Source organism: Amblyomma maculatum, chromosome 4, assembly GCF_055883805.1.
Source record: "Amblyomma maculatum isolate TAMU_Amacu chromosome 4, ASM5588380v1, whole genome shotgun sequence".
Lineage (NCBI taxonomy): Eukaryota > Metazoa > Arthropoda > Arachnida > Ixodida > Ixodidae > Amblyomma > Amblyomma maculatum.
Window position 1 is genome coordinate 192,867,430 of NC_139347.1, and position 70,752 is coordinate 192,938,181.

The 70,752-nt window shown below is 45.5% G+C and overlaps 4 protein-coding genes across 10 annotated transcripts in view; 1 reads left to right on the forward strand and 3 right to left on the reverse strand.

The window, feature by feature from the left end:
- Positions 1-2,093: 2,093 nt before the first annotated feature.
- LOC146193917 (glutamine amidotransferase-like class 1 domain-containing protein 1) lies at positions 2,094-26,344 on the reverse strand. Its single transcript, XM_084602865.1, has 7 exons — positions 26,171-26,344; positions 25,510-25,586; positions 23,909-24,014; positions 19,365-19,472; positions 17,056-17,150; positions 14,195-14,288; positions 2,094-3,350 (listed from the first exon to the last, which is right to left on the reverse strand). The coding sequence occupies exons 1-7, from the start codon at positions 26,223-26,225 to the stop codon at positions 3,205-3,207; spliced, it is 681 nt and encodes a 226-aa protein (XP_084458991.1). The 5' UTR covers positions 26,226-26,344; the 3' UTR covers positions 2,094-3,204.
- Positions 26,345-27,740: 1,396 nt separating this feature from the next.
- Positions 27,741-32,465, forward strand: LOC146193918 (uncharacterized). The gene is made up of 4 exons (XM_084602866.1): positions 27,741-27,899; positions 29,188-29,272; positions 29,435-29,534; positions 31,743-32,465. Exons 1-4 carry the CDS (start codon positions 27,874-27,876, stop codon positions 31,907-31,909), a joined length of 378 nt encoding a protein of 125 aa, XP_084458992.1. The 5' UTR covers positions 27,741-27,873; the 3' UTR covers positions 31,910-32,465.
- A 5,094-nt stretch (positions 32,466-37,559) lies between these two features.
- On the reverse strand, positions 37,560-53,865 carry LOC146193919 (glycerol-3-phosphate phosphatase-like). 3 transcript variants are annotated; one of them, XM_084602868.1, is made up of 9 exons: positions 53,714-53,865; positions 53,485-53,552; positions 53,313-53,405; positions 53,085-53,222; positions 52,585-52,647; positions 51,273-51,423; positions 48,583-48,727; positions 43,672-43,857; positions 37,560-37,746 (listed from the first exon to the last, which is right to left on the reverse strand). In XM_084602868.1, the coding sequence occupies exons 1-8, from the start codon at positions 53,862-53,864 to the stop codon at positions 43,686-43,688; spliced, it is 981 nt and encodes a 326-aa protein (XP_084458994.1). In that variant the 5' UTR covers position 53,865; the 3' UTR covers positions 37,560-37,746; positions 43,672-43,685. The 3 variants fall into 3 exon arrangements, with proteins under 3 accessions (XP_084458994.1, XP_084458995.1, XP_084458993.1); XM_084602869.1 differs by lacking the exon at positions 37,560-37,746 and having other exon boundaries at positions 42,327-43,857; positions 53,313-53,433; positions 53,714-53,765; XM_084602867.1 differs by lacking the exon at positions 37,560-37,746 and having other exon boundaries at positions 42,344-43,857.
- A 13,336-nt stretch (positions 53,866-67,201) lies between these two features.
- Positions 67,202-70,752, reverse strand: part of LOC146193920 (nucleosome assembly protein 1-like 1) — a 40,344-nt gene continuing 36,793 nt past the window's right edge. For 2 of the 5 annotated variants that reach the window (XR_014706877.1, XM_084602872.1), the window contains exons 12-13: positions 68,893-68,988; positions 67,202-67,450 (exon numbers count right to left, since the gene is read on the reverse strand). Coding sequence is in view for 3 of the 5 variants with exons in the window: in XM_084602872.1 (XP_084458998.1) it covers positions 67,445-67,450; positions 68,893-68,988 (102 nt within the window). In the remaining 2 variants the exon portion in view is untranslated. The remainder of the gene's footprint in view (positions 67,451-68,892; positions 68,989-70,752) is intronic. The other 3 variants (XM_084602870.1, XM_084602871.1, XR_014706878.1) reach the window with 2 other exon arrangements.

Consider the following 70,752-nt stretch of genomic DNA (forward strand, 5'->3'; position numbering starts at 1 on the left):
TGACTACACCCCTGCAGATCGTGCACTTTTCCAAATAGCAAGTTTCTTCCTGTATGTTTTTTTAAACATACATTCCTATTCCCATTTTTTTTAATGCATCGAGGTTTTACTGTATTCGTTCCTGAAATGATGCTGTTGCTGCAGTCATCATAAAAAGGGATGTGGTACTTTTCGTCAGCATTTGTGCTGGCTTTTTCATCACTCTAAACATCATCTAAGCAGTGCAGAATGACTGAATTTGAATATGTTCCCCTCAATTTGCTGGTCATTAGTAGCAAATTTCACAGCAGTTTGATGTTTTGTTGTCGTGCAAAAGAATTTTAAGGCAATCCATTTCATAGCCTCAGTCGGAGGGATTTCTGTAGGCAGCCATGGATGCTCGACGTCAATGGATGAACGGTCGCCTATAATCGCTTTGCATTTGGTGCCGGTGAAAAGCTTGAGCTTGCCTTTGGCAATTCCTTGCAAACAGCTACTCCACCTGTAACAGTAGTCAGTTTAACTAATCTACACACACGTCTGGTTTTGTAACCGCATTCGGGATGTCGTAGGTTGGTCTGTCGCGACATCTCAGGCTGGTCGAAACCTACTTTCGGTCTGTTTTCCAGTTTTTGCTCTTTTAAAATACTTTTTGATATATTGAGTGTTTTTGTACCTGGAAAGAAAGAACTACAAGGATTGTGGTGCAGCTATGAATTCAAAACTCTGAAAAAAATATACCTGGAGTTGCCCTTCTGCACCTCAACACATCACGTGACCTGCGCAGCAGGCACAGTCAGAGGATGACGAGCAGAGAGGGTGCCGTGAGAGAAGTAAAAAATTAGTTGTGGTTTAACTCTGGTTAACCCTAGCTGAATTGTGATAGCAATGACGGAAGCTTCTTTCGTCTGCTACATTATTCCCCTATCATGCCCTATCAGTGTAAGGTGCTACATTATTGGGGACACTTAAGCTCATCCTTTAAGAGTATGACGCGAGAGCGTCCAGCCCACATATAAATGAGAAGGGTCTTCTTCAGCTTCATTTCTCTTCGCCTTTGTCTTTTTGTCTTCATTCTTTTCGGCTTCTCCTCTGTCTTCTTTCTCTTCAGCTTCTCCTTTGTCTTCTTCTCCTTCTTCGTCTACTTCGCGGCTGTTCAAGGTCAAACATGGCCTTTCCCGGGGCTACGCGACGGGCCGAAACCTGGCGTAGTATTACTATCGCAATAAAAAAGTACAAAATTGCATCACAACATGAAACACCGGTCATGTGGTAGCCCAAGCTACAGGAGGAAGCTAAAGCCCCTTAGAGGGATGTCATTATTCTTAATACCTGGGTTGTGTTTTACAATACTCCGTTCTTCCAACCCCTTGATGTCTCTCTCATCAGCACAACCATCATGTGTCGTAGTAAGGTAACAACTGGAAAAACTTTGCTGGAGCACACTAACATTTCGCCAGGACGAACATCATTTCTGTAGGCCATTTTTTTTTGTATACATTGAAAACAAGAAGCACATGGGCATGTATAGCACACTCCAAATCAATGCACTCCAACAAGTGTGTGCCATCTCTTGCATGCTTACATATGCTAACAGTGCAATGAATCTATACAATAAATGAAGTAACTCCAATGATGCACTTTCCTTTGTTTGCTGCTTGCACAGGGTGCAGTTCACTGCTGTTTGCATACCATGCATGTTTCTTTTGTTTCCAATCACTTAGTGCATTACTGTTTAATCTTTCTTGCAATACCTGATGAAGCAGTGCCTTCTGAAATGCATATCCTTTGCCACACCACTCGTCACACATTTTTAAAACCGACAAGCAATACAAACTATGTACCTATTTCATACTTACCAGTGTCTTATTTACAGCCTGCCTTTTCAACAGGACAATACTAGAGGAACCAAATGAATAATAGTTCCTGAATGTGGAAGGCTCAAAAAAGCCTTGCAGTATAATAGGTAAAAAAGGCAGAAAGAGTATTCTACCACTGTTACCAGTATCACTAGATCTGTGCTGTGGCTGGCTAGCCTTCACTACAGATGCACAGAGTAATAGCAGATATTAGAATACACAGGATTCTCGAAGAAGAAACCAGGTCACTCCCACCACAGTTTATAAACATTTAATACATTCATGTTATTTATGCAAGAGATGCAGTAAAACAGCATTTCACTTTCAATAGCCAAAGCCATCTTTCAGAGTGGCTGGGCTTACTTAATATGAGCTCATCAATTCATAGTCTCCAAGACCAAAACCATTTCTGCAGGTTTGCAGACCGTCTACCTTCACAAAAATCATTGAAAACCCGGCTGACTCCGCTGGCATATATAAATACTTGATTTGTCGCACCACTTAAAAACTGTCGGTTTTTCTCACAAGACGGTCAGCACAAGTAAGGCATGTGGTGCCCTTCTCTTTAATTCTCTCCTTTGATTTGCTCCAGGGCTAGAGAGGATGGGAGGGTGGGGGCAAGAAAGTTGCAGCAACTAAGTGTTATGCCTGTCAAAAAAGAAGTCAACACACACGTGGAAGGGATGGAGTGGTAAAAAAATATATTAGTGCACTTTGCATGTACAAATAGAGGGCAGCATGAGACTATGGGGGGGGCGTAATTCTACGAGATGCAGAGAATGACAGGAGGACATAAGTAGAAAGGAAGCACTTACTTCAGCCACAGAAAGAAGGAGGAGGAGACTGGAGGCCCATGAAGCTTTCCTGCAACTACCGTGGAAGAAGTGCGGTTGAATGGTTTTGCCCACCCTTGCTCAACACAAGCATCAATGATGCCTGAAATTATTAAACCTCTCTCAAAGTTGCATTAAATGCACCTCTCTGCTTACTCTGTACTTGTAATGTCCACTCATAGTATTCAGGAAACAAGAGATAAAATACCCTATAATGTTGCTTATTAACGGTGCGAGCGCACTGGGGAGCTCACAAATAAGCCTTCCCTTTCATCAATATTCCACCTGTAGCCTTTGTACAGGCAACACAAGCATACATGTGTGCCTTTCAGTAGACAACTTCTCTCACCTTAAACTTCGCAATCAGGCCAAAGATAAAGCCATGGCCCACGGAGAGAGGCAGCCCGATCATCCTTACAACCCAACTAGCCCTAGTGGGCCAACCCACACTTCCTTCCAGGCAACTGTACAGGGCTCACAGGAAGAAGCACAAGAGAGAGAGAGAAAGAGAGGGGCTGTTAACAAAGAGGCCCTCATTGATGGCGCTCCTTGCGTGTGGCCCCCTGCTTCTGGTTGCAGAGCAGCACCAAGTTCTGCACAGCCGTCAGGGTGGACTGCTCGTTCTGGCCAGTCACCAGGTGCCGGTCCACGACTACATGCACTTCGTCCGGGTCACTCGCTGCATAATGCCATAGCACGGTCAGGACAAACTCCCCAGCCTCAGAACAAGCAAAACTGGAATGAACTGAGGTCTCCGAAGCACTCGAGTCCAGTAGGCAACCAGCTTTGTTCTGTAACATGGGATTCTTAAAGCACGCACAAAATTTTAGTTATCTAACACAAGCTCGGCTCTTCGTTAGCCGAACACACAGCAACAGCTCACTTTGTTGCAAAATTACTCCCAATGCTAGAAGTGCTGTGTTTACCAGCCATTGCACTGTTGTAGGCAAACATGCTGGCTCAAAGGAGGTGGGCCGAAATGGCCTGCAGTATTTGTAAATAAATAAATAAAAAAACACATTTGCATCCCACTTCATACTCACAAATCAACAGGGTTAAGCTGGCAACAGCAACCATGAAAATGCGACACAGACACATGGTTGCACAGAAAGCATACAGTTCCAAACTTTGCCACAAGACTTAAGTCAGAAGAATGCATGTATACAGTCACCAAGGCTGCTTCTGAATATGTATAGTTTAAGAGCATATGTACGGCCTTAGCTGGTCATGTGATCACTCTGTCACAGCCAGCCTTCTGGTTTCAATGGCTGCCGGCACACGGCACCCAGCTGCAAGGAGCATTTGTGCTCTCAGTGTAAGCAATCAGCTGGCAGATGGGGCAAAAACTTGGTGCACAGTAGGTGCTGGTGCAGCAACGTGTTTCATTTACCCACTTAACCGTTCCGAGTGGCCGCATAGACTCAAACGCACCGACAAAGCCATCTCTGACCCTCATTTTTCTTAGAAATGAATTTCCTATCCAATGCTCTTTGTAGACCACAATCTGCTGTCAAACTGCATCAACTTTAAGGACAGTACTTCCTGAAAGCTTGGTTTTAAGTACTCAATCTTCTTCCCGAAAGGGTGAGTGTGAGCACAGATTAAAAATGTTTATCACTAAGCACTGTTGTGCACAATATTTAAAACAAAACATAAAAGCACATGTGATCTCCCAGCCATTGGCCAGACATTACTTCATCATCCATTCCATCAAAGGAAGAACTTATACACACTGCTCAAGGGCCGCATTGTGGGCTCAGCGGCGTTCGGCTGTGCTCTGATGAAAGTAAGAAAGAAGTTCGGCGCCTGCAGATGCAGCCAGCCAGAATAAACACAAAATGCTATAAAAATCCCAATACTCTAAACCCCCCCCCCCCCCCCTGCCTTTACGGATTAGTTGTGTAAAAGTGCATCAATAATTCGGTATATTTGACCAGTGTTTGCCCATGCCCAAAGAAAGCACGGTAACAGGCATGAGCCCATGACCTTCCCTCTCGTGACAATAAATTTAGCACGAATGCATAGACATTAATAATTAGCCACACCAAAATACTTTTCAATACCCTACAAAAATGAAATTTATGCAATATAATGGTACAATGCACAACCGCTGCGCAAACTTCCAAGGCCACCCTACACCACGCAACCCCACGGCTACTGCTGGCAGTGTAGGGTTTACAACACTTTTATTTTTATTACAACATGCCAAATATCTTTCCTCTCAGAAAGGAGAATGAGCTCGCAATGCACTTCGGGAAAAAATGGTGACCTGGGTCCGAACTTAAGCCTCATCAATGTTTCTGTGAGCAGACCAGAAGACACCCGTACAAAAACAGTGGCGCTCAGAGGTGATCTGACATTCGCACACAAGCTGCACAGCAGAGGTTTGCAATACGCACCTCTTCCAGCCAAGTCATGGCGTGTCCAACTCCTTTGCCTCCCCCACTCTCCCCACCAGGTAGTAGTGGCTACTGCCCCTGTCGCACTGTCAGCGTGATCACATCAAACGCTTTTTCTCATATTCTACTTCAGGTAACAGGGGTTAGAGTTAAGTTATTCAATTGATTTCTATAACATCTACTTCATATTTTGGTTTTCGTTCTGTACTGTCCTGTCGAGTCTTCACTAGGAAGCTGCAGTGAAAACTAACATTAAACAAAATCTGACTTTTTACGATTTCATTACAGTACCTGGATTTGACTGCATTTTTTCAGCAATAGACAATTGTGGCAAAAATACATTTTCTGATCAAGTGTGAAGAATGTTGCCCCTCCGCATTACCCAGATTTCATGTGACAGCTTATGGTACAGCTTATGGTACAGCTTATGGTACAGCTCATTCGGTCGAAAGGCTGCCACCAAGAGGAATATGCCAAGGGAAACTTTACCGAGACCTAATAGGCCATTGCCTAGACAGATGGTACCACTGCGCTCAGAGTCTGAAGGGGGTGCATGCTCTGCTGTTTTCACCAACAATGACTAGGGATAAATTAAAATACAAACAGAATTTTCTTTTTTTTTTTGCAAATTTGTCAAACTTGGCCTTAAAGGAGTATGCCACACTTCCCACAAATCAAAATTGGCTTTGCTTGCCAGAACCACTCGCATAGAAGTAAAATTTATTAGGTTTAACATCCCAACGTGACTCGGGCTGTGAGAAATGGTGTAGTGGAGGCTTCCCGGTAATTTTGACTACTACTTGGTGTTCTGTAACATGCACTGCCGTTGCACAGTACACAGGTGCCTTGCTTTTCGCCCCTATGGAAAAGTGGCCATTCGGCCCCGCGTTGTTGGGTTAAGCAGTCGAGCGCCCTGACCATTAAGCCACCATAGCACGGCTAAACCTGGGTGGTCATGTTAAGGTGACAACTCTCTGCAACAACAGTTTTTTTTTTTTTTTTGCAGTTCCATCAAATGCGTTAAACTGTGCAAACTACGGGAAGCGTTTGAAGCAGCACTGCTTAGTACATTCGAAACTGGTAAATTGTGGTCGTATAATATGTTCTGAAATGAGCCAAACATATGCGACATGAAAAACTGATAAGTGGCACTCATCAATTGCAGCTGCTTTCCTGCAAAGCCTAAATGCAAAGCGGCGAAGCATCAAAGAAAGCCAACGAGCCACATACCAGCCGCCCGTTCGCACGAAAACTACTTCATGAGGAGAAGTGCAGCGGCCTCTGCGGCCTCTTTGCCGTGCCTTAGGGATATAGGGGTTAATAACATTTGATAACTATTTGCGTGAATATGAAGCGGTTGGGCCTCGGCCACGCACACATGAAAAAAGCGCCGACTATAAGCCATCGTGACTGCTTCTCTACATAGCATTGATGAAAGGGGGCGAAGCATCCGAAAATGGCCGAGGAAGCGATTTCGGATTGTCATTGACTCCTACGAACGAACCGGATTTGTTAAATTTCTTCCCTGCTGAGGACAGTCGATGCAAATATAGACTAAATTCTGCGAGAGCAAAAAAAAAAAGAACTATGTGCACTGAATGTCTATAAATGCTAACCTACACTTTTATGCAGTGAAAGTCTCAATTTTAAATGCCTTTGTACCTCGTTCAGCAGTTAATTTTCAAAATTAGGCAGTTGGGATCATAAGTTTTCCCAGATAATACGCTTTTTCCCGCATTCTTTAAAAGACTATCAATGAGGTTTTACTGTGTATGTCAAGCTACCCACATAAAAAAAGCCAGTGACGAAAAAGTGCGAACTCTTCTCAATTTTTGTTTTATACATGTTATGTCGCATCAATACCGCTCTGCATGCAAACATGGACTGAACACTGAACACAAACTGCAAAACAAGAAGCTGATGCGCACAGTGACTTTATAGGTACTCACGCTCTGTCAGGAGCGAGTAAAGTGAAATCAATTGATACAATGCGTGTTTGTGTGTTGTGTGTTGTGTTGGGTTTTATGGCGCATAAGCAACTAAGGCTATCATGCGCCAAGAGCAAGGTTAATGTTAAATCTATAGTTTATTTAAAAAGTTTCCTTCTTCTAGGAAACTGAGAACAGATGCTAGGTTTACAAGTGCTCTTTCTCCTAAAAGCAAGGTGGGATGAAATGGGATGGTATGATTGTAAAATATAGTAAAATGTTTTCTCCGTAGTGCCTCAAGTTTTGAGCATGTAATTAGAATGTGGTTTACAGTGAGTATCTCGTCGCATTCTTCACAGGTCGGTTTGTTATGTTTCGTTAGCAGAAAGTTATGTGTAAGATGAGTATGTCCAATACGAAGACGGCATACTATCACTTCCATAAAACGTTGTTGATGTGTGCTCGATTTCCATTCTCCTAGTACAGGCTTTATGAGACGCAACTTATTATTTTCTTGGTTGTGCCATCTGGACTGCCATTTATTCATCTGTTTATGTTTTATTAATTTCAAGCAATCACTATGTGGTATGTTTGCTTTCTGAATCAATTTGTTGTGGGCAAATGCAGCACATTTGTCTGCTCTTTCATTGCCGTCAATGCCTACGTGACTAGGGACCCAACAGAACACTATGTTATGTCCTTGTGTTGTGATCATTTTTACATTATGTATTATGTCACCGATTAGAGGCATGGCAGCATTTCTGTGATTTAAAGCCATCAGTACACTCAACGAATCGGTGTAGATGACACTGTTACAAATGCCTTCATTCACTATTTTTTCTACAGCTGTCAGGATAGCACAGGATTCAGCTGTAAAGATTGATGCGCACTGAGGAAGCCTAATTATTTGTTCCCAGTTCTCTTCAACTACGGCACAGCCAACATAAGTAGAAGTTTTTGATCCATCTGTATAAAACTCTGTATAATTACTGTACTTTTCTTTTATTGTGCGAAATTCTTGTATTATATGCTCTTTAGGAGTTTGGCTTTTGTTGAAGCGTGTTAGAGTGAGATCACAGACATTTGGAAGTTTGTACCATGGGGGTAGGGGCCTGTTTTTTGGTGCAGTGTCGGGCAAGGTGTCCAGAATTTCTAGCTCACTGCAAATGTCTTCGAAACGCATTATCAGTGGCCTCGTTGCTTGTGGTTTATTTGTGAAAATTACTCGTGAGCGGCATGTTGAGACTATTGGATAGCAGAGGTGTTTTTTCTGTGATCTTATTCTAAGGACATAAGCACATGTGAGTGAAGCCCTTCTATCTTTCAGCGGAGGCTCGTTCGTCTCTGCATACAGACTATCAACAGGGGATGTTCTGTAAGCGCCACAAGAAAGGCGTAAACCTAGGTTATGTACCGGGTCCAATTTCCTTAAATATGATGGTCTAGCTGACCCGTAGACTATGGACCCGTAGTCCAAGCTAGACCGCACAACAGATCGATATATATGTAGAAGACACGCCCTATCAGACCCCCAACGTTTCCGAGAGAGAACCTTCAGTATGTTTAGAGATTTTATGGCTTTCCTCTTTAGGATGTTTATGTGAGGCAGGAATGTTAGTTTTCTGTCGAACGTTACACCCAAAAATTTATGTTCGCTCTTTACTGGCAACTCAATCCCATTTAGGTGTAGCTTGGGATTGATCTGTATACCTCGTTTCAGCAAGAACATTACTGCCACTGTTTTCTGTGGGGAAAATTTGAACCCATTTTTAAAAGCCCATGAGTCTAGTTTATTTAGTGTTAATTGTACTTGTCTTTCACAAATTGATATGTTTGAGGATGTGCAGGCTATTTGAAGGTCGTCGACATACAGCGAGAACATAATGGATTTTGGGATTACCTTGCTAATCGAATTCATTTTTACAATAAACAAAGTTGTACTTAAAATGCACCCCTGAGGTACCCCATTCTCTTGAATAAAGTTCCTCGAGAAGGTGGTACCGAGACGTACTTGAAATGAACGACCTGATAGAAAGTCCTTCAGAACATTTAGCATCCGGCCTCGGATGCCCAATTCTGCTATATCGCGTAGGATCCCGAACCTCCAAGTCGTGTCGTATGCCTTTTCCATGTCAAAGAAAACGGCCAGGCAATTTTGTTTATGTATGAACGCTTCCCTGACAGTATTTTCAAGACGCACTAAGTGGTCGGTCGTTGCGCACCCTTTTTTAAAACCACACTGATGAACATTAAGAAGTTTGTGAGATTCTAGGATGAAAGTTAGTCTGATGTTTAAAACACTTTCAAAACATTTTGCTAAACAGCTGGTCAGAGCTATGGATCTGTAACTGCCCGCTGAGGTCGGCGGCTTTCCTGGTTTCAGAAACGGAACAATAACAGCTTGTTTCCAAGCCTCTGGGAGTTTACCCAGAGTCCAAATTCTGTTAAAGAATTTCACAAGTGCCTCTACAGAGGATTCAGATAAATGAGCCAGCATTTCGTAATGAATTTCGTCAGGGCCAGGCGCAGTCTGTTTTCCAGCAGCAAGGACGTTCTTTACTTCTTGGAGTGTAATAAAACTATTATATGATTCATTTCTGCCACCACTTGTTGTGAGTTTTTGTTTCTCAGCTATGTTTTTGTATTTTAAGAATGTTTCTGTGTAGTGTGACGAACTTGAAACGTGTGTGAAATGTTCGCCTAGTATATTGGCCTGTTCTTCTATGCTAGTCTGAATACCAGGGGCTGTGAGGATGGGAATTGTAAACGGGGAAAAGTTTCCACTGAGTTTACGAACTTGTTCCCACATTTTCTTAGACGTCATTGAGCTATTTATTGACGTGACATACTTCTGCCAGGATTCTTTTTCAGAGTTGCGACGGACGTATCGAGCTTTAGCTTTGGCCTTTTTAAAAGCTGTAAGATTTTCGTGTGTAGGGTACCTTCGGAAAAACCCCATGCTTTATTTTGTCGCTTTTTGGCCTCCTTACATTCCCGAGACCACCACGTCTTGTGTTTTTGTCGCACCACACCTAAGGACTGTGGAATGGTGAGATGAGCGGCAGTGATAATGCAAGTCGTGAACAACTCATTTAGTCTGTCGACACTAAGGGCATCTGAGAAAACTGCTCCTAGATTCGCCTCTACTTTAAAAAGCTCCCAATCTGCTAAGTGAAGTTTCCACCGTTTCGGTTTGGTCGGCATGACTGATGGTGAGGATGATAAGCTGATTATTGCTGGCAGGTGGTCGCTACTATACGGGTTGTTCAGAACATCCCATTTAAAATCATTAAAAAGGGAAGGTGAACTAAAAGCCAAATCTAAAAAACTCATTTTTCCTGACCTTGGTGAACAGTACGTGGGCTTACAGGAGTTCAATAAGCAAATGTCTGAACTAAGAATAAAATCCTCGATAAGCTGTCCACGTGTATCACTTTTTTCACTTCCCCACAAAGGAGAGTGTGCATTAAAATCTCCTACTACTAGGTAGGGCTCTGGTAGTTGGCAAAAAAGGTTTTCTAGATCATGGAGTGTTATTTTAAGATTTGGTTCAAGATAGACAGAACACACAGTAAGAGTTTTAAAGGCAATTATTGTGGCTGCTACAGCTTCTAAGGGAGTGTTTAATTTCAGTTCTTGAGCTGGAACTCCACCTTGCAATATGATGGCCGCACCACCCGAAAGCCTGCTTGCTTGCTCTCGATCTCGGCGGAAGACTTGATATTTTTTCAGTATATTCGAGTGCATGCAACCTAAATTTGTTTCCTGTACGCACAGTGCAACTGGCGAGACTGTATCTAGAATGTCTTTTATGTCATTAATATTCTTTAGAAGTCCTCTACAGTTCCACTGTACCAGGAATGCCATCTTATTTTGTTGAAAGCTTAGAAATTAAGTTAGGTTTTTTCCAGGGCCCGTGATTCGGGCCTTGTCTGTTTTGGTTCTTTCCAAGGAGCTCTGCCGTCTCTGTGACGAAGACGGCAAAGAGCTGTCCTGGCCTATGTCCATTACCTCGTCTGAGGTGCTGGACGAACGTGCCAGAGGCACGTGTTCTTTCTTTTTAGACCTTGCCTCGTGGGCGGAGGTCTTGTGGCCCGCCGACCCTGAGGGACGCGTAGCCTGTTTTGGGGGTGGTGGAGGAGCGGGAGCCGCTTCAACCGGGGCAGGGGATGGCACTACCTCAGCCTCGTTTGAGGTCTGGGTAGGTGCCGAAGGCCGTTGTGGTGCCCCGCCCTGTCGCACCACATCGGCGAGATTTGGTTTCGCTGTGAACTGAAATGCGTTCTTGGTTTTGTTGTACTGAGTACGTGCCTCTTTGTATGTGATGTTCTTTGTTGTTTTTAGTGTTATGATCTGCTTTTCTTCTTTCCATTTTTGGCAGGATCGAGAGTATGCGGGGTGATCCCCCTCACAGTTTGCACAGCGTGGGTTTGCGGTGCAGTTATCAGAGTTGTGGTCGTTCGCAGCACATTTCGCACAAGTTCTGCGGCCACGGCAACTTTGCGAACCATGGCCGTATTTCTGGCAGTTGAAGCATCTCCTCGGATTTGGGATGTACGGTCGGACGTTTATTTTGATGTATCCGACTTCAATTGACTCTGGGAGGGTGCAGCTATTGAAAGTCAGAACCAGATGTTTTGTAGGGATCTCCTTGTTATCCTTTCGGATTTTTATTCTGTGAACTGCTATGACGTTTTGGTCTGCTAGTCCTTCTGCCATTTCATCTTCAGTGAGAGCAATGAAGTCTATCTCAGATATTACTCCTTTTACAATGTTCAAGGATCGGTGGGGAGTGATGACGACAGGGATGTCCCCAAGCGACACAATGTTTTTCAGGTTGGAGGACTGGCACTTGGTTTGTACTTCTAGCAAGAGGTCACCATTTGCAAGTTTTGATACTTTATATCCAGGGCCCAGGTCTTTAGTGAGACACTTTGACACTATGAAAGGGGAGATTTTTCGAGCGGGTTTTTCAAGCTCCTCGCTATGTATGACATGGAACTTTGGGAAAGTCTCTTTTGTTTTCACAAAGAAATGGCTTGTAGCATCGGTCCGCCCTCGCTTGTTTGGAGGGCGATCATTTGTTTGGGAGAAAGAATCCATGAAAGGGTTTGTGTTTTCGGTAGTTGTGCCTGCCACCCACCATGGAGCCCAACGAGGGGACGGGACAGGAACTTGCAAGAAGTCCTGCCCACGCCAGCAGTACACCGCTACTATAACCAAATATGGGCAACTCAGGGTAGCTACTCCACACAAGGTTAACCCTCGCCGCCAAGAAAAAAGGAAAAACAAGAAGTGAGGAGGAGACAGGACAGTGCTGAGAAAAGAGATAGGAAAGTGAAAGATGAAGTGGAGGACAGGAAAAGGCGACTGCCGATTTCCCCCGGGTGGGTCAGCCCGAAGGTGCCGTCTATGGGAAGCGTGGGCCAAAGTGGTGTGTTGCCTCCACCGAGGGGCCTTAAGGGTCCAAACACTCGGCATCGGCTCAACCACCAGGATCCCCTTTTCCCCAGACACGACGATGCCACGCACGGCTAAGCGTGGGTGCTCGGGGTCCGTGGTGTCGCACAAAACACACAAACACCTGCTTTAACAGGTGCCCCCTGCGGGGATTGATACAATGCCGATTAATACATTTTTTCCTCATAATATATATATATATATATATATATATATATATATATATATATATATATATATATATATATATATATATATATATATATATATATATGTATATATATATATATATATATATATATTTTTTTTTTTTTTTTTTCGTTCCGGGGTGACGCCTTGCAGAATTAATGCATTAACAATTTTTTATACATCTAATAATATAGTATTCTCACATGGGGTTGGACAGTACGAAGGAGGGGAGGAGCGAAGGGGTGGGGGGAATTGCTACAGTAAGGGTAATGGTCCTGGCCAAGATTTGATCAGTATTATAGTAATGAATCCCTCCTGTTGTTGAGAATTTACTTTTTCCTTCATGCTTTCCTAGTGTGTCCTTTAGCTGGGGGCCTTCACCGAAATCCTCAGTCTGCCAACAAAATAGTGCGTACAGATAGCACTTCTGTGCTTTGATCTGCAACATGCCTATAAACAAGCATGGAATGTAGAATGGAAAGTAGATACATACAGATTAATGTATGGAATGCAGACACTACATAACCAACTGCCTGGGATACTGTACGAATTACAGAACAATCAAATCTCCCTTCAAAAAAATATCTGAAATTTTATGACATGATGCTTGCTTGCTTAGCATTGTCTGCTTGTTTACTTGCCTTGTGCTAAATATTTTGCTTATTATTCGCTCACTTCATTTTTTAATCAACTTTTGTGTGCTTTTTGATCTTTTTATAGATTTTTTTTATTTGTTGTGTGGCTGATTTTGATGTTGTATGCAGTTTACCTTTTTTTTATGGGTTTATTTATATGCTATCACTGCTTATTAGTCTAGCATTAGACTTTTTTTTCTTTTTCTTTTTTTTGTGGCCTTCTGTTTTAGCAGCGCTGTGAAATGACCAGTGCATGAGGGGGGCTTGCGGTCTCGTCAAGCTGTTTTCATGACAGCTTTTACTGCAGGCTTCTAGAATCCTGTGTGTGCTTGATGCAAACAAACATTATCATTTTTTATTATTATTATCTTTTTAGGAGACCTGTAAGATGGCCCTCTCGGTGAAGCTGGCAGAGTGCAAAGTTTAAACTATGTTCGTTCATCTGAGATTCAACTCATTTCAGTAAGTTTCAGAAAAGCTTGCTTCTGGACACTAAGAAAGAAAAAGCCTAGAACAAGCTGACAGGCTATTGCTAATAAAATAACTTCTGCGCCAAGTGCTTTTCCTTCAGTGATGTTTTGGGACCTGATTTTGGGTAATGCGATTTTCGGAGAATATTTTTTCCTGCGAGAATTATATCAATGAGATTTCACTGTACCATAAAGTGATTCTTAGTAAAACAGATGAGGTCGGCAACGTGCAAAACGTCCACGGAAAGCCGCAGCAGCAGGCAAGGCTGCAGCCTCTATACGCACAAAAGATACCCAGTTGTCTCCTCATAAAGGCGCAATTTCATGGTAGCTGCTCCCAGAAATAAAGATGGGCTCATCACAGCCAGCCCCTTGAGTGAACGTAGCAAGAAGCAAAATTTACAGCTATTCCAGTGGATCAAAGGCTGGTACTAGTACTCACAGCTGTACAATGCTCCTCGATCCTTGATGACATCCTCAGGGATGACCGGAAGGTTGGCGAAGTCGGGGCTCCGGGCGAGCTCAAACACAGAGACCTGCACACAAGCGTCCACACACACTAACTGCAGCCACTGCTCCACACACCTAGCCACTGTAGCAGTGTATGCTACTGCCACCGACTCAGCCCTCAGTTTCACCTTTTCCCTCATTCCATTCCCAAACCATTGATTCTAGACTAGAAGAGAGCAGTGAAGAGCACACACCTCTTATAAAAATTTTGAGCCAGTTTGACTAATGGTTGAGGTGTCCCAGCAGTGACCACGCATACACCTAATATTCCAGGTTCTGCACAATATTGGTGCAGGTAATGGTAAAGTGTGTTTTCTAACAGCTTGACCATTACCTGAGGACTGCTGTGAAAGAAATATGCAGCACTACTGTAAAAAAACACTGAGTGATGCTAAACGTCCCCCCTTCATGTCTGCTTTCCTGCAATGTTAATACTTATATTACCAAGAAGAGTATGCACTTGTTCATTTATTTTTACCCAAAGCTTTTCGCCATACCTACTGTTAGTCAAATACTTCCTCACCATGACGGGCACCCAGAAAAGGGACTTATATATGTGACCGTCAGTCGGGCGCACAAAAACGCGTATGTGCACATTGCCTCGGAACAGTATAGATTTCCCTGTGTTAGCTCCAACTCTCTTCATGCTCGAGCAGAAGAGTACGTGCTGCCTGTGTCGTACTTTCCCTACTCAAAGTCACCCCTACTACGTCCAAAGTATAGAACTTCCTTTTTATATCCGTATATTCTTTTTCCCTGGCAATGTGATCCCCAGAAGAACCGAAGTTTGGGGCGTTCGTGACTGTTGTTTTTGTTGTGCGTTATGTTTTTCAAACCTAAGATGGCAGCCATGCAGTGCTAAAGTGTGGTGTGACTATGTGAGCCTTCCTCAGTGAGTGAACTACTTTGTGCACTCTAAGTGTGTGTTTTGTTTCGGACTCCGACCTTGCGCACAAGGCGTCGTCGACAAAGATTTAAAAAGTAGCCACCGAGGCTCCAAAGTTAGTCCGCTCAGTTCGCTCCCGAAGAAGGAAACCCGAGCTGCCGCGTACCCCCGAGGGGGGGGGGGGGGGGAAGGGTATCCGAGTCGCCGCCACCGGAAGGACCGTCGCCTTCGAGTGCTGCCCGTCTGTGTCGTCAAAGTGATGGACTGCCACCGCGTTCCCCGGTCAATTGTATGTTCGGCACTGCTTTGAACTTTTTTGCCCTTGCTGCTGCTTGAATTGTTACTTCCATCCCGGAAAAGCATGAACCTGTATACGTAATTCGAAGTACTATTTAATTAGATTGTTTCTTCACTCATGTCATTGCCTTTTAGAATGCTAATTGCTGCCCTCCAAATGTTTTGTGTATTCCTCGTTCTGAGCCTATAAGCATCTTCTTATTGTCGTTTCAAGTCAACGCGTCTTCGTCTCATTCTCCATGTTTGCTTACCAGCTACGCCGGGCATCGAACGACCACCCCCCTTTTTGTCATGTCTCAGTGATGACCTCCGGTGATTACCGAGCGCATGACAAACTGGCGTCCGCGAACAGGACGTTCAAAGCAAAGGGAACGTGGCAAACGGAGAGAGAGACGTGCTGATTCTTGAGGTGTGCCTCTGTAGAGTGAAGGAGTGTTGTGCGTGAACGGGATTTTTTGTGGCGAGCTTCTATTTGAATTGTTGAAAGTGTTTCCGTAGATAGAAGCATGGATTTTGAAAAGTTGATCACGATGGGTAGCCAGCTCGGCTTGAGTGGCATTGAGCTTAGGAAACGGGTAGAGGATAAGCAGCGTGAGGAACGAGCGTTCGCTAGACAGACAGCGGAGGAAGAGCGTTCAGCCGCAAAGGAAGCTGACAAACATCAGATTGAGATTATGCGCATGAGACTACAGTGCCAGCCACTGGAAAAGGAGACCAGAGAAAAGGAAGGAAGCCGAGAAAAGGATGAACTAAAGCTAAACGCGAGTAAACTCCTTATCCCATTTGATAAAAAAAAAGGATGATTTAGAAGCGTACATAAGACGTTTTGAAAGCCTTGCGAAAAGCCAGAGTGGCCAGACAGCCAGCGGTCGGCTGTTCTGGCTACTTGTTTGGGTGGGGAAGCACTCAGTGTTTATGGACATTTGCCACCGGGGGATGCAACTGACTACACCACAGTTAAAACGGCCCTATTGAAGAGATTTCGCTTCATGGCGAATGGCTTCAGAGACAAATTCAATTCCGGAAAACCGGCAGATGAAACCACAGCTAAGTTCTCAGCGAGTCTCAGCCATTATTTTGATCGCTGTATCTAGCTGTCAGGTACGAAAACGCAATTCAAAGACCTGCGAGAGCTCCTGACCAGGGAAAAGTTTCTGCATGGATGTCATTCCCACATGGTGCTGTACCTGAATGAAAGAAAGGCGAAATAGCTGGAAGATATGCTGGATTTAGCTGACCAGTTTTTAGAGGCTCAGGGAAGTCTAAATCTCGCCAAATCAAAGAAAGACAGCCGAGACGATACCGGGAGGCCCGAGGCAGACGATAAAAGATGAAGTCATAGGTCAGCTGCCTAATGTTATCTTTGCAACAACACTGGGCATCAGGCTTCACAATGCCAGACTCATGCTACTAACAACTACAGCCCCACCTGCTTCAAGTGTGGGCGAAAGGGTCACAAGGCGGACACGTGCCGTGCAGGGCCAAACGATAGGACACAGGCATTGTGTGTATACTCGCCCGCCCAGGAAGCCTCCATGAAGCCCCAAGTTTTCTAAAAGCAATTTAAGGAAAAGCAAAAAAGGGACACACCACAGTACAACATTACTTACAGCAGTCAAGGTGCATCGGCGGAAGCTCCACACATCGGAGTCTTCCATTGCGGAGAAGAGACCGGCCACCCCCATGCCAATGGCACAGATCGGTTCTGGGTGGAAGGCAATAAAATCTTAGAAATTAATCTGCAACAGGTGGCACAGAAACACTCCTACTATCAGAAAGTCAACCCAGAAAAGCAATGCCGTTTTACACATATAAGCAGGCGACTGATAAAAAGTAAGAAAATATAGATATTCGTTGCAAGCAATGATACAAGACATTTTCATGCCAGCTGTCATAGAAAACTATTCCAAGAACAATATACTCATCTCTAAATGTTTGTGAATGATTGTCAAGGACAGAAAATGGCAAATGGCCTGACCTACCACAATTACATTTATGTAAAGCCACTGTTACATTGGTGGGTCAAAACTGCAATTAATTATAAACATGAAAAGTTTAATTTTACACGAAGCACATTACTACTATGTTACAGTATTCAGTATGACCGCATTAGTTTGCTATTTTCAGAGGTTAGGCCCAATGTGCAATGCACGCAGCAATGCTCACAAGCTGAAGACTGTGTAATAGTCTGTGTGCAGAATTATATACGGGCTACATGGCTTCAAAGAAGAAAGGAAAGGCCACAAAACGAGACTAGATAGGATAACTTCATCAGTATCATCATCATCAGTCAGACTATGTCAAATGCAAGGCGAAGGCCTCTCCCACCTTCCTCCAATTAACTTGGTCCTGTGCTAGCTGCATCTACTTGACCCCTGCGAACTTCGGAACCTCACCTGCTCACCTAACTTTATGCCGCCCTCTGCTATGCTTACCTTCTCTTGGAATCCGATTGGTTACTCTTAGAGACCATCAGTTATCCTCTCTTCGCACTACATGCCCTGCCCATTTCTTCTTCTTGATTTCCAATAGAATGTCAGTAACTTGAGTTATTTCTCTGACCCACTCCACACGCTTCCCATTTCTTAACGTTACACCTACCATTATCCATTCCATGGCCCTCTGCGTTGCCCTCAACTCAAGTAGAACCTTCTTCGTTAGCCTCCATGTTTCAGCCCCATAGGTTGGTACCGGTACGATGCAACCAGTATACACTTTCTGCTTGAGTGATACCGGTAAGCTGCTAGTAATAATGCTTGAGTACCTTTCAAATGCGAAAGAGGATAACAAGCACTTTCAAATATTTTAAAATTGTAAAGACTATAGCTCGATTCTTCATTTCTAATTTGTACAGAGTAAAATACATAGACAGCGAGGGCTTTCTATTTAGCCAACTATTCGAAAGGAAAGTGACATCATCATGGAATGAATAAGGAAAATTGTGCACACTTTTCTGTGTCTCTACACAAGAGATGGTGTGCTTTAACATTCTCATGGAAGTGGTCATGCCAAATACACATACAGTATGTGACAATCAATGTCACATTACGAGCTTTATTATCGTGCACGAAAAGATGTGTGAGTTTGGTAGGTTGCACGAGGTCGAAGATCTCAAAGCTACGTGTGGCCTGCGAGAAATGGCGCAGTGGAGGGCTATGGTTTGATTCTGACCATCTGGGGTTCCCTGATTCGCACAGCCATTTCTGCACTCTGCCACAACTGCCATTTCTGGGCCCATGGCCCTCTGGCCGAATAGTTTATAGTTACACAATGTATTGATAATTTGATATGCAATATGTGGCAACAGGTAAGCTCTGTATAACATAGCGCAAGTATGGTAAACCGCAATTTTTGCGACAACCTGCCGGCCAATGGCACAGTGGAAGTGCGCCCCTTGCCGGGTGTTGCAAAGCCTAGCACGTGCACCACACCTTCAATGACCAGTGCTTGGGAGCCATCCACTGCCTAACGTGAGAGATTTAATTTTGTTATGAACATAATAACATCTAGTTGAACTCAAATTGCAGGTGGTTAAGCTACAGCATATTAGAAGAACTGCTACTTAAACAGGTGCGGTGTGCCATTTGATATAATGAATATTCTACTCAACTGTAATTCGATTAACATGATAAGCACTTTTGCATGGAATTTTCAAGTGGATGTTTAAAGTATTTGGTGTAAACAGTAATTATATGGAGTGAACTATCCTTATTCGCATCACCATGCAAAGGTTCTGAATGCGTGTATCTGCTTTCATTCCACTCTAGACAGATTGCCATTGCAAATTGCCTGTTTGTACCTCTGTCAAATGAACAATGTGTGCGTAGAATGACTTCTATATGTAGTCTTGTTTGGTTGCATGTAGCGTTTTGAAAAGCATTTGAGCGCAAATGCTCACTCCAGGAGCCCGGGAACTCACTCTTCTCCTGTATGAAGTGCCTGAGAATCTGGCCCAGGTCCTTGTTCTCGCACAGGTCATGGACAGCGCCCGGGCAATGGGGTAGGATCAGGCACGAGTACCGGTTGGCTGCACACAAAACAAAGCACGTTTTCAACACTGGGCGAAAAACACCGCCAATCAACCTGAGCACTGTAATAGTTGATGAATTTATATTAGACTGAACTTTGTTACTACAACTTTGAACTTTAGGGGATTCGAATAAAAGTGAAGAAATCACACGCGGACAAAAACTCTTTAACGGTAACAAAAATACTGGATATATTCAGCAAAGTTTACACGCGTCTTTCTCCGACGAAGGGTGCGTTCCACACTCTCTCGTCCCCTCTTCTCTCCGCCAGTCGTTCCCAGCAGAACTCGCACCCCGCACGTGCGCACAGCCTCCTCGTCGCCGGCCCAGGCCCCTCCTTCTCTTCAGCGGGGTGCCACGCCGACCCTTGTTCCCAATCGCGCGTTCCCCGGTCGTTCCGGGAAAGTGGACCATGCCTATACCTAGGAACGCGCTGACTTTTGCTGGCTGCTCTTTCGGGAGCAAGAGCTCGGTATTTCTTCTCTTTATAAATTCTTTACAAGCACGTTGTGACATTTGTGACCCACTCAGGCCCAACATGAACTCGGCAACACTTTGGCGAAAAGCATTCCACCTGCCTGCACTTTGTAACGGGAGTTTAATAAGCAAAGTGACAAAAAGTAAATATGCACTTCACTTGTGTAGCACATATTTAGGAATCATCTATTTGGGACCGGACAGTTCATACATCATGACAGCATCACATATCTATTGTATCTATTGTATCCCGCACAAGTTTCGGTTTCGCTTTTCATACAACCAGTGCTATCATCATCAGCACTTTTCTCTCTCTTCTCTCGAACACACACTCCCACACTCTCTGTCGTAGATAAACAGTCTACCCTGAGCTGCCGTCAGCGCCTGTTCATCCCCTCAGCGCGGACGCCGGACACCACAGAATGGCGATGAGGACTCAAGCATAGTTTTCTGTTCCGAGAGCTGTGCTTCAACTGTACTTTCGGAATCATGTCGGGCGGATCATTCCCGCCTATGCCAGGCAAACCTGCAGTACCTTGGCAACAATGGAAGCTGGTCTTCCTGAACTTCCTAGAAGTGGTCAGAGGTGACGAGCTACAGCCCAAGAGTCGCAAGGCAATACTTCTGAACTCCCTCGGAGTCAAAGGCGAACTTGTGTACCACAGCCTCGGCGCAACAAGGAGCACCGCAGATCCTTGGGCAAGTGTCACGCCAAGTGCTGACGAGGAACCTTTCAATGCCATTGTCACAACACTGGATGCTCGCTTCGCAACAGCAACAAACGACCTGGTAGAACATCCCCGGTTCCGTCAGCACAAGCAACTACCTAGTGAGAATTTTCAAGCCTATGCAAACGGTCTACAAGAACTTTCCGCTACGTGCAATTTCGGAACTGCAACTGACAACATGATCCGTGACCAACTACTTGAGGGAACAACATTAATCAATGGTAGAGTATCCTTTACAAAAACCGGCTTGATCCTTTGGTTGACTGAAGTCTAAAGTTGTCATGATTCTATTAGCGGTTACCTTAGTAAATACCTTGTACGTAACAGAAGCTGATTGGTCTATTTTCATGCCTTTTGCGTGCCCTTTCTTATGAATTAGTAAAATGTTTGCGTTCAATTATTCTAGTACCCTCGATGTCGCCAGGCACTTTATTTATTTTCTCCGTCCTTCAACAAATCTGTAATTACCTGATCCTCCCCAGCTGCTTTTCCCCCTTTTCATAGCTTCTAAGCTTTCCTAACCTCTTCCTGTGTTACTGGCGAAAAACAATGTGCCCATGCGTTAAATATGACTTGCAACACCCAGTAGCATGGCTGCAAAGCTCCCAAGAAGTGCTGTGGCACTGACAAGCGAAGCGCTTGAGCATGCAAGGTGAAAGATTTTACTCTTCCAGGCTACAACCGTCTCCCCTGCATCATCTGCCCTTGGCAGTACCAAAGTGCTCGATAAAGTCAATGCATTATCGCATCCCTGGTGCCTGTGTGTCGGTGTCTGTGAGACAATGCAAGGCACATGACGGAATTGATCTCGTTTATTATCTCCAATGCTTATCAGGCCCGCACCTTGCGTATGTGACAAAGTTTCAGGAATTGTAGCTTGCGTTTCAACCGCAGCATGATTTCCGCACACAATAAAGCCTCCATGCGGTAATGTCTTTAAACTCTCCGGTTGCGCTGAGCAGACAAACTGGGCGATGCAGATGACTGCCAGAGCAGTGGAATCCTTTCCAATTCAAGCCCTCCGCTTGTCTACACCACCGTGCTTCTGGAAAGCACTGCGGTCAGGTGCTCGCTGGTTGCAAGTTACATTGAGCGTGATAGCGGATGACGTGGCACAGTAGCGCATGCAGTTCGAACTGAGCACCACAGTCATTGCGTCATCAGTGAACGTGACTTTTTCCGCAGAGCGCCCATCTTCAGTTTTCTGTATAACAAAGCAGGATGTTTTCCCATGCTAGAAAGGTTTAGGAAACGAGTTTTCTCCATTTCAAAAAGTGTTGTGGCATCGTCTTGCCCAGGACTTCAAAGTCCCCGCAGGCACTTAACAGCTAACTGGGTTATTTAACAAGTCTTAGTTATGTAGGTATGCCATCACGAAGAGTTTGTTCCTGAATCTTTGCTTTTCCCCTCAAGCTCCCGATGTTTAGGAATTTTTTACGACTGCTGATAAAATGCACGGCACACCACAACGCGTACATTTTCAGCAATTCATGCATGACTGCTCAACAGTGTCCTACTGTCACATGGACACAGCCTGCACGCAACCGCATTCTAAGAGGTAGTCATGTGGCAACCAATCGAAATGTCCTTTGCAAGTGAGATCGGAAGCCAGCATTAGTTCCGAGGTCAACCCTAATAGCCTTGGATAGTGGTTTGTTGCATTGACGTCGCAGCTGAGTTCACGTTAGCACCCTGGGTAAACAGCAGTAAACGACTTATGCTCAGAGCGCTGGAGTGTCTCGATGCAGAGAAAGAGAGAGAGAAGAAAAAGAAGCTTGAATAGCTCTGAGGAGGATTTGACATTCAGCTTCCCTCCAGCGGCCACAGCTGGAGAACATGGCCAGTCAACCAACTCGACTTGATCAACCAAGTCGTCGCTGTACAGTGAAATCTGCCACTGCTCCGGTGTGAGATTGCTGTGATTTGCTGATGGTCCAATGTTGTGTGGCATAGTGTTAGTCTGTCCCCACACAAAGGACATGTGTCTCGGTATGTGGTCAAGGGTGGATATTATGTAAACGGTCATGGGGCGTCGGGGTAAGGCCAGCGTGAAAAGTGCAGCGAGGGACGGTAACGACATGAGTGGTGTCAAGCGTGACTTAATTACGTTCCGATCAATCAGCATATCATGTTGTACCTGTCAAGTTAAACTGCCTCCGACACCAAAGAAATGGGAAACGTGGACTTAACAACCATCGCTATAGAGGAACGATATCTTGTTAGGTTAACACTCTGCTAATGCAGAACCATAAATTACAAAAGTACCCTAGCCAGAATTCTTGCCAAAAAGTACAACTACTTATACGCTTGAACCGAGACGAATGAGTTTAAGCAATTTGTGCTTTTACAAGAGGAAATAGAGCAAGTTGATATCCATGATATTGGCATATGGTTGTAACTCTGGACGAGTCAATATCCTGCAGCTAGCACGACTGCCTCGATGTCACTGTGACAATTGAGAAAATTTTGTTCCTGGATGGTACATTATTCAGCAACTCATCTTTGCCATCAGCGCCGCAAGATATTATTATTCACCTTGGCCGAGGGCTCTAATAATGCTATGACCAGACGCAAAGCAAAAGGCAGCCAAATAGTATGAGGCGGCCCCAACTAAGAAATGTCAAGCATGCATAATGGGCTTCTGCCACACAATATGTGCATATTCCACTGCTGTTCCCCATCACTGAAAAAAAAAAAAAACAAAAAAAAACAACCTTTTCACATCACTGCTGGCATCCAATACCTTGAAGGGTCACCATTGAGGTGAATGGGCAGAAATGGGAGACATGGGTTTTGCCCTAGCGATGTCTCCCATTTCTGTCAAATGTTTAAAGTCACAAGTGTATAAGAACTGAATGCCCTACCCATCTGGCACTTCCATATAAAACCTCGGGCTGTGAAGTGGGCACTAACTTACCACTGGGAAACTATACTTCGTCTCACAAAATGTTTGCAGCACTGCGAAAGGCAGAGGCGTCCCGGTCCAATCAAGATCACATGTACTACAATAGGCAATTGTGCTCCTACGCGCCTCTCGCCCCCCAAATTGATGAGGGCAACAATAGGAGCACAATTATCGATTATAGTGCGCAGGGGCAAGGGGCACTGACCCTGAATGGGCCAAGGCTCCCCTGCCTTTCGCAGTGCTGCAAACATCTTGTGAGATGAAGTATATGCACTGGTCTTACAAGCCTAAGCTTCAAAACAAACAAGACAAGTTTCCAGCTTACGGTCTACTGTGTGAAGCCCAATGGGTATTGCAAAGACTTTCATCCGAAAGTCATTCAGCCAACGTCGACTCTGGTCATCTTGGTTCACAAACTCCAACGGCCGCCCCTGCAATAAAGGTGGAGCTGCTTTTAACATTAATGCTGAGTTTTGCTACCCATTACGTGAAATGTGACAAGAGGCCAGTAATTAAATCAAACAAAGCATTAATGCACACTAGCAAAAACAATAATGTTTTTTTGCCCAGAATACCAGACCAGACAGAAAAAAAAATAAAAAGTGCTGCAAAGAAACACTTTCTGCAAATAAAAGAAGTGGAGCAGTCCTGAGTCAGAAGCAACAGTGGCACTGTATCAGATAATGCTGCAAATGCTTGTGATAACTGTGAACCAGATGTAGGGCTTTGGCTGGTGCTGAAATACCAGGGCCTCATATTCAGAGTTCACATTGTGTTCAAAAGTGTTACTTCTGCCCTCATGTAAAACCATATGATCGGTGTAAATGCCGGAACCGGATGTCACTTTGTGCACCACAACTTCCAGCTCCAGCATTTCCACCAATAAGATGAGGGCAAAAACGACACTTCTGAAAACAATGCCAACTCTGAATGCAGGCCCAGGACACAACCACCTTTGCAACATGTTTTGCTGTCACAATCCATCAAAAATGGGATTTGAGGTTTAATACCCCAAAGTTGTTAATAGGCTTTATAGTTAAGGGTCAATCAGTCGCCCAAAGAATGCGAGCAAAATCCCTCAGAGAGCAGCTGGCTGCCTTTTCTAGTGATCCTTACTCATGCTACGACATGAACAAGTGTATGTGTTTTGTTGTTGAGAAAATTTCTAAGAAACTCCCTGTCACTTTTTTAAGTAGCTCTGAATGCAGAGACAAATTTGTATGATTATCAATCATCGCATACATGCACATCCAGGGCGCAAAACAATATGTTGTTGTTTTTTTTTTTCGCCTTTTTACATCAAAGGTACAGAAGGTTTACATGAGAGGCTAATCATTGAGCACTAGCTAGATTTGTGGCAATTTGATATGCCAATAGTAAGTGCCATTAAATGTCCATATGGTTCTTGACGAAAAATGCCACGATCCAAAGAAAATTTCGGGTTAAATGGAACACCCTGGTGCAAAAGGTGCTTGAATGGAATTATGCACTAAACGTTGCTCATAAAGAATAAAAGTGGAATAAAAGTGCATGCAAATTACGCCAAGGCTTCTTAGGAAAACAGCACTCACATTTGCATGCTAGGAAATCAAAGCATTGCTTGCTGTTTTGCTACGGGTGATTTTAACTACCAGCGAATGCAAATACAAAGTGTACTGCACGTTCACATATATTCGAGACAAAATCACGTATACATAAATGCATCCATTGATTCTCGTCCCTGCAGGGATTTACGAGGCGACATTTTTTTTTTTTATCAAATGTCATGAATGTTAATGTTTTTAATTCCGTATGAGCCCATATAAGTTGCACACAAAATGTGATTCGAAGCGCTCAGTTGCATTATAAACATCACCGGCATCACTAAGGTGAATAACAAAAATCACCTCCCTAAATGACTTATCAGCAGCTTGCTCAAAAACTCACCCCTGGCGTGGCTATTTGAACCGTGAACGTGCTGTGAAGAAGCGTGAAGGTTTGTATGAACGACGGAGCTGAGTTTCCTGTGAAGACGGACAGAGGAACATACCGTGAACACGCACTGCCACACACTGTCAACAGCAGCACAGACAGCATACATCCAAACTGCAAGATGCACGCCGTCGAACACTACTGGGATGATATATTACTACTGCAAGCAGTGAGGCAACGAAACTAGCAGCTGGCTCTATCATCTCGATACGCGGCAAAGTTCGCGTGCATCACATGCGAAAGTGCGCGTCCTACGACGCCGATCCCAGATGCGCGACCGCGCATCAGTAGGAAGTGGGACAAGGGACCCGAGTTCATGCAGAGTTCATTGCAGACGCCCAAAGCTCAAAGCGACGCCTGTGCCTTCACTGGCCGTCACGCTCGTGGGGCATATCGACATGACGCGGTGCTTTCGCAAAGGTTTCAGACCGCATCTCTGGCTGCCATGGGAAGCTAAGGCAAAACGTGAGAAGTCGTCTGCGCTCTTAGGCCTAGGCAGGGAAGCTCACTCCCCCTCAACGCATCGTCGTCTGCCCCCCTCAAGTAGGCCGCGTACCGCCGTCCACGTCAGGACGAAAAAAGCGGTCGGATCGCGGCCACGGGCGGCCGCACTCACCATCCTTGGAGCCGCTCAAGACGATGAGGCAGCTTAAACGTGGTGCTGTGGACATGGTTCAGGCAAAGTCATAGTATTTCGCGAGTCAACAGCAACATGCGCGCCGCAAAAACCGCAAAGCGCGGCTCCCTTGAGTAGCGGCGGGTTCAATGCACTCACAGGGTTGACGGCAGAGCCAACGGCAGCGGCGGTGGCGCAAAAGTAGCCGCTATCAAAACGAGGTAAAATGCAATGCGACAAAAAGCGCGAAAAAGCGGCGTCCATTCGGAATCTTTACGAACGGCGAAAATCCTATTGATGTAGTGACAAAGATTCCGAATGGACGCCGCTTTTTCGCGCTTTTCGTCGCATTGCATTTTTAGCCTTTAATATTTGGGTTTTTTTGCACAAGTTACGGTTACAATACATTTCCTGCAATGCTCGCTGAAAACAGTTACGTTAAAAGCGCGCTGGCGCCAAGTGCGTTTCCTCCACCGTGTTACCTTGCTTCACTGGCCACCAGTGAGAGCGTGAAACTTTACAATGTAGCAGTGTCACTGCAAACTTTTTTTTTTTTTTTTTTTTTTTTGTCGCATTGGCTCACGGACGGAGCAAAAGCCATCAATGCCTCCACGTGAGCGCACGGCTGCGTCAATGGCTGATCATAACTGCACAATAAGGTCGCGCTACCGGCGTTGCGGTTTCCAACACGCCGTTTCATTCCGTTATGTGTGGTCAAAGGGCGCGCGAAATCTCGCCGGCAACGTGACACCTCCACCACCTATAACAGAACGCGAGGATTGGATGCATAGGTGGCCGGTAGTTTTCCACTCGTTACGAAACGGAAGTGCGAGCGGCGGCTCGTCCCAATCTAAAGAAAGCACGAAAGAAAGGTTGCGGAGATGAAAGAGGAAAGGTGTCGTAGCGAACGGCAAACACTTCGCCAGTGACGAGGCAAAAGGGATCGGCCACGTGACGTTCGAGACAGCGGGAGCATACCTCCCACCTCTGTCCGCTTGACGGCGGGAGGAGGGAAAACGCGGCGACAGCTAAAAAAATTTCGCAAGCAACAGGAACCGGCAGATGTTCCGCGCTTGTCGTGCCTGTTCCGCAAGAAACGCGCGCGCCGCGCGCGGCGGCGCACGACACACCGAAAGGATGAAAGTAGGAGAAAGCGAGCGACAGACCAGAGTAGAAAAAAAAAAAGAAGGGAAGAGTGGAGAGAGTTGCGAGAAGCCGAGTCTGAGAGTGAGTAGTTGAAAAAGAGAGGAGAGTATGCTTTGCGGAACGAACGCCGAAAGGAAACAGTGAGAAAGGGCAAGGTAGGAGAGATAGTAAAAAAAAAATATGCTGCCCCAAGGGCAACGGTGAAGAGGCCTGAGTTGGTAACAAAAAAAAAAAAATACGGAGAGGGAAAGAGTGCATGAGGTTCGCATCCCGCTCTCACTTTCACTCTCTTTCTCCTTTTTCTCTACAAACCTCACCGCTTGTAATTCATAGCACAGCGTTTGGCGCGAAGCCTTGCGAGCGCTGATTGGACCACGGAGGTTACCGGCTCGTCGCTCATTGGAGTCGATCGACCACGTGGGGTCAGGTATATAAGCATTGTCCCGCCATTTTGTAAAGCATTCAAGTGACTACTGGTGTGGTGTGTGTCACGTCGCTTCGCCGCTTTCGTTTAAGTGTGCCTCGTTTTTGGTATTTATTTCGCAAGGCCAGCCAGAATGCCCGCCACACGCTCCAGGCCCAGGTGAGTTGATCCTCAAATTGCGAGCATTTCGATTGGCACCGTATTCGTTACATTTTTCGTTTGAAACGCTCGGATGTGTTCTGGCGCCGGCGGTTAGCACGAGCTAGGCCTAATGCCGGGACAAAGTTCTTTGTCATGTCGGAGCTCGTAGGGTTGTTTCTGCGCACCTGAAATTGCCTAGTGTAAAACATAATTGACGTACAATGCGTGCGGTACCGATTGTGCCGTGTCGAGATAGCGCGAAGTGCGGTTGACCCACTTAATTCGTTGGCGGCAGAATGGTAAAGGCGAGGGGGATAATCCGCGGAGCGACTTCGCCGGTCCCGTTTGCAGGACACAGCAGACGCTAGCCGTTCGCGTTTCTAGTGCGAGTAGCAGCAGCAAAACAAAATCTAGCGGCGGCCCATGGAGCTGCGTACGGCTTTTGCGTTTATGGCGCATCAGGTAACGACAGCGGCGACCACGCGCCAGTGCGCGCACACCGGTTTAGCTCGGCTGCCGCAACGGTCTATTGTTTCTGCCGGCGCCGCTGACGTTCGGCGAGGCACTCGCGACGCAAGTGTTGCGGCGGACAGGTTCTGGCATGCCCTTTTCCCTCGCGACAGCTGCCGCCTTTCGCCCGAGTGATGAGGCATCTTTATGGAGCAGGCCGTGAAGCGTCGTGCCGGCGCGCGTGTGTACCTCGGTGCTAAGCCTCGCCGGCCGGCTTCGCCTACTGTGCTTTTTGGCGCCAAGTCCAGCACCGGAGCTAGGTTCGGATTTTTTTTTTGTCTGCGCTCTTCCTGCCCCTCGCCGTGCCCTGGCCTTCGCTCTTTCCCACTTCGCCGTTTCTGAAAGAGCGCGCTCCCGAGCCGTAGCAGAGGAGGAGAGTTTTGGCGCGTGGATCGTCCGCCGCGGAAGTGGCGCTCGGGAGCCGTAGTATATTTCGGAAGCCCAATATTGGCTGCCGGCACACGCGAGTCCATGACTGAGTCGTTATTCTTTAGCAGACGTTGGCGGGAGAGAGGGGGCAGTCTCACCGCACCATCATTACCTTCGTTTTTTTTTTTTTTATCCGTGTCGTGTGCATATTATTTGTGTAAACGGCGGCCGCGGTTTGTTTCGCGTTCCCGGCGTGACTTATGCGTCTGGCCTTGATGCCGCAGACAGTGCACACGTTGCAAGCGGTGTGTCGCGCCGCTGTCTGGACACGCTACAAGTGGTGGCACTTGCGCGATTGCGTCTTTCCGGTGCGCCGTGTCGGGCGTGCGTGGTGAGGTCGTCGTCATTGAATGCTTTTCTTCCGCAGCACCGAGCAGGCTGAGGTGGTTGCCGAGGAGGTGAAGAAGGATGTTGAGTCCCCGGTGAAGGAGAAGGCAGCAGAGACGAAGCCGGTACGTACTTACTATACAATCTGATTTAGCGTGGCTTCTGCTTCGATTATGACATTAGAAAGAGCGCATCATTTTCTGCATTTCGTGCTTTGCCCTGTGACTGTTGTATGCAGGGTTGTATTTATAGCATGCTGTTTCTGCTTCCCCTGCCATGTCTTTCAGGAGGAGGCCAAGCCCACAGCCGAAGAGAAGGGGGACAGCAAAGAGGAAGCCAAAGAAGAGGCCGAGAAGACTGAGGAGGAGGCCCCTAAGGCAAACGGAGGTGCGTGTTTATCTTGACAGGAGCACACACAAATGGTCTGGTACTACAAGGCCGTTTGAGGGAAGGCAACACTCGCACAGTCCACTTGTTGCTATGATCACTGCAGTGGTAGGTGATTTTTATGCCCATGTCACACGGGCACTGCAAAGGTGTTGGAATCAACACTTCCTCAAGAAGTTTCATCCGTAGACACGGACAGTTTGCCTATTCAGAAATGGTATTTTCTGAAAGCAGAAACTGCCTATCTTTTATGGCCAGAAAGGTGTAGCCTCCAGCTTAGTGAACTATCTTTTGATAGAGGAAGCAAAAAACATTTTTGTGTCATGTTTGCACACAAGTTGTATGCTTTGCTGAAGGTTAGTTAGGGGCAATACTTTTTCTTGTAAGCTGTTTCGAAGATACCTCATGATGATGCTAACTGTTGATGCTGAATTTGCTATGAAAGTATAGAAACCTGTATTCGGTTTATATGCTGCAATACTTTGGTTTGTTTCAAGGCAGCACCACGCTTTAGATAGTGTCCTCTGAGCACAGCGCTAAAAACATGCCAGCGCTGTCTGCTGTGCAACTCCGTATGAGTGCGTCTTTCAACTTTGAGAGTTTTTGCTTGCTCTTGTGACAGGTATTAACTCTTTTATCTGCCTGTGAACTGCGTGGTTGGATTCTACACTGCTTGCACTCTGTCTAGCACCTCCCCGTGTACATCCGTTAGGGCTTAATGCACTGGGTCAAAAGAGACCCAGTGCATTAATTGCAATACTTTCCCCTTTTCTTGGTGGAAATAACCGGAAGCGTAAAAGCAACTCTTGCTATCTTTAAGGTAGCTGTTAATTTGACCACACTGCTTGTATTGGTGCTGTGAAAAGTAAATATAAGGCAATCAGTAGGGAACTATATTTCGACTGTTAAACTTTCTACGTTTGACTGCACCTTTACGTTGCAGAGACATTGGTCTCATTGAAAGAATGCTTTTCTTTTAACTACGGCGTTAGCTTGGCTTGATGAATGCAGGACTTAATTCCATTTTTGTGTGCGTGTGTGTGCACTTAACTAGGATTTCCTTTTCATCTTAGTAGTTTCATATGTGGGTGGATTTTCAAGCATTGACAGCAGGAACCTTAATTCAGACGTTCATATGGCTAGCATTACAAATGGAATGCTTGTAGTTAGTTAGATACAGGTCAAGAAAACTGCAGTGAACAACCCTCAAAGGACCCCCCTCCAGCCAGCCTCTCACCTATTCATTGCAGCCCTCTGCGCTTGCGCATTGTCGCCCTGCTATTACCATATTCTAAAACTCCCTTATGGCAGCCAGCAGTGTCACCTCGTAGGGCTCTATGGCGGAAAAGAGATGCAGTGAAGCGCAGAACAATGAAGCAGTTTTGTGAAAACTTGTTTTACCTGTAGTACTCTGCATGATGAGCAGACGAGTATAGTATCGATCCAATTGAGTGGAAGCTATGCATTTTTGCTGGAACTCTCGAAGCCTTTAGGAAGAATTTGCCAGCATGGACTCACTCGAATAAACCACATTCCAAGTGCTACTCGTAGGTCCAAGGTGGTCAGTCATAGTATAGCTCGCAGCTATTGGTTGTAGAGGGAGGGTCCTTTGATAGCTGGATGCTGTTTCTTTCTTTTTTTTTTTTTTTTTTTTTTTCTAGATCTGTATTTGACTATAGCTGTGTTAAACGGAGAACCATGGAAGCAAAAGAGGCACAATGTTCGTTCTATTGTCTGGCACTTGTTCACTTGCCAGACACCTTGGGCATGCACAGTGTTAAGATAGTAGCCATCTATCAGTGTCATTGTGGGGCAAATGTGTACTGTAACCCCTAGCCAACCCTGTCCTGTGGTCACCTTATTTTTTGCCTAATGTTTCTGCTGTCATTGCATTTTCTTGGCCATTTCATCCATGAACTTTGCCAATTTTTGAAACTGGTCAGGCCATAATGAAGGCATAAACTCAGTTTTCAGTAAATTTGGCAAGATGTAGCCTGCCGAGATAAGCTTGTGTTGCGGTGTGCATTTTTCTCCTTCAATTAGAGAAGTTGAAAATGTTAATGCAGATTTGAAGTTAGATTTAAGAGCACCTCATTGACTTCCTTTCACTATGTAGGTGCTCCTTGGTAGATGTTATTGTGCTGAGATTTTCTTTTTAAAACCTCAGCATTTGTGCGACTTCTTTTTTTCTCTTCAAACTCCAAACAGCTGCTGAAGCTGCTGCCGAAGACAAGGAAGAAGCAGACACAGAGAAGGCTGAGAAGCACAAACTGGAAGACGACGTTAGCGGCACCCCTGAGAAGAAGGCAAAGGTGGAGGAGAGCAAGGAGGAAGAGGCTGCCAAGGAAGCGCCAACAGAGGAGGCCGCAGCATGAACCTGTTCCCACTTCGACACGCAGCCCACCCTGCAGCACATGAATTGGGGATGGAATGCCCCCTATCTTCCTTCCCCCTGCATTTCCCCACTTCATACATTTACGAGGGGACACAAACTATCCCCGAGAACTGCTACCCACTTTAACTTATGTTGGGACTGATGTACAAAGGCATCTGTGCATCTTGTATTCTACCCACATGTTCTCTCTCCCGTTTCTCTTCTGCCAACACGCATCTCTTGTGACCCTGTTTTGAGCTCTCCCCCATTTGTGCTGTTGGGACAATTTGTTTTTTGTTCACTTCCTTTCTGGACATACACACCACATACTGTCATTTGTTGTGAAGAACTTAATATAGTTGATTGTACAGTTTGTCGGGTTTCCAAGAATAAATTTTTTTTTCTCATCGTCACCATTTTTGCCAGTGCTACGCTTTCCTGTGTGAATGCTGTATGGATGGAGAATTTTTTTTTGCCGTCTGTGCTGAATGGGAATGTTTTTTGAAAGTGGTGGAATAAATTATGGGCACATTTGCTGCGTGCTACTTGTGCACTAGCCACTGATTCCCACCAGTTTTCTCAAGTGTTTGAGGCTGGTTGTAGTCCATGCCTCTGGCACATGGTGTGGCATGTGAATAAGTGGAACCTGAAAATTATGCATGTACAGTCATGAGTTATATGTGCATTGGCCATGGTGATTACCACCTGTGGAGGGAGGCTGGTTGTAATCCATGCCTCTTGCACATGATGTGAATAAGTGAAATTAACCTGGAATATATGCATGAATCAACAACTAAAATAAGGTCCTGGCATTCATTTATTCATTACAATATTATCATGAACAGATCTGGTTTTTTAAGAGGCTTCCTGTGGGTGCATAATATCTATAGGTCACCATCAGATTTAATAGATATACTGATAATGTTTGCAATTTTTTGCGAAGTGTTTGTTCTTGCTCATATTGCCCATAACTTTTACAATTTTTACAACCTAGGCAGTTGAGCCACACAGGCTGGTAATGGTCTTACTCAAATCTCCTGGGAGGAAGATTCTTTTGTTTACACATAGCACAGTGAGCAAGATCTGTTCAGGTGTGGGAAGATAAAGGCAGAAAATTGTTTTGGGAAGTAATCGGAAATAAGGCAACTAGCTAAGCAAAACTGGGAATCTACGTGTGACCAGCTAGAAGGTAATATAGGGCTTTCACGACTGTGGGATCTCTGTGGGACACTGACAGTCATGCCATCCAACAGATTCTGCACAGATACTCTGATGATTTACTGCAAGTTCAGGGCCGCTACATAGGCACAGTACATAGCGTATCTCTCCCAGGTTATAAAGGTAAAGGCAATACCCAGCAGAGGTGCCCCCCTACACTAGAAGACTGCCGAGATAGTGATTATTGCAAAAGCAGTTAAGCTTGAGAATCTCCACCTGATCTTGACATCAGGCGTAGGCAAGCTGAAGGAGCACGTAATTCAAACTCGTCTGAATAAATTTATGAAGGAGAACGAATTAGTCCCACACAAGATGCTAGGCTTCTGGCCCAAGCTGTCCACACAGGATGCCGTGTTACAAATTAAACATCAATTACTTGACACGATCACAAAGGACACATTGTAGGACTAGACTTAGATAAGGCATTCGACAATGTTCATCACAAGGCTATTTTAGCAAACCTTCATCTCGGGGGTCAGAATACAAACATACAACTACATTAGGGACTTTCTTACTGGTAGGATAGCTAAACCTCACATTAGAGAGCACGATACCTGAGAAATACGACTGGTAAGCAGGGGCATGCCACAATGCTCGGTTCTGTCTCCATTTCTCTCTAATGTGGCTCTGCTTCAGCTATCACAGAACTTCGGAACAGATTCAAGGCATAAACTTTAGTTTGTTTGCAGACGACACCACTCTGGGCAATTGATGCGCAGATAAAGGAGAGACTACAAGCAGCCATAGTTGCAGTTGAAGCATACGTCGCCCCTTGAGGACTAAGATGCTTGCCGAAAAAGTCAGAATTTTTTATATACCGCAAACTCGGTCAAGAAATCAGGCTGAGCACAACATAATGCTGTCTGTTGGAGAAATGCTCATACCTCAGGTCCCCAAAATACTGATTTGGGGTCTCACTCCAAGAAAATGGTTTCTGTGGAGATGCAATTAATGCCCTTCACGGCACAGCACTTCATTCGAAGAATTAGTAACACACTGGTATGAGAGAAGCAAATCTCTTCAGGTTAGCACAGGCCTTCGCGATTAGCCACATATACCACATTTGTCTATATCTCCGACTCAAGGCACCTGGGAAAGATAAAATCGACATCAAGAAAGTGCATTAAATAAGCAGCAGGGCTGCCTATCCGCACGTGAAATGAGTAACTTCTAGATCTAGGAGTACACAGTACGATAGGAGAGATCATTGAGGCAATTACGATCTCGCAGTATGAATGCCTGTCTGCCACACCACCTTGCCAATTTATTCTTTCCAAGCTGAACAGCTACGAGGGTCAGGGTGGAACCAGAGTGGATTTGCCAAATGAGATCCGCAGCCAGCTAAATATTCCACCCATTTTGAAGAACTTGTTCACGGGGCGCAGAGCAGATAGAAAACAATGGTAGCGGCCGTTACTGACGAACAGGATAACCTGCTGGTTAGCGGGGTGGTTTCCACGACTCATACGAACACGGGGGAAGAGGTCGCTATTGCCCTCGCCATAGCAGTAGCCTCGGCGAAAACCACCGTCAGCGATTCGAAAACAGCAATCAACAATTACATCGCGGGACGAGTTGCCCCACATATAGAGCGAATTCTACATAACATCCAAATTTGTAGGCAAATACACATAGTATGGACGCCTGCTCACACCTCCCTTCCTGGGGAGGTGTGAGCTAGCTCGAGGCCATGAACTAGCTCGAGGCCTTACTTTCCGAGCTGGTCACTCCGGGCCAGCCGAGCATTTCATGAACAAGGACAGGCTAGTCAAGTATAGAGATTGGAGAAAACTCCAAGGCAACTCATTTCCAAACCTCCAATTATGTAGCTTCTATTACGAAGGACAATGCTCAGACAAATGCAAGAAAATTTATTCATAGGGTCGATCTAAATCATATGATCTGAAACTATGCTCAAGCTTCACAAGCAAGTCAGTTTATTAAAGACTCTGAACAATGGGAGACACTACTGTTCAGCTCCGACCCAGAGACTCAACTCCAACTTATCCGACTGGCCGAAGACACCGCCGAAGCTCAAGGTTTAACGGCCGTTGCCTGGGCAGGGGGTGACCTGTACACTACTCTCGTATCCGTTGGACTATGAAGTTTTTCTGATAAAGTTTTTCTGTCCGTCTGTTTACCATCAAAAGGAACGCCACTACCTATGCTTTGGGAACAGACCTGAGCTACAAACATTTGAGACTTCATTATCTACAGGTTCTGAGGAAATGGCAATGGTTTTATACACTATAAATACCACAGCCATACTTGTGCAAATGGTTAGTAGGTTGGCATTTTTGACAGCTTATAAAAATGGCTTACTCTAGCTCCAACATTCGGTAGCATTACATTGAAGTGGTAGCAGTACCCATGTTCGTTTTGCTAGTCTCATCCAGCCTATAAACACCTTTTATTGAAGCTGGAATTCATCATTAGAATGCAGGCCAACTTCACACGATCATCCCTTTATGGCAACAAGGACAGTGGTTTGGCTCTTACCAGACGCACGTTGAACATGAGGTGGTCCAATGCCCTCGGCTACAGACACCCTCGTTGCTGGAGGTGGCAAAATTAAACCCTAAACCAAACGGTCTGTGTGCAAGTTATTGAATCATGCTGTTTTATATAATTTAGGTTGTATAATGTAGAGCACAAAGCTCTAGGAAGGGTAGGAAGGATGCAATTCTTTTCTTGTACTATGTGAGCAGGATGCCAGAGTAACATGATTAAAAAGCCCATATGCTGCAATGGCTTGAAATTTAATGCTTTAAAGTATGCCTGCATTGGTATAGTGCTGCTTTCTAATGCCAAAAACAAAGCAAAGGCAAAATGAAATGGATCTCACCATCACCAGCTGATTTCAGAAGAAAAAGTCGAGTGGTTGATGAAGTTGCAATTCGAAGCACTCCACTACAGCATACCTCTTTGTCGGAGTTGCTTTGTACAGTCCTTCTATGCCAACATGCAGTGTTAAGTTCGAAGCATGGAGAGAAGGATGAGGAAAAAACTTTATTTAAATAAAAATGAAATGTGAACACTCCCAGGAGCACCTCTTAGTCCAGGAGCCCTCTGGCTGTTCCTTCTAGCTTATCCCACTCGACCAGCTGCAACTGATCTGCAGGTTGCGTGGCTAGAAGAGCAGCCTCCTAGGAGGAGGGGGTAGGGTGTTTGACGGGAGGAACGCAGATAGGATGTGGGCATTCCCGTAAGTACTGGTAAAGGGTGGGTGGGGTTTGTTGCATATGGTGCAGTATGGTGGGAAGTCGTGGGGTGAAAGATGTGGGCAAATTGAAGAGATGGGAACGAATGTGTCTGGAGTTGTCGCCAGTACGTGCTATCGATGTCAGAAAGCGTGCGATGTGGTGGCGGGTACGCGGCACGGCCACGACAATATTAGTGAACAATTGTAGTGTAGTCAAGAGTTTCGATGGGAGTGTATAATAAAGGTTTGGGGAGGCCATCCACTGGCGCCCGGAAGCTTAGTTCTCGGGCAAACGCATAAGCGCGCTCATTTCCGAGGATGTCCTCGTGCCCAAGTACCCATGTGATGGTGATGGGTAGAGTAGAGTAGATAATATTTTAGCAAATGAGTGTGGGAGGGTTCCTCGCAGGAGATATCTGTATGCTATTTGGGAGTCTGTGCATATCATGATGTGCTGAGTCTGCAACTGACTGATGTGTGCAATAGCGAGTGTAATGGCCAAGCATTCGGCCTCGGCAATGCTAGTGCAATAGATGGAGGCGGCATTGAGCAGCGAATGTCTGTGAACACGGCAGTGCAGATGTGGGGAATGTCCGGATTATGTGAAGCATCCGTGTAGATGATGTACTTGCGTATAGAGTACTGCTTGGAAAAATATGAGACACGGGCTGCGCAACATCAAGGGTGTAAGTACCTCCCATACCAAAGAACTGTCAGCATCAACTGTTTGAATCCTCACAGCCTTGAAAAATCACAACCATACTTTTGGCAGGTGGCAGCTGATGACAAATGCTAAAAGCGTTGTAGCTTCGAAAAAATGCCTCTGGCAGGTGGTAGTTGGCAGGTGACGTGCCAAGTGCAACAGTGCGCTGGCGTTTCTCTCATGGAAGTCACGATATGTGTGATTTGTTGGCGAATTATGTGACCTCGCGAGACAGGATGACACGGTTGAGTCGGAAGGAGATGCCAGCTCAGGCAACTGCTTCCATATAGATGGGAATCGAACAAATGGGACCCTTGCAGTCCCATTCGGAACCTTGGTGCCTGGAAAAATCATGTGCATGATCCTGGAAGGCAACTAGGGGTAGCCACTTCTTTGATCCCCAGAATGATCACATTGAGCTTAAGACAATCAAACAAAAGGAATGTCGACAGCTGCAGGACATTCCATGTGGTCTAGGTCCCCTTGTTATTGCATAAGAAATGATTCAGAAACTAATATTAATGTCCTTTTAATTTTTTGACATAGATGATAGCATAATTATAGAGCATGCTGCAGAAAGCAGTAACATTCATGCGCATATGCCGCATGAAGCTCGTACATTGTCTGAAAATTTTCTGCAATTGCATGGGTGGTAATTGTATCTTGCTGTTGAAAAACTGCCATCATAACCATAGACTGCTGAAACTTTGACCTTCTGAAAAAAAAAAAAAAAAAAGGTCAATTAAATGATCTTCAATTTTCATTTCAGCTGCTCGTTGATGCCTTTCCTTTATTGCAGCTGCTGCATTTTCACAGAGCTGGAATGCTAGGGGACCATGTACTGTGCAATGTCAACTCACGGTATTCAAAATTATCCGGTGCGCTCCATTAAGGCATTCCTCACAGCCTGAGGCATTTCGGTACGGTAAACCTCACAGAACCAAACTAGCCTACTGCCTGCTGCATTGCATGATTGAAGATGGTAATGGTCACTTGGGTAATGTTTATGAATAGCTGCGCATATACTGCAGTAAATGAAACAGCCCTAGTGCTTGTGGCTGTGTGACTTTTTTTCATCTCTGTATCGATATGAGCACAGCTGTTCATACAAGTAAGCCTAACCAATTCTAGTGGCGCAGTAGAAATTGGTACTGTGGTAAGGAAGTGCATGGTCTTCATTAAAATTTCTTTCTAGGCGAGTTTGTGCATATTGCACACTAAAAAGTTATAGCACAACAAAAGACAACCACACACAGACAGGTTGAGTGCTTGTGTTGTGTATGCGGTTGTCTTTTATTTATTTTTTTTTTTGCGCTATAACTTTTTGGTGAAATGCATAGTGACTGGTTCACTTTTCAGAGGACACAACAGCACAGTCAGGGACATGTTGGAAGGGGAACAGAGACTCGCCATAGTAGAGGGCTACGGAATAATTTGAATAGCCCAGGTTTCTTTAAACATGCACCAACAGAAGGTGCCTTGATGCAGGGTTCCTTTACTACTGCAGTCACATCACCATTTAGGAACGTGTGGGGTCATTTATCAACATTTTGTGCAAATCTCTATTTTTGCATTTTTAAGATGAGAGTATCCAGTTGGACTATGAACCTCGCCGCGGTGGTACAGTGGCTAGGACGCTCGACTACTGTGCTCAAGGATGCGGGATCGAATCCTGGCCGCTTTTCGATGGAGGCAAAAAGCAAGGCACCCATGTGATGTGTGATGTTAGTACAAATTAAAGAACCCCAAGTGGTTGACATTTCTGGAGCCTTCCGTTATGCTATATCTCTCATAGCCCGAGCTGCTTTGGGACGTTAAACCCCACAACTAAACCAGTTGGACTTCGAGACATCAAAGTTCTACTTCAGATTTTAGAAGGTACCTCTCCATCATATGGGCCAGTGCGATCCTTGTGATCGACAAGACACCCTACACTCACATTTCACAATATTTCTTAATGTTTGGGTAATGCTGTTTAAGTTGCCAAGATTCGTTTTGTGGACTGGGAATTTCATCCTTTGTGAAGAGTTCATGTGTAAGCTTTTGCCAGTGTGACAGCCATCATTCAAGGCACTATGAAATTCAAGAGAACAAAGCATACTGCTGCAATGCCTGGGAAATTGACATCCTTTATAATGTGGAACCTGCTCATTGGGAATGTACACGTATGAGAGCATGAAAGTGTAGCTGGGCGGTCTTTCCTTCAAAAATGCAAATGTAGCACCAAGAAAGCTCACATGGTCTAATGGCTGACTTATTTTGTGCAATGCTTATTAAACGTCAATGCATCTGTACTTGTTTTTATGTACACTGTAACACAGACCAATTTAACTGCAGATAAGAATGCATCCCAAAGCAGTCTCTTGTAGCTGTGTTGATTGGTGTAATTAGTCATGAAATGTTTGGAACTGGCTTCCATAATGAAATATGAACCTGCAGGGACTGCTATTGCTATTGGCCTCAAGATCAAGCAGAGTCGCCACCTAGCAGCAAACCTTACCAAGCGTGGATGCGGGTTCACGTCGCGTGCCAGCCTGCAGCGATTTACGTGCACGCGTGCAGCATGTGGCGTGTACAAGAGTGCTTTTTGTTTGTTTCACGGTTCCTGTGCGCATTTGCTTACTTATATGCCTTTTGAAAAAGAAATGTGAACAGGCTATTACGCCACGCTCTATTAAAAAAAAATACCTGTCCATATCGAGTATGTCACGCTAGAAAGGACATCATCAGTCGCAGTCTTCGGCACTTGGGATTCTTTGACAAGCAGTGTCTCAAACGAAGCGTTGTTGTCGCTAGGCGCCGTGTCAAAGCAAAGCAGGTTGCTGCCATCAATACAACTTAATGCAAATGCTTAATGCTAAAAAATCGTATATTCCCGTTTCTGTTTGGAATACCGCAACTACTGAAACATGTGACCGCAGTCTGCTACATAGCAAAACCCAGTTTGAATAAGCCACTCTGCGTCTTCTGTATTTATGATAGAGTTGTCTGAGTACTTTTTTTTTTTTTTTTGCTTTTAAACTTCTTTCACGGTGTCTCAGTGGAAGGGTGCTTGACTGCTGATTTCGAGAACACGGGGTTGAATCCCGGTCGTTTCGAAGGGCGCTCCTCGGCTGTGGGATTGGACTGCACATTAAGCAATTCCACATGGCAAAAAATACCGAGGCCCGCCCCTACATCATCCGCCATATAGCCGATGTCACATGTTAAACCCATATATGCATTTCATTTTTTCTTTTTTTTCCTTTTTTTGAAGGATTTTGCATACCCGTAACAGTGGTAATGATCACATTTCACTTTAGAGAAATGCTCAAACGATTGAGAAACGAATCTCCGCAGCACCTGTTACACTAAATATTACATAATACACATAGATCAATGTACACTGGTAGCCCAGCCATTAGAATCATTGAAACCCCTTTTCGTCTGTGCTGTCTTTCGAGCAAACTAGTTGTTTCTGACAAGGGGAGTAAAATAGCTTCATACGGTGTTTAGTTTGGGAATAAATATATACTGTCTATAGTCACATGACAACATGGATTCTATTTCTCTCAGGAGTTTTATATCTGGCACCTGTTTTGGAAGTAAATGACAGAACCACCCAAAGTCACTGCTCAACAATAATTACAAAAAAAAGGTAAAAAAATCTTCAGCCTTCAAAATTCCTTGCCAGAACATGACAGCAACCAAGCGCAGTTTTTAAGATATGTTCGCAGGTACTGATTCGTAGCTTACACTTTAACATTGCAGAAAATTAATCGCTGACAGTCCTAAATTTTGTCAAGTGTGTAAAAGTTCTGTCACATGGTGAAATTCATTGTCATTGAAAAAAAAAATAATTACACTACTAATTGACCATTTATAAACATCACACACATCAGAACGTCCTTATACTTCCTTCGGCTTCAGGAAATTAAAATGTAGAGTCATTTCACAGCGCAACACCAGATTATCTGCCGCAAGAAGCATCAGCCTTGTTGTGATCTCGGCAAACTCAATCCACTCACCGCTCTACACATGAGCAGTCAGCTTTCCTGTGCGGCGAGGTTTCCTCTACAGTGTAGGCGTAATATAATTTTTGTGGAATACCTCTGCCTGGTTGTCTAGCCAGAGTTGATGTCCACTCAGTCTATGGCAACCCGCCGGGCAGTATGCTGTCAGTGCTGCATTTAACCTGCTTAATCCTCTAGTCAAGTAAGACATAATGAACTAGGCTGCCTTGATTCATTCTAAAGCACTGCAGGTCAGAGCACGGACCTTGATCTCCCTGGACTTGACACTAAATTCCTATCTGACTCTTATAAGACACGTGCACGCTGCTGAAAAGGCGATAAGATATGTAATGTCAGGCCCAAGTATCAGGCCTGTGAACGCCGTACAATGCAAAAAGCGTGCAAAGCGGTGCCAGTAAATCTAAAAGACGGGTGGTTGCATGCCTAGTTTTTCTAAAATCCGCGTGTCTTTTGTTTTGCTGCATTGGTGAAATCCACGGCTTTTTTTCTTCTTTCTGGAATATTGGAACACTCTAAACAGTAACTCGCTAATTCATTGCATAAGGCACGTTTTCATCGCCAACAAACCCGCCGCAAACTTGGAAGCAGACATATGCCGCGTGCATTTCTGCGACCGCCGCCGGTTGCTAATCCCCACTATTGGAGCGACTGTGGCGCCACCTCAAGGTCGATCTCGCGGCGAATATGCGCAAATGTCTATCGTGCTTTTAATAGGCGTATATATTCAGATGCTATCAGCAGTTAACAGATGAGTGCTCTCGGAAAGAAAAATTACTGTAGCTCTGCCTCACTACCTTCGTGCATGGTATTTTTGCCAGCGGTTAGAGTATGTGCACCACCTTGTACCTCAACACACTTCAGGCAACTGGATTACATGACTGGCGCATCTGTGATGGCCCCGCCGCGATGGTAAAACGCCCGACTACTGTGCCAGAGTACCTGAGTTCGATCCCGATCGCGGCGGCTGCGTTTCGATGGAGGCGAAACGAAGAGGCTTCTGTACGCTCTGGATGTCGTTGTGGCTGTAGGAAGAAGGAAAAGAAAATGCACGGGCCTGCTACTGGCTCTGTAGCTGAGCCACCTCCGCTGCCTCGTGCAGACAGAAGAGAAAATAGAGAAGAAAGAAAAGAAAGACGCGCGCCGCAACAACAGCCGTCGTCCACCACCGAAGCGGTGGCTGGTGCAATGACGGCCTACAACAGATAAAAATTCGGTGGCAGGCCAGCCCCCGCCGCAAGCGGCGGCGACCTACCTGTCCCTGCGCCATCAGGGAAGATGAGTTCATTTTCAAGATCCCCAGGTGGTCGAAATTACTCCGTATCCCTCCACTATGGCTCCTCTTTCTCCCTTTCCACTTTTACTTCCATCTTTCCCCTATCTCTTACAGTGAGGTTCAGGTGTCCACAGAACAAGTGTGATAGATACTGCGCCTTTCCTTTAATGCGAACCAATTATTATTATTATCTGTGATGATGTAGTTTGGCAGAAATCTGTTTCTGATGTAACGAATTTTGCTCATTTTTAAAAGTCTTCTTTCCATTCAATATTTTCAGCAGGAGCATTTTTGAACTGGGATTATGAGGAATGTGACGAGGTTATCAAATCAAAATTAAAGAAAACAAAATCTGGAATTATCCTGTAAACTGATCCATCAGCATGGTAAAAGAAGTGTTTCTTTTCCTCGAATGATGGATTGAAGAGTGTATAATAATAATAATAATATATGACAAATGCTTCTTAAGGATATAATAAAATGTCAGCACTTGATGTTTTTGAAAGAAAAAATTAACATCATAAACCTGACAGCATATAGGGCTTATATTTCACTGAGATTTGTAACATAATGATATACACCAACAGTGTCAAGGTTTCACTCCAGTATGTCGTTTCAGCTTATTTTATGCAATTTTAAATTATTGATGTATTGCTGCAGGGCTCTATTCTGTTAATATGAGATAAGGTTTTTCGACACACACCATAAACTCAACTCTTATCTGCATAAATTGTTTGCCCCTTCAAATTTCTCTCAGGAAAAAGTTTAGAACTTTCCATGGGAAAAACATGATGGCTGAAATTTCTGCCAAAGGGAGCATTCCCCTCCACAAACTGCTCATGGCACTGCAGATTTTCTACCAGACTCTACTCCTAAGCAATTACTATTGAGCAAAGTAGTTAAGGTGGTTCCCCTAATCTTCACTAGTTTCACAAAACTGGTTCTGCAAGATGAGCTGCACTGCATGTCTCAGAGGCAAACATGATGGCCTGTATATATTTGATGAACGTCGCACCAGCAGTGTGGAAATTGAGCTTTCTCACAGCCCCAAAAAGCCTGCATGGCCTGTATGTTGTGAAGTAAAGTTAAGCAGCAAATGCAGGTTTGCATTTTTGGGCATCTGTAGGGGCAATGTGTGTAGGGGCAAAAGAATAAAGTGAGCAGGCTCATGATGCATTCCACTCACATTTACTGTTCACCACTAGAGCAATTTAGGTGCAAGCAAAATGAAGGCTGATATGGTTCCTATTCTGGCACTATCAACACCAGCTGTACACTAAGCCCATGCTAGAGGCACGCACATATGCCACGCTGCTGAATTAAATCACATGGGAAAATTTTTCCCCATCCCTACCCATTGCTGAGTGGTCATGCCAGCATGTCCAGTATGTCACCAAGCTTAGGTACGTAGAAGTCAGGCAGTTCATCGTGCTTCCCTTCCGACACCAGTTTGCGCACATCATTGAGCCCATGAATGCCCGAGCCCACGAGTAGAGTCTTCATTCCAGCTCGGCGACCCATGAGGATGTCGGTGTTAAGCCTGCAGAAGCCAAGCAGTGAGCAGACTTCACACAGTCAGCCAAAGCAGTCAGATACAACTGAAGGACGAAGTGGCAACTGTCACTCAGAGGAGGCTCTGAAGGCAATGGTGTTGGCCTGGTTTCATAACATCAACCGCCATTCGCCTGGCAGCATGTCATCGCAGGTCGCTGGCGGGTGCAAGGCATCGGACCATAGTGTCATAGCAGTAAGTTGACATCACTGGAGGGCCTGCTTTAGCAAGCATGTGCCGCGACATTCTACAGCTGTGTTTCTTTTGGGGCATTCATTTGCAAAGTGACGGCAATGGCTCTAAAAGCCGATGCTTATGTGCAGAGTTGGTTGCAAAGATTTATGATTCGCAGGCATTCCAAACAAGCTACATTTCGCTGCTGTCTAAAAGGCCCAAATGCTTCAGCCTTAAAGTTAGAGCGAAACCACAAGGTAGGCAAATGCCAATCGAAGAATGCCAAGCAACCAGTGGAATTGACTTATGACGTTGTAGTCATCCACAACGTCATGACAAAGCAATGTATGCGCAGAGTTGATTGCAATCCATGGGACTTGCAAACTAAATTTAACTACAGTCTAAAGCTCCCAAACTCCTTCAGCATTAAATTCAGGTGCAACCCAAGAATGGCGCGAGGACGTGCTGATAATATCAGCCATCTACCTTGGATGTGCACAGCACAACACCTGGTTCATCGCATTGGTTGGAGGGCCTCCTTTAAAATGCATTTTGCAGCTGCATCTGATTATAGTCTGTGCAAGCGATAGTACAGTGCAGACCTCGCATCTACACGTACTGTGCATATGTATGGTATGAAAATTAGTTTTCACACAGCTCCCATGGTTCATGGAATTTTACGATAAAAGCAATCACAGCAAACCAAATCAGAGCAAATAGAAGAGGTCAGTCCAATGGTGCCTTTGCCATTGGTTTCTGATAAAAAACATTACTATTTATGAGTACAGAAACTATAATTTGCGGTCGGCATTAAAAGCACAACTGCTGTTCCATTAGGCCATACACACGTGAGAGCATTTTTGCATTTATCCCATATTGACTAACTATTGGCAGGATCGAATCTGTGAGTAATGCAATGCAACTAAAAGAGTGTTAAAACTTCTCTTCGAATGTGTGGGGGAAAAGGAAAGGAGCGTTAAATATGCATGCTCAGTTGCGATTCTGAGAGAATACTAATTCATAGATTCTCATCATCAGTCATGGTTAAATTTTCTCCTGGTTGGTTGGTTGGTTCATAGGAAGGGAAAGGCGCAGTATCTGTCACACTTGCTAGGTGACAGATACTGCTAGGTGCTAGGTGCTTCAACAAACATTTCAGGAATTTTACTGTACCAAAACATCTAGTATGCGGCAAAACAGGCACCACCAGACACACAATGAAACAAAGCGTGCGACCATTGATACACTGAATGATATGCACAGCTTTTCAGTACTGAACTGAATGCGTACAGGTTAATAAAAGGACCGGGTGTGTCAGCTGTTCCGGAATTGCTCGAACAGGATAGCGGGGTCGGATGCAGCTGGGCATCACAAGAATTCGGAAAAGCGGCATGGTTCACCACAGTCTGCCATTCCCCGTTCATTATGCTGAGATTTTGCACTGCTAATGGCAGCGATCAATACTTGGACCACTTGCATAGTCACGGTGTGTTGTGCATCTAAGTAACTGTTGTATGTGAAGCATCACTATTTTGCAAGTACATAGCAGTCCAGGACTCCAGGTACAGAAAGTCGGATTGGCCTGTTCGAGCAGTGCAAATAAATATAGGTTAAAATTAATTCTCATGGATACTGCAGAATGCCCACTTTTTCGCAGTCATGCAGTGAAGAGAGTGGGCTTTGCTCAAAAAAAATTTGGCAGAGTAGTACAGTTAATTCTATAATACAAAGTTGCACTGAAGCATTCCGACTATAGTCGGATACAGGTCACAAAGAAAGCAGCATCTAGCTATCAAAGGACCCCCCCTCCAACCAATAGCTGCCGAGCTATACCATGACGTCACGGCCAACCACCTTGTACCTACAAGTAGCACTTGGAATGTGGTTTCTTCGAGTGAGTCCGTGCGGAAAATAGTTCCTAAATGCTTCGTGAGTTCCAGCAAAAATACATACCTGTACTCCATTCGATCGATAGTTATTTGTTCATCGGAGTACAGCAAGTAAAATGAATTCTGGTGGAGAATTTCAGAAGCGTCGAGTTTTCACGATACTGCTTTGTTGTTCTGCGCTTCACTGCATCTCTTTTCCGCCATGGAGCCCTACAAGGTGACGCCGCTGATGACACTGACCAGCGCCTGCACTGACGGATGGATGTGACAACTGGAGGTGGGAGCCTGTGTGTGTTTGTTTTTTTTCCCATGTGCGTCGCGACATCGCACATTTGGAGTGATGCCACTGGCTGGAGGGTGTCCTTTGAGGGCTGTTTGCCACTTTTTTCTTAACCTGCATCTAACTATAGTTAATTGACTGTTTATATGCCAAATCAACAGGGAAAGGGGGGGGGGGGGGGCATGTAAACTTCGCAACATGTCGACCTTTCTGTGCCTTGAAATTAGTACATGGGTGTTTTTTGCAAAATGTGGACATCACAGCTGGTATCTAACCTTCAAACTCAAGTTCAGCAATACAGTCACTATCAGTTCAGTTCAGTCGTGTCCGACTCTTCGTGACCCTATGGACCATGTCACGCCACACTTTCCGGTCTCTCACTATCTTCCTAACATCACATAACTTCATCTGCAGCGCCTCGAGGATACCATCTAACCATTGCGTATGCTGCCTACCCCTTCTCCGGCGACCCTCAACTTTTCCCAACATCAAATCTTTCTCCAGCTACTCCTCTCTTCTCATCAGATGACCAAAGTAGCTGAGCTTTAACTTTAGAATTTGACCCTCCAATGAGCACTCAGGGTTTATGGTCGACAATATCGACTGATTTGATCTTTTGGCAGTCCAAGGAACTCTCAAGAGTCTCCGTCAGCACCACAATTCAAACGCGTCAATTCTTCGGCGGTCAGCCTTCTTCACAGTCCAAGTCTTGCATCCATACATCACAACTGGAAAGACCATAGCACGAGTTATACGGATCTTGGTTGCTTTTGGTTGCTCTACTTTTTACTAGGCGGTCAAGGCTAACCATGGCTCTCTTTCCCAGAAGCAGGTGTCTCCTAATTTCATGGCTGCAATCTCCTTCCGGGGTAATCTTGGAGCCCAAGAAGAGAAAATCTGTCACAGCTTCCACTTCTTGTCCCTTGATGCTCCAGGACTTGATAGGGCAAGACGCCATGATCTTTGTCTTTTTAATGTTCAGTTTAAGCCCAAACTTCTCACTCTCTTCTTGTAAGCGCATCAGAAGTCTCTCGAGTTCCACTTCACTTTCTGCCATTAAAGTGGTATCATCCGCATAGCTAAGGTTGTTGATACGTTTTCCAGCAATCTTCACTCCAGCTGAAGACTCGTCCAGACCGGCCTTCCTCATGATGCACTCTGCATATAGGTTAAATAGGCAGGGCGACAGTATGCAGCCTTGCCTCACACCTTTCAAAATCGGAAACCAATCAGTAAGACCATGCCCGGTTCTGACTGTGGCCTCTTGAGGTTCCTGAGGAGACAGATCAGGTGAATTGAAACTCCCATCTCTTGGAGAGCTTGCCACAATCTGCTGTGATCTACGTAGTCAAACGCTTTCGCATAATCAATCAAGCAGAAGTAGATGGGTTTCTGGAACTCTCTTGCTTTTTCCATGTCACTATAGGGACTATGCAAATAATATTTCATTCTGTTTATTTTTTTATTCTGACAGTGGCATGGCTTTCCCTGGTGATGTCAAGTTTACTTGCTCAAATACTGATATTGTTCACAAGGCACTGTTTGCATGCGCATGGAAAATGTCATGCGTTGTGAAAGGGTTGCATTCACGTGATGTTTCACTCCCTTTAACATGTAACATTTAAACTTTCTACATTTTTTCCATTCACAAACTCGTTTTAATTTGTGATAAGTTTTCACTAGAAACAAGATCTAACAATGTTTGCAATGATGGCATTAAAGGCTCCATTCGCTAAAAGTCCGGCATTGGCGGGCGGCACCGGTTGTGAGCGAAAACCCATGAACATGGCATCAGTAGGTGGCACCTGGCATGGACACATACTGACTGGACGTACGGTTGCCTGACATTACGTTTGGTAGCAGCTGCCAACTCGTCGAGCCTCTCCTTTCATATAGGAGGGTGAGATCAGAATAAGCCTGCTAGGAGATTTGAATTCATGTTAACCCTAGGCCATGTAAGCACATTTATACGTCTTGGATAAAACAAGGCTTTATATTTGGGCATTTGGGCTGGTAGCTTCTGCTACCGGGTCATACCCTTAAAGGCAGAGATTAAGTTTGTGAGTGTGTCACCGCCCCCCCCCCCCCCCCCCTTTTTTTTTTTTGCATTTGGCCTATCGAGGAGTGTATCTGTGTGCTTTCCATAACACGTTGCAAGACTCCTGTCTAGGTTTCAGTATTGCAGTAGTGCTTCATATTTAATATCAGAGAAAAGAAAAATGTAATGAACATGACAAGGTTCCAATAGTTTCCCATGGACTGGGAAAAATAAGTTGGCTTTCTTTTGAGTCTAATGCTCTCTATGCTCCTGCTGCCAGCGCTAAAGAACCCACTGTTTTTTCCCCCAAAGTATCTGAGGAAGAACAATACCTGTCTCCAATCATGACAGTGTTTGCAGGCTTCAGGTCTGGGCAGACGTACTTGATGCAGTCCACCATGTATTGTTCTGGTTTCCCAACAACCGTGGGTTGGCGCATAGCAGCAGTAGAGACTGCAGCGAGCATGCTGCCAGAGCCTGTAAAAGCACAAGAATTAAAACGTGTTAACATAACTCGCAAGCTGATAAATACAGCCAAGCACTATGCACAGAAAGTGAGAAAATACCCTACCACAGGTAGCTATTAAACATATTATTCTGCAGAAGTAAAGGACTAAAGGGACTCCACGACGAGAACTTAACGAGGCCATGTGCATCATTAGCTGACAATTCAAAGCACTGAGGGTAGATTTAGTAAACTTTCAGGGTGCTTGCCATGAGAAACCAAGTGGAAAGCAATGGCACATATATCCCACCAGGCATTGTCACAAACCAAAGCCTCCCCAGATATGCAAATTGGCAGCTATACTGTAGCATTGTGAAGGACTGAGTCAGCACATGAGACCTCGCATACATTGGTCACCAAAGGCCATCCTTGAAATTGATAACTTTATTGATGCCATAATTAGCAAAGACACTCATGTTTCTTTTTTGTGGATGATGCCATTTACTAAGTAACACCCTGAAACTGCAAACAACTGTAATCACAGGCGTGTGCGAGGTGGGGGTCATTTTGTTGGACCTGTGTTGTCATCTTTAAAAGTGCAGATGTATTGACCATACGGGTTTTTTGACGATACTGGTGGCTAGGGACCTGGGAAGCTGAGGACTCAAGCTACAGCGCTATTTTCAGTTCTGCATCCATGGCAAAGCTAGCTGTTTTTTTTTATTAAGCATGCAGTCAAGTTTGTCCCTTCCACTTCTATCTCACCACTGATCATTAGCATCATTATCCCTTTTTCATAAAATTTACCACAACAGCTACCTGAAAGAAAGATTACTAACAAGACCATCTTACATATCAGTGCGCATTGATTTGGGGCTCCATCTAGTCACACAAAATGTTTCCATGACTCATTCATACCTAGAACTTGTGTCAGTTGGAATCACCTTCCCCATGATATTGCATGTATAACAGATAATGACGCATTTCGCAAAGTCATTGTTTTTCTTTGAATGTATCTATGCTTGTTACGATGTTGTTTGCCCTTTACTTCCTGACATAGTTTTTACTCATCCCCACTGCATTTTGAAGTTTTGTTTTCCTTTTTCTTTTTGCGCATGTTTTTTGTGTACTTGCACTGTATATTTTTTTGTAACTTTGCTGTACTTTCATATACTTTTATGTATCCCACTCCCCTCTGTAATGCCCCCCCGGGCCCTGAGGGTAAATAAATAAATATTTTGTATATGTTGCAATTCCATCACATCAAGATAAATGTTTTATAGCCATTCTTTATCCTTGTGCTATATTTCTTGGGGACTTGTCGAGAAGGGGTTGGGGGGGGGGGGGGTAACTATGGTGAAACTTGGCTCTCCCTGATACAAAACCCTGCGCATGCCTATGGCAGTACTGTTTTTCTCACGTAACCACACCTTTAAAATGGAAAGTAAACCTTCTCTCAGTTGTGCTTATGGCTTGGTGTCCCATTAATTGTGTAGCCCACTTAATTCCCACTCACTCATTTTGGTTGACATCAGCAGTGCATATTGAAAATAACTGAACACACATGAAGTTTCTTAGGTACAGCTACCGCCATGCATACTACATCACTAGACCTAAGGGTTGTAGTTGCCTGCATTATTGTGTCATTGCCCGTTTCACAACTGTGACACAATATAGGCTCAGATCCTCTTCTTCATATGTGGCCTCCCATTGCTGCGGAAAGCCACATCAACATCAGTTTCAGTTGCTATCAGTACACGGCAAAAAAAAAAGAAAAAAGAGGGTGTTTAGACAGATCAGTGCTGCGGCAGTATGGTAGCACATTCGGATTGTAATCATTCTGAGCAGAAACATAACATGACTGCTGCAAGTAATTTGATCCACCAATTCCTGTTTGATTCTAGTAAATGTTAAAGAATGCTTTAAGCATTAAATTTTTCCATCATTTATTTAAAAGGCATCGATGAATTTCGCTTTTCATACTGGTAATTCCAAGAAATCTATCAAACTTCCCCATAGCAAAACCTGCAGCAGCAAATTGTACATGTTCAACTGCGTCAACATGCACATGATGGGACACGTCTCACACACTGAATGCATATACTCGAACATCAGCCACACACAGACCCAATATGGAGCCTTTTTACTTCCACGGGCACATTCTCTCCTCTGCACCACCAATGCAACTTGAGAATTGCACTTTTACCTCCTTATGTCCTACAAGCACGCTTGGAAAACTGGGACACTTCTGCAGTAGCAGGCTAATAAAATTAGATGAGAAATTAATAATAATAATAATAATAAATGTTAATAACAAATAATTGGATTAGAAGTTTGTGCACACACACTAAACTCAGTGAGTGTGGTGAAGTACTCAAGAAGGGTTTTCAGGACCATTTAGGTGCTTACAAGATGATGTCATCAAAGCGTTTGGCCGGGATTTGCACTGATGACACACAAGAGGTGCAGACAGATTACTGTCCTGTATTCTTATTGAGCCTCTGTTTTGTTTACTAATATACTAGCAAAACAATAGGCCTGACATGCCTTATTCATTGTAACATATGCAGTACTGACCAGGTACGACGATCTCGTGGTTGGAGCACGGATATGTCTGATCTGTGTTTGTCGCAATGAAAAGGCAGTTACTGTCCTTCAAGTATGTTGCGGCCTTCAGGCACTTGTTGAAGCTTATGTGCTCGTCGAAGCCACAAACAACTGCTTTCACCTGCAGAAGGAATGATGGTTTAGTTTAGTGAACCCTAAAGCCATCTGTCACCATTCACCTATGCATGTTCCAGATAATACATTCATGCCTACCTTTTCATGCTGCATGTTTACATTTGTATCACAATGAGCATCACAGGGTTCTAGCCAACCTAAAGCTATCTCTAAGATGTGTCACCTGCTTTCAAAGTTGGCTCTCAAGGCACAAAACACACTCAGATGACTGCTGAAAGGAGCATGAGATAATTTTGCAACAAAGTGCTACATAAAAGTATGTGCATTTTACCTTGCCAGGGAGAAAAATTTCTCACAGCATGGAAGTCATGAAAAAGATGGATTTCTTTGCTTGTTAAGCATGCAGCCTGCAACCAAGCATGCTCATAACAGCTCACAGATTGTACACCCTGATTTCTGAGTAAGGGAACCGAAAAAGAGGGCCTCTCTTGTCACTTCCATGATCTGAAAACTCTATGTGGGTATCTTTACCGCTTCAGAAGAATTAGCCAGGACTTGTGAACCCCTTATGTAACACCCCTTCCTGGGGCCTTTAAGGAAATAAAATGAAATGAAAACAGAGATCCATGCGATATATCAGACCTATGTTCACAGGTGTTGGTATCGCTTCATAACAGCATCAAAGAGTCAGCGTATTCAATTTCCAGCTCAAACTTGTGTGGTTGCAAGCACACAAACATATCAACATTGACATTTTCAACCTAAAACATGAAAATGAAATAGCATATTCTTGAGTTCTAGCACTTATGCAAAGCATAAGGATGACCTGCAGTGCCACCAAGAACAGCTACGAATGAATAAGGATGGCCCCTGTCTCATGGTCGACACTTCAACAAGACACCTGGTCTGCACCAGAGCCAGCATTCTGGCAACAGGTCTTGTTTTTGTAGCGTCCGGAAAGATGGAGACTGAGAAAAGCAAAAGGCAAACAAACATATAGGTGGCAGTGCCTCAGTCATAAAGCCAAGCCAAATCCCATGACAAGGACACGGCCCCTTGTTGAAGTTGGCAGTGGACCAAGGCAATGCCACCTATGCTGGCTTTTACTTGCTCATGGTCTCCATCCTCCTGCTCTCTTGTGTTCGGTGTGCCAGTGCAGTGGTACAACACAATAAATGAAAAGTTATAGCCGGCTGTGGTAACATACGCCAGTCTCCAGTTTAACGTCATCAAGGCACCACTTCAGCCAGTCTGGAGCAGTCGTGTCTGGCTGCAAATAAAAATAATTCAAATTATGTCTCACCACACTTAATTACATCACATAAAGATTAATGAATAATCAGGGCGTCATTGATGTTGCCATAATCACGTGGCTTTTCAAAAATTTAAGGGAACGTTTACCAAGTTTTTTTGCGACACATATATGATATGAATGTGAAAAGGGATCAAATTTACAGCTCAAGTTATGTAATTACACTTGGTAACAACGTGGCATAGACTGTACAGCTTACAGGAGTACCTCACCGCAAGGTTCATAATTGTCTCATGCATGCGGCCGTTATAGCTCATTGTTCCCCGCGGCTGGGTATGGATCATCTATTGCTTTCCTAAGCGCATAGTAATAGGACTGATATGGATGAAGGCGCACTCGGAGAGGTATAAAGGCCTCAGAGACATCGGATAAGCACGAGTCGTATACATACGTACGCCAATGGGTAATGTCGAAAATCCTGCCTCGTTCAGTTCCTGCTGAAGCCCGGTAGTGCCGACGAGATAAATTTTCCCAGAGAAATTTCTCTGCTTCAGGTATAGCACGACGCAATACGGGGCCGTGATTATTTCGTCCTGTTAGCAGATCCGAAAAATCAATTGTTAGAATAATGCACCCAGCCTGTTATCCAAAAGTCACGATGCAGAACAATATAGGCGCCTCACGATATTAGCTTCAAACTTCAGCTGATGCATTTTGCTGAGGTAGCCATGCCGCGACTTGGAGCTGTTGTTCGTCACGAAGCGCACTTTCTTACCCTGAAACAAGAAAACGCCGAAGTCCCGGCTGTCACAGGAAATTATCAAAACGTATAACAATTTGTGCCCAAATATTCACCATTTTTCGAAGTAAAGACAACGCTTCCGACGAGCCAGGGATAGGATTATTTGCTCGCCATAAGACTCCTGCAAGCACAATGCAAAATTTGTTTCTGAATGAATGAAACCATTTCGAAATTGCTGCCGGGAAAGGACCTCAAGGGCAAAAGTGACATTTCGCCTCTAAGCTAAATGAATCATGGAGCTATCTCGCGTTCACGTAGCTAAACGACATATAAGCTACTCACCATCACAATCCACGAGCACATACGTAACTGAATTGAGGAAATCATTCTTTACGATATCTTTCGTAAGCAGACGACAACGACCCAAATCGGCCATTTTTCGTCGTGACGCAGGAGCCATGTGATCATATGTGACGTAAACGTAGATGATCATGATGATGACCATATGACAATAGCCTACATATATGTGCTAAAAACTCGCAAACCTAACGAAATTAGAGGAGGTTTCTCTTAGAAGGATAACAGCTGGGTCGGCCCTTAACCCGCCGGTAGCATGCCGATGGGAATCTGAAGACATCGGACCACGCATCGTACCCACCCATAGAGGAAGAAAAGTTTTTTGCTTCCTCTATGGACCCACCACACCAGCTGATGATGATGTGGCTTCTTCCTTTGAAGCGGGCGGCCACAGTTCCTGCGTCCTAGCCGTAAGTTAAAAAAAAAAAAAAGAAAAAGAAACACAGTTATTTAGGCATCTTGGGGTATGACGGACGTTTCTCGCGCTACCCTTCCTCGCCATTGTTGCAGGCGAACCTTTGTGATGGCACGGCCACGACTTCGGCAGCCCGCACAGAGAGAGAGGGCAGCTTTTTATTTATTCCAGCGGATGAAGAGGCTCCTCCGTCGCTTGGGATGGATGGCGGGTGCCCCGCCTCAGACGCAGGCCGGCAGACGTTGTTGGCCAGCGGCGTCCCAGGCCAGCTGGATGGCGGCTAGCTGGAGCCATTGAAGGACTCTGCTGGAGCCCAGGGACCGAGCAGCGCGCAGCATGGTCTCCCAGAGTTGCGGCGTCAGATTAATTTAGACCCCTACCGGGAGAAAAGGGGCAGTCCCAGAGGATGTGTTCGAGGGTCCCTCTCGAGTCACAGTTTGCACAGAATTCAGATCTTTCTCCTGGGAGCATATGGCTCACTAGGAGCGGGTGTGGGAATGTCCCAGTCATAAGGCGACGCCAGGCGACGGCCTGCCTGCAATTTAGGGTAGGGGCTGGCGCAGCAGCCACCCGTCTACTGAGTCTATAATGCTGCAGAATTTCTGTTAAGATTTGGCACACTCTATGCTCACCGCTCCAAGCCCCCCCTCTCTGCCGCCGGCTCGGTGGTAGAGCCCTCGAGCCATGACATGGGCGGATTCGTTGCCGGGAACGCCAGTGTGCGCTGGAGTCCAAATCAGCTGTATAGTTCGCGAGATTGGTGATTGCTGTAATATTCGAATTACCTGGGGAGCAATCAACCCACGACTGTAATTTCGTATGGCAGTTTTGCTGTCGCAGATCACGAAACGCACCTTTGTCTGGGCGCAGGCTAGAGCTACAGCCACTTCCTCAGCTGCCTCAGGAGATCTAGTTTTCAGGGTGACCGCGGTGATCGGTCTACCCGACCCATTCGTTACCGCTGCAACCATAAAGGGGCTTGCCCCTCCGGCAGCATCTACAAAGGCTACTTCCTCCGGCGGCAAGCGGCTAAATTTCTTACTGCGCATTTGAGCTCTTTTTTCCCGACGCTCCGTATGGTATTCGGGATGCATGTTTTTTGGCAGCGGAGGTATCCATAGCCTGTTCCGTACAGCCATGTCTATTTCAGATTTTGTCTGAGCGCCTCCCCAAGTGTCGAGGCCCAATTTTTCTAGAATGGATGGATGGATGGAAACAACTTTATTTAATAAAAAAAAAAAGTCTTCCAGAGTGGTCCCCTACTAGTCCAGGAGTTCACGGGCTTTTGCTTCACATAGAGCCCGATCTACCAGCCATTTCTGACCGGCGGGTTGAGCTGTCCGCAAAGCAGCCTCCCAGGAAGAAAAGGTGGGATGGGGGATGGGGGGCACTGCCTGGGGGGAAGGACATTCCCACAGGTAGTGGAAAAGTGAGGATTTTGGCTCGCCACAGGTGTCGCAGTGAGGGCGGGCAAGCCAGGGTGAAGGCATGAGAGACGGTAGGGAGAAATTAAACAATCCGTCTGCAACAGTGGCGTAGCCAGAAATTTTGTTCGGGGGGAGGGCTCACGTTGCAGCGCGTCCTCCTCCATATAGAATTTGTCGATGGATCAAATATGATTAATTCCAGCCAAGAGCCAATAGCCATTGTGTATTAGGTGCCGCAAACGAATTCTTGAATGCCACGCAGTACGCACTGCCAATTGACAAATGTAAAATAACTTTATTATAAAAGAACATATATGTATGTGACAAACATTGTGGCAGAAATAACTGACATCAATGCTTCCCTGATTCTGTCTGTTGAATAAGTACAGAAAATATTAAACGAAATCTAGAACTATATCAGTTCGAAACCAGCAAAGCAGTGCATACCGCTGATATGAAAACGTAAAGGCCAAGAAATGAACACTTTGACGGGAAAAGCTTTATTGAATCTGTCATCCAAGACGCTTGTTTACATTTTTGTACACGTCCAACGGCCAATGCGCTGTCCTTTTTTCCATTTATTGCACAGGAACACCTGTCACCGGTCGTATACTGTGGGTAATTTAAGTGAAATTATAGTCGCAACAGAGAGCGCACAGAAAAAGCAGGAGAGTTCCGAAACATATGTACATACAAATGCGGAGATATAATGGAATATTATAAATGAGATGATACAACTTGATAAGGGCAAAAAATTACCACTGGAAACAAACTTCACTATATGTATGCACAAAACCTCGCAACATGACATTTAAATATACGTACAAGTCTCCAATATATCTATGCAACTAAGCAAAGTCACTGCATATGATGCGTCAAACAAGGCACATAAACATGTTGCGCAATCACAGATAGTAAAGTTTAAGCACAGAAAGACAGACAGCCCCATAGCCCCCCCCCCCCCCCCCCCCATTCTGGTTACGCAACTGGTCTGCAATTGTCGTCATGTAGCACTGGATAAGGGTAACGAGGTGCTGTGGGGTGGTTGCAGTGCCATGCGCTTGTGTTTGTAGAATGTGGTGATTTGGTGGTATGTATAAAGGACCGATGCGGCCTCCTGCGCGGAGTTGGGTGCCTGATCATCCGGGGCTCGGGTAGAGAGTTCTCGAGCCAGCGCATAAACGCGCTCATTACCGGGGATCAAAGCATGCCCTGGGATCCACGTTAGATTAACCGTTCGGTCAAGAGAGGTGGCGGTGGTAAGAATATGATGCGCGGCCGGTGTCGCCACGCCGTTTAGGTAGTGGCGGTAGATAGATCTGCCTGCGGCGGTTAGGCGGAGCCGTTCTACCTGTGAAGTGCGCACCGCTTCCGCGATCTAGCTCATCCCATGTGTTATGGATGCCCAGCTGCAGGAGGCTAGCGGTGGAAGTACAGCGCGGGAGTCCAAGGGCTCTTTTAATACTTGTGCGGATGAGGCTCTCTAATTTATGTCGTGCTGCTGCCTTAAGGGGTAAGTATGGCGTAGAATAGCTGATTCGACTAATGATAAATGCCTGGATTACGCGCAGAAGATTCTTTTCCTTTAGTCCTCTGCCTTTACTCGAAACTCGGCGGATGTGGCTAACTGTTTGAGATACATGCCGCTCAATCCTCTTAATAGTTTCTCCGTTGTAGCCATTATCTTGGAGAAGGAGACCTAATATACGGATCTGCGATACCCGGGGAACGATTTCCTTGTACCGAAATCTGTATATCCACTTTACGCTCGTTCCGCAGGCACCGTGGATTGTAAATGAAGAGTTCTGATTTCTCCAGCGAGCATGTAAGTCCACGTTCTGCTACAAACCGCACGATCGTGTCCACCGCCTCTTGTAGCGTGTGTTCAATTACGGCATCGCTACCCCGACTGATCCATAGTGTAATGTCGTCAGCATAAATACTAAAATTTAAATGAGGGTAACGTCGTAGTTGTTCTGGTAATTTTGCCATTGCTACGTTGAAGAGAAGAGGCGAGAGTACAGAGCCCTGAGGAGTATCCCTACTGCCCAGAGGGAAAAGTCATGATGAGCTATCGCGGAATTTAAAGCGGGCACTACGCCCACTCAAAAAGTTTTTGATATAGTTATACGTTTTTGTCCCCACATTCAATGCTGATAGGCCGTCCATGACTCCCTGGTGCGAGATATTATCAAATGCCTTCTTTAGATCGAGGCCAAGGATGGCCTTAGCATCTTTACTCTTGGGCCGGATAATGTCATGTTCCAACTGGACCATGAGGTTCTGAGTTGAGAAATGAGAGCGGAAGCCTATCATTTCCCGCGGGAAAAGGTCGTGTCTATCAATATACTTGGTGAGCCTGGTTAGGATAACATGCTCTAGTAGCTTTCCCAAGCATGATGTTAGGGATATTGGCCGTAAATTGTCTATCCGAAGTGGCTTACCAGGCTTGGGTATGAGAATTATGTCAGCCGTTGTCCACTGCTGAGGTATTTCCCCTTTCTCCCAGCACTCTGTATAAGCTGAGTTAGTGCGGCTACCGATTTGTCATCTAGGTTTCGCAGTATTTTATTAGTGATACCATCTGGGCCCGGCGCCGTGTTGGTTTTAAGCCGAAGAATCTCTGCTCTTACTTCTGCCGTGCTAATAGGGGCATCAAGCTCATCATTGGCGTCCCTTAAGTAATCTGGAAGGGGCATCCTGCTTGTATCGCCAACATACAAGTCTTGCAACTGTCGAAACTTCTCGTCATCTCCTGGAAAGGAGCGTTTCGATTGTCACGAAGTCAAGCAGCCAAGCGCTTGCAGGAAGGTGGTGCCGTCTGTATGCGGCAGGGACAGTCCGATGCAAGGTGGTTTCTTGAGTTCTAACGGCCGCTACACATCTGCTCACCACATTCAGACTTGCGAAGAATGGACAACCCCCAATACCAACGCCAAGCGCAAGCTTAGTGCCCTGCTTGACTTCATGTCGGAGTCTGGCGCCATCAACCTCATCTAACCCACTCCCTTCCCCTCTAGGCCTCAGGTCATCCTCATGAATAAAGGGTATGAATGAACTTGAGGTCCGTTGGGTCCGTTCGATTCAGCTGCACTCTTTGCACCAGTTCCGCAACCGGTGGCGGAGAGCCGGCCGCTTTTGCGATGACAGCCACCGACTTCTGCGAGAAGGCGCGACGTGCAACAGGGGTGTCACGTGGGATACGGTAAAAACGTCCCCGGAAAAAACGTCCCCGGAGCAGTGTCCCCGGAAAAAATGTTCCCGGAAGAAACGTCCCCGGGAAAAATGTCCATTGGCGAAGTAGGAAAGAATGTCCCCGAACGGGGCTGAAGTCTTGCGCTATAGGACGTAGACTGCGTTTCCCGTGGCGAGCTGCAATGATGAATGATGAATGATGCATGTTAACTTTATTACAGCGGTTTCACCTGTCGGCTTGGAATTGACCGCGAACATCGAACTGATGCGGGCATTCATGACAAAAGAAAATTATGGCAGCGGTAATACAATGACAGCGCCTCGTCTTCACTCTGTTTGCTGGGAAAAGAGGAGCTGACCACCGGCTTTACCGGAGAAGCTTGGAGCGATGCATGCTTTGATATGTCCATTATGCACGACTGGTTAAGCCTCGTTCTGCTTATACCATCATCACCCTTATCACAATTCTACACCAGCATCGGAAGAACGGTTGAACCTCGTCGTCAGAATGTCTGGAAAGTAATTCTAGTGACGTCTTTTGCTTTGGGCGGTTCCCTGAGACGCCGATCCGCTTGTACCTTTCTAAGTGGCCAGTGTTACCAAACTTATTAGACCTGCCATATATGATTGCCTAACGAGCTGCAGAGCTCGGAACCTTGCAACATATAAAGAGCCAGATGGCTTTCACCATGCTTTTACGCAGTTCTTGTAAACATTTCGGGCCCCCAGAGGACGCAGGTTCCAAATGATGATTGCATTTAAAGGGCCACTGACCAGGGAAGGCCATTTTAAGCAAAGGAGCCCAGTGTTTCGATCAGGTACCGGAGATAGTCTGTGCAAAATGCTACAGTGACACGCGCGCCGCAAAGCATCGAAAATACAATTCAAAGCTCTCTCATGCTCTCCTTTGGGAAGCCAGCTTTCCCGTTTCCTGCGCTGGCCCGACGGGCCACAGTAATGACGTACGTACCGCGGACGACGTCCATTGGTCCGTCTCGCTGACTGACGGCAGAAGGATGGGTGTCTACCGCTCGCTGCGCGCTTTTCCCTCGCCACGCGACCAGACTGAATCCAGTGGCGCGCGCTCCCTCGGCCGTTTTTTTTTTTTTTCGCGCTCGCGGAGTGCCACGCCCAACCTCCCGCCAAACGCGGAGGAGGAAGGGGAATTTGTCTTGCGGACACGGTGTAAGAATAATCTTGCGGAGGCTAGACGACCTCAGCCAGGAGAGTGAAAAACCTTCGGGAGGGAACGGAAGGAGAGAAGCATGACAGAATCGGGTGATTGCGGTGGCTGTAACTGCGTTATTAGTTACTCTTTTCAAAAACATTTTGCGGCCTTGCGTTCTAGGGGCGAAGTCTCACAGTCACCGGGAAGAAAATATTTTCGACCGGAGGGTGGACAGTGGGCCTTTAACTAAAAAAAATGGCAAGGAAGAATGGCATACAATGTTTATTTATTTTTTTTATGTGAGTTCCGGAAGAAATCTTTTTTAGGGCCAGTTTTGGCCTTTGGGACGTTTTTTCCTAGTTGCCGCTTCTTTCGGGGACGTATCTTCCGGGGACGTATCTTCCGGGGACATTTTTTCCGGGGACGTGTTTACCTACACCCGTGCCACGTTCGCTGCTCAGCGCGTAGCGGTACAGAGGAGGGGCGCAGTTCCCTTTGGAGCTATTTTCACACGCTACTGAATAGGTGGGATATTTAATAAAGAGGCTACTTATTCCAGGTGCTTAAACTGATCCCTGCAATTTCTTTACGTCTCCCTGAAGACGCCGCGAACGTGCAGTGGGCAATGTTTGAATCGCCATTTAAAACTTTCAACGTTTCTTCTTCCTGCGGACAGCCATAAATCGTCCAGATGAGAGATTTGTACTTAACGTTTACAACGAAGGATGGTGTTTTGCATTCGTTCTTCCCGTAAGGTAATAAAGGCTGCTGCCTTTATTACCCGGCGTACCCGGGTTCGAACCCGACCTCAGCGGCTGCGTTTCGATGGAGGCGAAATGAAGAGGCGTCGTGTGCTGTGCGATGTCAGCGCACGTTAAAGATCCCCAGGTGGTCGAAATTACTCCATAGCCCTCCACTACGGCTCCTCTCTCTCTTTCCGCTTCCTCTCCCACCTTCCTCCCTTCCCTTACGGCGCGGTAGAGTGTCCAAACAAATGAGACAGTTACCGCGCCCTTCCCTTCCTATAAATCAATCAATCTCTTCACCTCGGCGGCTGCGTTTCGATGGAGGCGAAACGAAGAGGCGTCGTGTGCTGTGCGATGTCAGCGCACGTTAAAGATCCCCAGGTGGTCGAAATTACTCCATAGCCCTCTACTACAGCTCCTCTCTCTCTTTCCGCTTCCTCTCCCACCTTCCTCCCTTCCCTTACGGCGCGGTAGAGTGTCAAAACAAATGAGACAGTTACCGCGCCTTTCCCTTCCTAAAATCAATCAATCCCTTCACCTCAGCGGCTGTTTCGATGGAGGCGAAACGAAGAGGTGTCTGTGCTGTGCGATGTCAGCGCACGTTAAAGATCCCCAGGTGGTCGAAATTACTCCGTAGCCATCCTCTACGGCTCCTCTTTCTCTTTCCGCTTCCACTCCCACCTTCCTCCCTTTCCTTACGGCGCGGTTGAGGTGTCCACAGAAAACAAATTAGACAGTTACCGCGCCTTTCCCTTCCTATAAATCAACCAATCCCTTCACCTCGGCGGCAGAGTTTCGATGGAGGCGAAACGAAGACGTGTCGTGTGCTGTGCGATGTCAGCAGACGTTAAAGATCCCCAGGTGGTCGAAATTACTCCATAGCCCTCCACTACGGCTCCTCTTTCTCTCGTTATGCTTCCTCTCCCACCTTCCTCCCTTCACTTACGGCGCGGTTGAGGTGTCCACAGAAAACAAATGAGACAGTTACCGCGCCTTTCCCTTCCTATAAATCAACCAATCCCACCTCGGCGGCTGCGTTTCGATGGAGGCGAAACGAAGAGGTGTCGTGTGCTGTGCGATGTCAGCGCACGTTAAAGATCCCCAGGTTGTCGAAATTACTCCGTAGCCCTCCACTACGGCTCCTCTTTATCTCTTTCCGCTTCCTCTCCCACCTTCCTTCCTTCCCTGAAGGCGCGGTAGAGTGTCAAAACAAATGAGACAGTTACCGCGCCTTTCCCTTCCTAAAAATCAATCAATCCCTTCATCTCGGCGGCTGCGTTTCGATGGAGGCGAAACGAAGAGGTGTCGTGTGCTGTGCGATGTCAGCGTCGCTGTCGTGGCTGTAGGAAGAAGGAAAAGAAAATGTACGGGCCTGCTACTGGCTCTGTAGCTGAGCCACCTCCGCTGCCTCGTGCGATAGAGAAGAAAAAAAGGAAGAGGGAAAGAAAGACGCGCGCCGGAACAACAGCCGTCGCCCACCACCAGCGGTGGTGTGTGCAATGACGACCTATAACAGATAAAAATTCGGTGCCAGGCTAGCCCCCGCCGCAAGCGGCGGTGACCCACCTGTACGCACGTTAAAGATCCCCAGGCGGTCGAAATTACTCCGTAGCCATTCACTACGGCTCCTCTTTCTTTCTTTCCACTTTCACTCGCACCTTCCTCCCTTCCCTTACGGCGCGGTTGAGGTGTCCGCAGAAAACAAGCGAGACAGTTACCGCGCCTTTCCCTTCCTATAAATCAATCAAATCATACCTTCCTTATGGCGTGGTTCAGGTGTCCACAGAACAAGTGTGACCGATCTGCGCCTTTGCTTTTTAGTGAACCAATTACTATTATTATGCCTTAATTGCTTTTTCCCGATCTTTTGTGCACAGCGTTGACGCATACGTTCCTCTGCCGGAATGTGCGAACATCTTGTACGCACGGAAGCGCAACGCACGAGCAGCCAAGCGTTTGCTTGGTGGACCGTGGAAAATGACAAGGCACTCTGTCAATCCTGGCTGCGTTGCGCGCCATCTGCTGGCAACATCATGGCGGATTGCTCAGCATGCGTTATGTAAGCTCGGTGGTGCGAGAATTGCGGGTGATACATACCAGAGTAAAGTACAGCCAGTGCAACTCACATGACTTGCACTCAAGGAGGTTATAATAATTCTATTATAGCCTCTTTGGTTGCATTAAATATGATACTTATACAAATGGAAGCTTCAAGCCATTTAGGAAATGCACGTAGCACCAGATTAGCCGATTAGCTGCCAACAGATGGATGGTCCAGGCTATCCTTTTGAATGCTGTCTTTTGTCATCGTTTTACACGTATATGAACATTAAAATAGCATTGAGATCAGCACAAGGACATGCTAAATTGTCTGCCCACGCGTAAAATAGAATACATAAATTTTTACATTAGACATTCTAAAATACTGCCACTTTCATATTGAATTTTTTAACAGGCTATTAGGTTAGGAATAAATGCACCAAACATATACATGAAATCTAACAAGCGATACATTTCTTTGACAGTACACAGTGACATCAGTTATATAGGACACACAAAGCCTGAAACCTGGGGTGGTATTACCGAACATGCTCAGTTTGTGTTCAGTTCGGAACACTCTGTGATTGGTTGGATGCAGAAGACGCGTAAGTGATGACACACTCACTCTAAGTCTCGGCTAGTACTACAAAATATGTACATTTTTATGTTACGGCACCCCGTTTCTTTTGGCAAAATTTCACCCCAGAACTGCGTGTCAGCTGATGTAAAAGCGTTCCGTTTGCGTTATCCCAACCATTTTTGCGTTCCATAGCTCTCTGCGTTGTCCTCAAGTAGAACACTAAAATGCGACTGCTGTATATACTTTCCTCTTGAGCGATACCGGTAAGCTGTTAGTCATAATCTGCAAGTGCCTGCCGAACGCGCTCCATCCCAATCTTATTTCCATTTTATGGTGTGGATCTGCAGTTACTACTTGCCCTAAGTAGGCCTATTCGCCTACTACTTCGTGTTTCGCTACCTAAAGTAACCATGGTCAATTTTAAAAAGAAATTACGTTTCGGGAGCGCTACGGCTCCCTTGTTCACAATGAACAACCGGCCGGACGTCCCGGGATTTTTGTAGCAGTTAGTACTGTTCTTAGAGATTTCGCGTAGATAGGATGCAGTGTGCCATCATTCTTGTTTATTGTGTTAGATGTCTGGATGATTAGTGACTCAAGATTTCGGCGGGCTGATACGTTCTTTTCCGTTGTCATTATTTCTGCGTCATCCCAGTTAATCTCATGGACAGTCTCTTGCGCATGCTCTGCGATTGCGTTCGTTGTCACTTTTCCTTTACGTACATCGTACTGATGATCTTTCAGGCGTCTCGTGAAATCTTTCGTTTCGCCTACGTAAACTGCTGAACAGTCTGCGCAGGAAATTTTGTAAATCACGCCGGGAAACTTCGCACGTGGGAGCTGATCTTTCACATTTACAAGCTCATTTCGTATCTTGCTTGTCGGGACATGTGCCACATTTACGCCATGCTTGCGGAACATCCGTGCCAGTGCCTCACTGATTCCTGATACGTACGGGATAGGGGCTCGTTTCGGTTTCGGTGCGTTGGCACTTTCGTCTTCCCTGGCTTCTTCGATGGAGCCAATCTTCTTTGCGTGTTTCGAATGAACGACAGCGAGTAGCCGTTTCTTTTCAAGTCATTTTCGATGGTCTTCATTTCGTGGTTTAGGGCTTCGTCTTCACTGCATACTTCCCTGGCACGATTGATTAGAGACACAACCACGGACCGCTTATGACTGACTGGGTGCGCTGAATTAAAATCAAGGTACCTTCCGGAATGCGTCAGTTTCCGGTAGACGCGAAAACTGAGACCAGTCTTGGGGTACGCGATACCACAGTGTCGAGGAACGGAAGGCAGCCGTCGGTCTCTTCCTCAACAGTAAAGTTGATTGAGGGCTCCAAGGCGTTGAGGTGATCGAGGAAAGTGCTCATGTGCTTTCGGTCTATGACACAGAAGCAGTCGTCCACATGAAACACTTTTGGTCGTGGTTGGAAAGTGGCCAAAGTTAGCCGCTGTGACCGAGATGGCTGCCCCCATTGCTGTGCCAAAAGTCTGTTGGTAGAAGTTGCCGCTGTACGTAAAATACGTGCTGCCGAGACAGAAATGTAAAAGTTGGCAAAGTTCCGCTGTTTCAAAAGGCGTCCGTTCTTGCCACGAGGTATCATTCTTGAGACGCTGTTTGCATGTTTCAACTGCAAGATCAACAGGTACGCTGGTAAATAGCGAGCAGACATCAAAAGAAACGATGTCCTCTGTGTCTTCTAGGGCGACCGCTTTGACTTTGTCGATGAAATCGGATGAATTCTTGATGTTCGTGCCTGTCTTGCCCACTAGTCGGAGCCAGAACGCCATGAAGGTACTGTGACAACGAGTGCAACGGCGACTTTCTAAAATCCACTATTGGGCGCAGGGGAATCCCTGGTTTATGCCCCTTTGGCAATCCGTAAATGGCGGGCGCTGAACCGTTTGTACATAGTAACTGATAATAAAGCCGTTTCATAGACGGAGGGAGGCCCTTGAAAATTTCTGTGAGCATTTTTTGAAGAGACGTCTGCACTTTTGGAGTAGGGTCTTTCGGGATTCGGCAGTAAGTGGTCTCGTCTTGAAGCAAAGCCTCCATTTTTTCATTGTAAGAAGACCGGTCAAGGATAACAGTAACATTTCCTTTATCTGCCGGTAGGATGGCTATATCCTTGTTAGCCTGGAGGCTTCTGACTGATAAGCGTTCACCTTGACCAAGAGGGCGGTTTGATGACGTCTTCGTCATGTGCGACAGCACTCCTATCGCCTTCGTTCGAACTTTGTCCTGAACGTCTCGTTCCAGCAGTCGAACCGCTCCTTCTACGGCGCATGCAACTTTTCGTGGGTCCGATGCCTTCCCTTGGTTGAAATTCAAGCCTCGGCTGAGCACCTTGGCTTCGGAAGGGTTGAGTTCGTAGGACGACAGGTTCCGAAACACAGAACCTGTCGTCCTGCGAACTCGACGCTAATCAATCACTAAGGAATCGGTCAAATATTAAGGATCCCCCAAAGCTATACAGCTTTGTTATAAACTTCTTAGTCAAAAGAAAGCCCTTTCCTCAGCCAGCTCAGCAGAAAAGATTCTTTTCGTTCACCTACTAGAAACGGCACCGGTTGCAGCGCAACTGCGGTAAACAGAAACCATACCCGACGGCATTAATGGCGAGCGATGCGGCTAAAGCAAACTAAAAGAACAAGAATGAACGCTTTATTACAAAGGGAGGGATATGCTTCACAGAATGAAGTCTGCGTGTTGTCGCAGCCACTAAACAGCGAGATGTCAGAAAAGCAGCAGATTCAAGCTTTTGAAGTTTAGAAAATCTGATGCAGCTATTTAGACAATGCCTAAATAAGGGATATTTTTGTTTTAATGTTCAATTGCAATTAACCTTGTCGGGCAAAGCACAGCAGCAGCGCGTGTGTTGCAAAATAATCATTTATACAATCTTGCATACATTGATGAATGTTTGCTTTCAGCTCTGCATAAGTACAACCACCATTTATTCCTTGAATATTTGATATGCTGCAGTAAGAAACAAAATTGATAGGGTAAATCATGAAAGACTCATTACCTTAGCCAGCACATTCAATTTTCACGAAGGTGTACAATATGTACTTTTTGCCCAGAGCAAAGCACTTTACACTACTCATCTAAACAGGATTAATGGGTTACGTTGGACAAAGGTGTTGGGCGTACACCCCTCGTGTTCAAAAGCAACTCTTGCCACACAATTCCACTCATTCAGAAGTGACGAGAGATTGGTTGTGTCGCGGATCTCCACTAGAGAAATCTTCAAGTGCAGACTAGCTTTGGTAATCATTTGGAGTTGTTTACGGGCTACCCTTTGTAGGTTGAGACTCCTATTGCCTTAAAAAAGCGAGGGCACGCACAATGAACTAGACTGAAAAAATCCAGTGACCGGAAGCTGGCCCCACCCATCACAACATAGATGAAGATTGTTGCTAACAGGCATGGGGTGCCGCTAGTTTTTTTGCCTCAGGTGGCACCCTCGCATCTACGTGAACGAGACAAGCGGGTGTGCAAAAAGTACACCACGCGTACGTGCAGTGCACTTCAGGGGTGGTATACTAGCCCCTACTTCCTTGCTCATCACTGACCTGCAACCATGTAGAGAAGGCACATTCAGCATGGAATAACCAGGAATAAGAGCAGACAACACTAAGCCCCCAACCCACAGGATGAAGAGAGAAGGCCAAGGTCCCTCCATCTTCACTCGCGAGCCCTTTCATATATCTACTGAAAGCCCAGATTAGACACTGCACAGCTGCTTCCATTAAGAGAGCTCCTATATTCCACTAGCTCGAAGGCTGCTTCTATTCGAAATTTTCCACTGAATGAGCCCTACAATACTGCTTCAAGCTGAAACTTCCTGCACCCACCAACTATCCACCTAAATGTACAAAACTCCACACAAGAGGTTTGTAAACGCAGTTTATTTTCAATTTGGTTGCAGTTGACTTGCGACAACATGTAAATGCGCGAGCACAAAATACTCGGTTTGAAAAGGAAACTTTTGGTAACAATTTCAAACAGCTGAGACATGCAAGAAGGGAGAGTGGGTACATGTGTCCTTAAAAAAAGATTTAAGCCACGTCTAGATTACTGCTGCTTGCACTCTGCCGGAGGCTCCCCTTTCTTGGTGCTCTGTGAAGCAAAAGACATCACAACTGAAAACAAAACAGCACAGGAATCAAGTTCAAGCCTGCCGTGGGGGGTACGGGAACACAAGCCATGTACACTGAATCCAAGCTTAGCCACTAGAACCTTGTGCATAACACAAAAGGCAAGGGGTTTTAGAAAGATCAACAACACCAAAATAACACACTAGAAAATGCTGCCTTTGCCACCCCACATTTTGAGCAGGCCCAAGTTGTAGTTTCAGGCTGGCACATGCATTAACTAATGCAGAGGCAAAAAATAATAAGCACAACAGGCATATGCAAATGAGGTCTTCCCATTTTAGAGTAAGTGCAATGTAACCCAAAACGAAAAAAAAAAGTGCACTGCATGAACTGTTGCACAGAAACAAGCAATAGGTATTGAAATCCCTCTCCACTAATGCCAGAATGCTTCATCCATTCTAATTGACTGTGTCCCAACAGATGGGCTAGCTACTTACGGAGGCCAATTAATTCAACTGCATTCTCAACATTGCAGTAGCCGTGCAAAATTTTAGAGGAATGCCTGTATAGCTGTTCCTTCCCGACTAGATGAATGACAGTACTGCAAAGACATCAGCTGCAGAATACAGCTCCAGAAATGTTCCACTCTGACGAGCAAAGCATAAGGAGAAGAGGTTTACATTTACTGCAATGAGGTTTTATACTGCACGTGCGTTTTAACATACGGCTGTGAGGGATGTCAATGGAAAGCTCCAGATAAATTTAGAGCTCCCAACAGTTTTTGAACATGCATCAAAACCTGTTTTCAATGCGAAAGCCTTATCTAATGGCTGGCTGGCATCACTAGAATGTGTTGGCAGAGTGCGTGGACAGTGCCATCCGAGCATGTCCACACAAACTAAATTTCCGTGACTTCACTGTTCATTTATTTACATAATTGGTTTATTAAATTATTCAACAAATCATTTACCTGAAGTAGTCAAATACCCACAATTGATGGGTCATTTTATCATTTAGGTGAATTTGTTACTCATAGTAAATTATTCAATTCAAGCAAAGCAACAGCAAGAATGCTTTCACATTACTACACCCAGTTGGAATTTTTTGTATGTCACCTTCACCAAAATACAGCCACTTGTCCACTTTATTTTTAGAACATACTCTGTAATGCCTACAGTTTAATCCACACATTCATAAAGTTTTGCAACAACCGGCTATAACTGAAATTTTCCTCTTTCCAAGAGGGACCAATCAGATGAAATGAGGCTAAGTACCCTAAGTACTTCATGGCCAGAGACATCTGGTTTCCTCTTTGTACTCAGAAGATGACTTGGACTGCCAGTGGCTGCTTTTAATGCGTAGAGCACAAAAGCCTAGCACAAGGTCAGCCAGCAAGCAAGAACTGCTTCTGCTGGTGCTTCATTATATGGTGTTAAGCCACTCCCGTGCAACAGCCACCCAAAGAAGCAGAAAACTCATTTCCTCACCTTGGGTGTGAAGTCTGGGTCGTTTTCATCATCTTCATCAAGGAACTCATTCAGGTCATCATCCTCCTCATCATCGACCTCTTCATCTTCATCATACTACAAAAAAAAATTACCGACGATTACGTTACTTCCTAATGCAAAATTTGAGCGCAGCAAATAAGCTGTTTCACCTTTTCGATAGATTGAGGCAAAGAAATCGAGCAACACATGTATGCGCTATAACAGAATTTTTTTCTCTGGCAGCACGTTTAGCAGCAGCAGCAGACGGAGGACTTCCACCGGTCGTCTCGCTCATGGCTCAGAAAGAACTGGCAGATAATTTCGCAGTGGCGAACGGCAGCGGCAATTTCGGCTCGGGCGGTGCACATATACAGATCCGCCGCCACCGATCTGGCTCTCTGATTGCCACCGCACAGGGGTTGCATTGGAGGAGGAGCGAAGAAAGGAATTAAGTTCGAGCCGGCGCTTTGACAACCGGAGATTCGCAGGAAGAGCGGCGTGTACACCCAGCGGCAAACGATGGGGGCAGAAGCGCGCGCAGCAAGCGGACAACGCGATAAAGGGAGGAGGGAAGAGATAGCAGCGACTGACTGATGCTGCTGACGCCGATAGTGAGTCAACCCCAGCTGCGGAGTTGGTTTCAGGGACAACGCCGCCGATGCCGACGCAAACAATATGATACCCTCGCTTCCGCAGCCCCAAGAACCAGGTCTAGCCGTGGGAAGGTGGTCACGTATTCGTCGACGTGCCAGGGCCTACGTGAAATAACCGGCGCGTCGGCAACTGAAGAGCACCCTATCTGCCACACAGGAACAGGGGGGGGGGGGGGGGGAACCCTCCCCCCTCTTTCTGCATGGCGGCGACGGTGTTCTATGCAGTCACGTTATCTGGACTCTCTAGCGGCGTCAGCGGTATCAGTCGGTCGCTGCTAGCGCTGGGGGGATGAAAGGGGGGCGGAGCTGGTTACGAGGCAGACGACGACGCGAAACCCAGAAACGGACGCCAAAGAGCTGCGCTCTAAAAAGTTGATAAGTCAGGCAGTCCCTCCATCACTACTACAGCACATTGTATAAGCAAGTGATTCAGCACTCCGATCCTGTTGAGAAACCAGCGAGAACAAGACTGAAAAAACACTCAAATTGTCCTCTGCTTGAAGAGTTAAATGTTTTGCCAAGTTTTATGAAAAGCTGTGATCATTATAAACAAGTACCAACATCAAAATGTTACCTACAGAACATCAAGCAATTTAAAAAGAAGTGCTATAAGACCTATTTTGAAGTGTTCTGCCATTGAGCCACTGTCATTCCTCATTCAGAATCGCAACCAAGCAAGAGGACATGCTCGGGGCGCAGCGAGCACCACTGCAGGGGCCCCCAGTTGCCTTTTTTCATTCACTACAGTTGATTAATTAGTAAAGACGAATTAGCTATTTTTTAATTATTGGCTTGAGAGAAAAAGTGTCAATGCAAAAGTTGTAGATCTTGAAAAAAGCTAGCTACAGTGTTTTCATCAAACTAGCATTTCCATAAAGTGATATTTTTAGCAGCCGAAAACGACGCCTGGACAAAAAACTGACTGCGGTGTTAGCTGGGACACCCAGTATATACCGGGTGTCCCAGCTAACTTGAACCAAGGGTTAAAAACCAGTTGCATACAATTGCCAACCTCCTTGTGCTCCACAGGAAAGTTTTTGTTTTGCAATTACTTAATTAGCTGATTACGTCAATTTTTCTAACTTACTAAATATTCACCTTAGACCGAAAATGTGAATTGGAAAGTTGTAGAGCTCCTTCAGAAACCCCTATTCCATTAATCGCGATAAAGAAAGTATCATGTGTATCTTTTTCCGGGCTCAAAAGA

Excerpts from the sequence above, each read along its gene's own strand:
- LOC146193918 (XM_084602866.1), top strand. The coding sequence starts at position 27,874 with ATGCCCGCCACACGCTCCAGGCCCAG. Across the intron at positions 29,273-29,434 it reads AGGCAGCAGAGACGAAGCCG|GAGGAGGCCAAGCCCACAGC; the intron begins GTACGTACTTAC and ends CATGTCTTTCAG. Across the intron at positions 29,535-31,742 it reads GGCCCCTAAGGCAAACGGAG|CTGCTGAAGCTGCTGCCGAA; the intron begins GTGCGTGTTTAT and ends AACTCCAAACAG.
- LOC146193917 (XM_084602865.1), bottom strand. The coding sequence starts at position 26,225 with ATGTCCACAGCACCACGTTTAAGCTGCCTCATCGTCTTGAGCGGCTCC. Across the intron at positions 17,151-19,364 it reads GCACTTCATACAGGAGAAGA|AACCGATCTGTGCCATTGGC; the intron begins GTGAGTTCCCGG and ends CCTTCCACCCAG. Across the intron at positions 3,351-14,194 it reads TCGAGGAGCATTGTACAGCT|CGAGTGACCCGGACGAAGTG; the intron begins GTGAGTACTAGT and ends GGCATTATGCAG.
- LOC146193919 (XM_084602868.1), bottom strand. The coding sequence starts at position 53,864 with ATGATCATCTACGTTTACGTCACATATGATCACATGGCTCCTGCGTCA. Across the intron at positions 53,553-53,713 it reads TGTGCTCGTGGATTGTGATG|GAGTCTTATGGCGAGCAAAT; the intron begins GTGAGTAGCTTA and ends TTGTGCTTGCAG. Across the intron at positions 52,648-53,084 it reads TTTCGACATTACCCATTGGC|CCAGACACGACTGCTCCAGA; the intron begins GTACGTATGTAT and ends TTTTATTTGCAG.